General features: G+C 38.4%; 2 protein-coding genes across 3 annotated transcripts; one reads left to right on the top strand and one right to left on the bottom strand.

The window, feature by feature from the left end:
* Positions 1-14,435: 14,435 nt before the first annotated feature.
* Positions 14,436-62,527, bottom strand: TMEM38B (transmembrane protein 38B). Of its 2 annotated transcripts, none has more exons than XM_090275947.1 (6): positions 62,328-62,527; positions 42,806-42,962; positions 37,963-38,147; positions 37,052-37,139; positions 32,897-33,014; positions 14,436-14,988 (listed from the first exon to the last, which is right to left on the bottom strand). In XM_090275947.1, exons 1-6 carry the CDS (start codon positions 62,437-62,439, stop codon positions 14,773-14,775), a joined length of 876 nt encoding a protein of 291 aa, XP_090132073.1. In that variant the 5' UTR covers positions 62,440-62,527; the 3' UTR covers positions 14,436-14,772. The 2 variants fall into 2 exon arrangements, with proteins under 2 accessions (XP_090132073.1, XP_090132074.1); XM_090275948.1 differs by having other exon boundaries at positions 38,039-38,115.
* Positions 62,528-64,212: 1,685 nt separating this feature from the next.
* LOC150013507 (WD repeat-containing protein 55-like) lies at positions 64,213-67,540 on the top strand. The gene is made up of 7 exons (XM_090275945.1): positions 64,213-64,471; positions 66,102-66,202; positions 66,292-66,379; positions 66,476-66,655; positions 66,752-66,851; positions 66,938-67,107; positions 67,186-67,540. The coding sequence occupies exons 1-7, from the start codon at positions 64,281-64,283 to the stop codon at positions 67,487-67,489; spliced, it is 1,134 nt and encodes a 377-aa protein (XP_090132071.1). The 5' UTR covers positions 64,213-64,280; the 3' UTR covers positions 67,490-67,540.
* Positions 67,541-72,089: the final 4,549 nt, after the last annotated feature.

The following is a 72,089-nucleotide window of genomic DNA, read 5'->3' as shown; positions in this document are numbered from 1 at the left end:
CTCCCTTCCTCTCTCTCCCTCCCTTCTTCTCTCTCTAAGAGAAAAAATCAATGACCATGTCCTCAGGTGAAGATAAAAAAAAATTATACACACACACACACCCCCATGTGTATGAGGTCTGTCTGGAAAAAGCCCAACCATAATGAAACGGTTTGTGCAACATCGATGTAACCTGGCAGCAAAGGAGGGTGGGCTGAAATGCACGTGCGTGAACAATGACTTTACAGTACTAGTCAGTGAAGACAGTACATCCCATTGAGTGAGCATGTGTACTGTGTAACCATTGCATTCAAAATGACTGAGCAAGTAGAGCAACAAATACACATGAAATTTTGCATGAAGCTTGAGCATTCCTCCATGGGAACTATTCAGATGATTCAGAAGGCCACAGCTATGGGCAACTGGTGACTGGCAGCTTCATCATGACAACATGGCAGCTCATGTGTCATGTCTCATGCAGAGTTTTTTGGCGAAACATCATATACCCAGGCGACTCAGCCCCCGTACAACCCAGATTTGGCACCATGTGACTTCTGGCATTTTCCAAAACTACAATCAGCTTTGAAAGGGAAGAGATTTGAGACCATTGATGAGATTCAGGAAAATGTGATGGGACAGCTGATGGTGACTGGGAGAAGTGTGTGAGGTTCCAAGGTGCCTACTTGGAAGGGGACTGAGGAGTCATTGTCCTGTATACAATGTTTCTTGCATCTTGTATCTTGTTCAATAATGTCTCTATTTTTCATATTACATGGCTGGATACCTTCTGGAAAGACTATTACACACACACATTTATTGAATGAATGAAATGCCTGGTTCTCAAGTAATTTGATTGTAGTATGGTGTTTCATTCAAGTAAACTAATCCAGCAACCACAAATACTTTAAAACTCCAATTATAACCCAAGCGAAACCTCTTAAAATTTTCCTTTCCACCCTTAATTTTTAGATTCCAGAAGCTGCTTCCTCTAAAACTTTCACTTGCACATCTCTCCCTGAAACTTCCCCAGGTTTCCTGTCCATATAGGTTCTTCCTTTTCCTTCCTCATGGTCCATTCTCCCCACATCCCCATCAGAAGTCAGGATTTCTGGTCCCCCCACTGCTGAACCACACTGGGATGGCTGGGACTCCCTGTCTCTCCCGATGGAGGCAGGTGGGCCAAGTCCTCTAAGAAGCAAGGTTCTCTCCCTCTGAGTGCTTTTCCCAAAGTAATTGTAATAAAGACTTTTTTGGTAATAATTTTGCCTATTGTTACAAATGCAACCTCAGGCTGCAAACAGGCCAGGGGCCCCTATCTTTTCCCAAGGAGTCACCAAATGTGTTTGTTAGTTGAGGCACCTGTGCTGTTCTTACAAACTCACCTATGACCAGTTGGGTGGAGATGAGGGATTTCCCTTCCCTCTAAACTCCAGTGTGAGAACCTTGACCTTCCTGGGGAGATTGTAGGTTGGGGGCTCTGGCATTATGCGTCACTCTAGAAGAGAAACTGAGTCAAACCTTGACAGCCTCGTCCCCATGCTCAGATGCTCAGCTCTCTGACAGGAGGTCTGGCTAGCTAGAGACGCATATCCCAGGGAGCACCAAGCTACAAAGCTTCATCTACCAGGAAACTCATCTCAGCTGGTAGCCAAGACTCTGCAGTTAGGAGAACAGGCATTTACCTGGAGAAAAACCCAAGAGTGACAGGACCTGAACGCTTCTGCCTTTGAATCAGGAGGACTAAAGAGCAGGGACGTGAGCCATCAGCAAAGGGGAGAAGGAAGACATTGGATCAGAGGTGAGCCAAGCACCCAGGTGTTCTCCTGAGAGCGAGTCTCTGCAGCAAAGGGGGCTTGAAGAGTGATAATGGTGTCTGTCAATGGACCATGGCGGGGTCACCGGGTCCCAGTTAGGCCTGAGGCACCTACAGCAAAGCTGCTAATAAAATTTCCCCCCGGGGTCAAAATGGGCACAAGATCTGGAACAAAATGAAGCCTGCAAGTAGGGCCATCAGGAAACAGAGAGCAGCCAGAAAAATTCATTCATTCGTTCAATAAACACTTGAGTGCCTACTATGGTCAGGAATTCTTCCTCTTAGAACTGACAGCTTAGTCAAATGGCAAATCTCTATTTGGTACAAGTTACCACCACAGGATGTCCCAAGCTCCTTCACACACAGTCGATCCACACCTGCACCTAACTCTTAAAAACAAGCTTCAGGGAGTATCGTCAGCTTACAACTAGATTCATATTTTAACCCTAGAAAAAAGTTTAACAACCAAATCAAAATCATAGTGACTTGAAAAATAGAAGAATGTCCATGGCTGATTTTATTATTGTTATTTCCTAGAACTCTTGGCGGCCTGCTCAGGATTCCAGGATTCCACAGAGCATAATTGTCCTCAGTCAGGCTGACCTTCCAGAAAAGAAGTGGGCACACGCTCTGTCCCAAAGCAGCAGTCGTGGAGAGATATATCAAGTCGAGTGAGCCAGACTTCATTACCAGAGAGCTCTGAGGCCCGACTGGGCCTCCCAGAGGGTCCACGTGGACTTGTAAATAGATGCAGTAAAAGAGGAAATAATGAATTTGTGCAATTGGAGGGAAGAGCTCCAAAGCCGTTATGGTGATGCCGAGATAACCACTTAAAGACAGAAAGTCTGTGCATGTATCTCACCCACAAACGTAATGGCTTCATATACATTCATGAGCTTTGGTCCCCCAACTCTTCCCCTTTTTCAATCACAATCATAAAAGACAAAGGCAAAGAGAGAGGAGAGAGAAAGAGAGATAAACTTTAAGGGTCCGGATTGCAAACACAACCCACAGTTTGTAAATTGCTTGGAGACCTTTGGAGGGAGAATCAAGGAAATGAAAAGTAGAACATACAGGAATATTGCTGTTTAGGGGAAAGTCTCTGCTCTGGGCATAAAAATCTTGTCTGGAGAATGGCTGAGAGGCACGATACTGACTAAATGTGAGATTGCTTTGTACAAAGGACGCGCCTCGTTCTTTACTCTGCATTCCTCCGCCTGTCTCCTGCGGCCACCTCCGAGGTCCTTTACTTGTGAAAGTGCCAAGGCTTGATGGTTTTAGTTACATTAAATACCAGGGGCCTAGGAGTCCCAGCTATGCTTGTCAGCCTCTGCTGTCCTCAACCCTCCCAGATAGGTCCTCTGCACAAAGGCAGGAGGTGTCAGAGCTCAGACCCTGGAGACAAACTTCCCGAGTTTAAATAAACCCAGCTGAGCCACCTTCATGTAACCGGCACCTTTTTCCAGAAAAGGTGTAAGATCAGCTGCAAAAAGGCTTTTCGGTTTTGTGCGTTTGTGCATGTGTTGACTGGTAGGGGATCAGGGTTGGGGGATTTACTGTTTTTAGAGATAAACATAAACACATGCATATAGAGTGGCTGCCAGTAACTTGAGGTCTAGTTATTCTTACATGCTAGGGTCTTGTGTCCTCAAAGGCAAAGGCATGTTGCTACCTTCAGCTGGAAGGAACGCAGCAGTGCAGCTGAAGAGAATGAAGGCAAGATCACAGGCCGGCTTCCGTTTCCACACCAGGCTGTGTGTTTAGACCAAAGGCGGCTGAGAGCCAAGCAGCCCACTCAGCTGGGTCAGCGGGCTCTGCTGCCCCATCCCTGGGAGACTGACTCCAGGCCCCCGCAAGCTGTTAGGGAGCTCTGGGCTGCTGGAGGGGCAGCTCTTCAGAAGGGGTGCGAGAGGAAGGTCGTACCCATTTGTGTTTAGCCCTGGCCTCCCTGCCGTGCTGAGAATCCCTGGCCCAGGGCCAGCCTGGATAATTACATTTCACCAGCCCAAACTCTCCCGCGGTTTCCCCTGAGAGACACATTCCTCCTCCATGGCTGCCTTGATCCAGAACATAAATACTCTCTCAAAGGCAGTAGTCTATGCCTGGGCAGCTGAGGTTTTGTTCCTTAAAAGGAAATCCTCCTGTAACAATACACTTACTCCCATTCCTTCATTCCTTCAGCGAACAGTTAGTTATTAAGCAACTATTTAATAAGTGCTACGTACTCTGCTGAGCGCCGGGGGTGCCAAGATGGATAAGGCAATATATTTTTTTTTTGGCCCTTAAGAAGCTCCCAGTCTTGTAGGAAAACCATTAATATAAGTAGTAAATGCATTTAAAAAATGGAGCATGGCTGAAGAACCAACGAGTCTAAATCTCCTTAGAAAAATCAAGGAAAGTACCCAGGGTCGGTGGTGTTGGAGCTGAGCTGTGAAACCCAATAATGAAGAACGTGCACCGATGGGCAGAACTACATATGCAGAGCAAGCGGGGGTGTGAAAGAGTTTAGAAGGAACGGGATCAGAGGGAGACGGCAGGGGTGTCCGGCGTGAGAGAAAGGGGTAGGAGGAAGGGCAGGTTGGAAACACGGTCTCTGGTTGGGCTGTGAACAGCCTGGGGTGTCATGGTAAGGAATTTGCACGTTTGACGTTTAAGCAGAGGAACAATTGATCTCGCCGTGTTTTAGCAAAGTCACTCAGTGGCACTGTGGAGAGGAGAGTAGGGAAACTAAAAAAAACAAGGTCAAAAACAACCAAAATGGGGCACTTACTGTCCTACACCCAATGGGAGGTAGTGGGAGCCTGAAAGAGGGGAGAGGCCGTGGGAGAGAGGAGCAGAGAGAGAGTATTCAGGAAGGGAAATCAGCAGGTTCTTAGTGCTGATGGGATGAAAAGCGAAGGAGTAGAAGAAACTAGACGAGTGAGCACGTGGATAGATGGTGAGACTATTAACCAGGATGCCACAGGAGGAGGTGGAGAAGGGGGCGCTTGTGATTACAGAAGACAGCTGGAAGTGTTAGTCTGGGCTCATCCGCTTCCACTGATTCTCAGCAGTAACAGTGCACTGCATTTCATTAACAAATTTATCTCTGGAGATGCTTCATCAGTGGTCCTCAAACCTGAGCTTGAGAAATCATCCAAAGGGCCTGTTAAAGTACAGATCACTAACCCCACCCCCGGAGTTTCAGAGTTAGTAGGTTGGCGATACCCAGCCCACGATTTTGTCTTTCCAGCCAGTTCCCCGCGATGCTGATGCGACTGGCCCGGAGCCCACACTGGGAGAACCTTGGCTCTAGACTTTTGTCCTATTTCTCCCACTTGATCTCAGATTTTCTCTGGGTGGATTTCAGATTTTATCTGAAAGGGCTGATATAGATGGACATTGTCTAAGGATTCTTTTGCAACCATTAAGAACGAGTGTTTGGATTTGGTGGCCGATTAATCTTATATATTTTTTCTTACTCAAATGAGAGGTGTTTTTTTTTTTTAATCTTAGACCATAATAATAGGTAACATTTTTTGAGGGCCTACTGTATGCCAGGCATCTTTCTACACACCTTTGACACATTTCTCATTTAGTTCTACCAATAACACTATGAAAGAGAATATTATTATAACCCTCAATTCTCAGATGAGGAAACTGAGGCACTGAAAATTACCCCAAGGTCTAGTTGCAATTAAACAGATTTACTACAGACTCTATGTTCAAATGCTATAATATATTGCTTCCTTTCCCATCTCATATTTTGTTCTATCAAATAGGCTTGATTACTTCAAGACCAGAATCTTCCATGTCCTATTTGTCATTAACCTACAGTGGTTTCTTAAATCTGTTTTCAAAAACCTGCCAGCACATAGCTGGCAACCACAATGCAGTGTAATAATCATCTTTCAGCTTCTTAATAACCCTTGTGCATTGAACAATCAAGAGAACAGAAGGGTCAAGTGGAAGGCAACACCCTGTAGTGCTAGGAATGTGCTTGAGGATTTTCAGCGATAACGCCTGGGGGATACATGGGCATGCTCGGTGTATGAGAGTGTAAGAGCCTCTCACAACATCTGTTCCAACAAGGTCTCTAGACAGTACATGCAAGTATCCTTAGAAGACAATTTCCAGAAAGCCCTAAACAATTAAGATTTTTTCGGCCACCTCCAAAGAGGAAAGCAAACAAAACAAGCAATTCATGCTCTGGATCTCTACGTAGAGTCTATTGATCATTAAGAACCTAGTAATTATTTAGCCCCTATGTTACCTACCTAAACCGTAAGATCACAGGGCATCAGAAATTTGTGACCGGTGTGCTAGCCTTATTTTAATGGATGTTCCTGAAAGCTGGGGAAGTGTGGGTGTGGCTGCTTTAGAAAGCCATGGGGACAAGGACACCTCTCTCCTGAGACTAAGCTGTTTGATGGGCACAGGTGAGTACTCTCTGGCAAAGACAGCGCTAAAAAATATTGCAGGAGGAGGAACATCCCCAGAGCCAAGCCTGACCCAAAGAATCCCAGGCCCCCCAACTTTCTGGAACTACAAAAGCTGAGTATGTTCGTACCCCCATGACACAGCACTTTCACTCCTAAAAATGCACAAAATGGAAATACGCGAAATGCGTGTGCACCAAAAGATATGCAAAAGCAAATTTATAGCAGCAATATGTGCAACAGCCCACAATGAAAAACAATCTCAAATTTCTGTCAACACAGTGGATAGGATACACAAATTGAGGTGTAGTCATATAATACAATACTAGAAATAAAAATGAGTGAACTACAGTACAAGCTACACAGATGAATCTCACAAACCTAACACGCACAAAATAAGTCAGACACACCAGGATAAACACACGGGTGCGTTCTCTGTGATCCATCAAGAAGACAGCAAAATGTGTGCACTTTTTGGAATATAATACCTCAGTTAAAACTTTTCAATGTAAATCATAAATGTTCTTTTGAAGAAACATTCCTGTTTCTAATAGAGGTTACCTGCCTGACCAGTTATCTCACATTCTTGCCCGAACTGAACTTACCTGTTTCCTTTAGGTGGTGGGGTGCCTTCTGAGAGAAGTGCCCGGTCCAGAGTTTATATGCGTATTTTAATTTCTCTTCTACAGTGAGTTGTCAGTTGCATTTTGAATAGTCAAGGACTAAATATCACCTTGAAGCGGATCTTTCTTTTTCTGCAAAGAATTTCTAAAGCTCTTGTCCTCGGAGAGAGGCTACTTAGCAAAATTAGTATTGGCCAAACTAACAGTATTTTGAATGGCTTTAAGTGTGGTCCCTTGTGGAGGCTGTCATTGAGGAGGAGGTAGGAATAAGGGTCCCAGGCCTGTGTGCTGGAAGGTAGTGTTAAGTGAAACAAAGAGAGTGGATTGCTGAGAGATCTCTTAGCAATCCAAACATCTCAATGGCATATGACCCAGGATGACTGTCCTTCAAACAGCAGCTGAGAAACTTCACCTTGGCAACCTTGAAGGCAGCTGGGGCAGACTTAGCCTCTGTCACTTTACCTCAGACCTAATATTTGGCGGTAACTGTGCCACAGAAAGCACAGAGAGCACTTGTCCCCCCTGGAGCCTTTCTTAGGGATCGCATCTCTTCCTGGGAAATTCTCAGCCTTGTTCCTGGTGCCCACACCTTCTGCTCCAACATTTCCCAACTGCTTCACCCCACCTCTAAGGGGTGACCATCAGCTCAATTTGTGTCATTTCCACTTTCCTAGGGTGGCCTAGCATCCATGGATTTGGTTCAAAGAGGGAGTGAAAATTAAAATTCTGGACAATTTGGCTTAAAGTTCTCCTTTACTAAGAGTACAATAGCAACCAACACTGCTCAAGGTGAGGAGACAGGACCATACCTGAAGCCCCTTGAACACACAACTACATTGGAGGGAAAGAGAAAGGTCTTTTTAAAAATATTGTCTTCAAATGGATTTAGTTACCACAAAAGTTGTCATAACACACAACCTGCAATCGCAGGGAAGACTATTGGGAGCTCCTGAGGACCCGTAGCCAACTGAGAGCCTGAAAGAGCAGAGAGGTGGCGAACGGACACTGGCACAGCAGTGCAGTGACAGAAATGATAGAATTATTTCAACGCATGAGTCGCAATGCCATCCGCAGGGACCCAGCTCCTCCACAGTAACACTGTCACATCATCACACCATCATAACAATAATAATAAAACACAGTAACGTGTAATGAGAACGGACTTCTGAAGTTCCTGTCTTACCAGCTTGGGGGATTCAAGTTTTATACATGACTGGTGCACATTATTTGTAGTCCAAACTGTGTAGAACTCTGGTCTCACCCATAAACTAACTAGACTCTTCTCTGTGAAATAATGTTTCAAAAACATTTTAACAGACATCATTTTCAAAACAAGCCCTTTAAAATCAGCAGTCATGGCAAAGACTACTATTTGTCCTCTGACAGGAATTACTCAGTCTTCCTCAATCACTTAACCCCCCAAATCTCAGGCTGCTCAAAATAAAAACTACAACATGTTAATGTTTCATTAATTTCTGTTATCCAAAGTTTATTACAAAATGCATGTAAGGTTTGAGCCTTATATAATTCTTCCCAGATGTATACTTACATTTTTTTAAGCTGAATCATTTTCCCAAGCATATTAATCCTTTAAATTGTTCCTGTCATCACAGGCTTTCATAACACCTAACATCCTTTGAAAATTTAATCAAGATGCTCTGTACTTCCCCTCACAGCTCATTAAGATGTCAGCATAACAATGCTGCTCATCAGCCACTGTAGCAGATTCCTTTTATTTCATACTATTCTCAAGGAAGGTTTCGGTGTACAGTTTATTTTCATTGAGGTTCAGTTGAATTTTTAAGTCAAGCTGTATGATTACATAAACATTTATAAAATACATATATTCATTATCAACTTTATTCTCTTTAAAAATACTATAACTCTAAAGAGGCAAAAATAATTTTGTCATAAATACCTTTCTGTCTTCTCCACTAAGCCACTGTTTGCTGATAATACCAACATGTAAATTGCTTAATTTTTCTTGATCCCAATTAAATCTTCTCTTTTAAAATGTGTAAAAGAAAGTAATAGTTCTCATCTTCCATTTTGTGTGCCACGTAACTTTGTATTGTCATGAATCACCATAGTCTGCCATGTAAATTAATCTAAGGCCTACTGATTTTCCTATCAGATCATTGGTCCACACTCTGTCACCACAAATATGCACTAATGGATTATATATTTCAATATGGACCACTACCTTCCCAACCAGTCCCATACCTACACGGAGCTTAGAGAACTTATTTCATTTTAAAAATAATTTCTGTTACCACGTTCTTATTCACCACCTCTTAAAAATCAAAGAGGACCACACCAAGACACATCATAATTAAAATGTCAAAGGTTAAAGATAAAGAGAGGACCTTAAAAGCAGCAAGAGAAAAGAAGAGAGATACCTACAAAGAATCAGCTGACTTTTCACAAGAAACTTTGCAGGCAAGAAGGGACTAACTAGCAGGAAGTATTCAAAGTGACGAAATCAAGGACATACAGCCTAGGTTACTCTATTCAGCAAAGCTATCGTTTAGAATGGAAGGGCAGATGAAGTGCTCCCCAGACAAGGTATAGCTAAAGGAGTTCATCACCAAGACCTTATTACATGAAACGTTAAAGGGACTTTTTCAGAAAAAGAAGATCAAAACTATGAATAGTATAATGACAACAAACTCACAACTATCAACAACTGGATGTAAAAAATCAAAAACAAACTAAGAAACAACCAAAACAAGAACAGAATCATAGATGTGGAGACCATATGGAGGGTTATCAATGGGAAGGGGGAAGGAGGAGAATGGAGGAAATGGTACAGGGACTAAGAAACATAATTGGTAGGTCAAAATAGACAGGGAGATGTTAAGAATAGTAAAGTAAATGGAGAAGCCAAAGAACTTACATGGATAACCCATGAACATGAACTAAGGGGGAGGATTGCTAGAGGGAAGGGTGGTACCGAGCAGAGGGGGTCAAAGGGAAAAATATTAGGACAACTGTAATAGCATAATCAATAAAATATACTTAAAATACATAAATAAAAAATAAATATCAGAGTTGTGGTAAACCAAAGTTAAGCCTGACTAGAAGTCCTGAAATAGACACATCCTAAATTTCTTTAATAGATAACATGTAGCACAAGCTCAGAAAAAGTTATCAATATAAAAGGTATATAATGATTTTCAAAAAGTGGGATCAAAAATTAGATCTAAGTGACTTGTTGGGCAACAGAATTACTAATTTACATAACAGTATAGTGTTTCTCTTTTAAGTGTTTCTCAGAAGAAAAGCTAAAAACTAAGTGCTCCTTTATTTCATTCCTCAAATAGGCAAATGTTGTCATGACTTGGAGGTAAGCAAAAGTTTCTTAAGACAGAGAAAACAATAACTATAAATAAAATACTGGGAAATTAATTTCTTCAAAATTAAAAACCTATGCTCATTTAAAAGACATCATTATAAAAATGAATAGGTAAGCTGCACACCAGAACAAAAATAAGTGCAAAATACCTGTTTGACACAAGCAAAAGAGATAGATTCATAGATAAGAGAGCAGCCCTACAGCTCTGGGGGTCGGAAGAGGTGTTGGGGGTAGAAGGATTGAGCAAAAAAGACAAAGGACTCAAGGACACGGACAGCAGTGTGGTGACTGTTCAGGTGGGGAGAGGAGCAGGTCAAGGTGAAAGAGGGTATAAGTGGGATAAACGGTAATGAAAACTACAACAGAAATAAACTATAAATTAAAAATATAATAAAAATAATAATCATTAAAAAAACCTGTTTGACAAAGGATTGATATAAGAGATCTATAAAGAATTTCTACAACTTAATTATAAAAAGACAAATCCAATAAAATATAAGCAAAAGATCTGAAGAGACGCTTTACAGCGGAAGCTAAACAAAGGGCCAATAAGCACACACAAAAAAGTGCTCTACATCGTTAATCAGGAGGAAGATGCAAATTAAAACCAAAAACATCACAACCAGCCATTGAAAATGGGCAAAATTAAAATGTTTGACAGCAGTAACCTTTTGTTAGGATGTAGAGCTACTGAAATTGGAGTATAAAATAGCACAACAATTTGGGGAAAAAAGCATAGTAGTTTTTTTTGTTTTTATAAAACTAAACATAATTCTTCATCTAGGTATTTGTCCAAAAGAAAAAGAAACATATCTTCACCTAAAGATCTGTACAAAAATGTTCATAGTAGCTTATTCTGAAGATTCCAAACGTAGAAAGAGCCCTGATGTGCATCAATAGGATAAACAAACTGGCATATTCACACAGTAGAATGCTACCAAGCCATGAAAAAGGAACAAACTACAGATAAATGCAACAAGTTAAATGAATTTCAAAAACATTATGCCGAGTTGGAAAAAACTCATGAAAAAGAGATATATTGCATGATTCTATTTACATTTAACCCCCTGGCTGGTTTGGCTCAGTGGATTGAGCGTCGGCCTGCGAGCTAAGTGTCGCTGGTTCGATCTTCCAGTCAGGGTACATCAGAGAAGGAAAACTCTGACTCCAAAAAAACCTCCGCTGCCTTGCGGCATACCTCTTCTGGGGAAAGGCTAAGGGAGTAAACCCCGACAGAAAATCCGGAACCGGAGTCCCTAAGGCGGTTTGACATTGTAGTCAACACCGGCAACTCCTGCGGCGCACCTGAAGCCAAGCTGTATTGACTCCGTCTTTCCCTTGGACCCTTCAGCTGCGAAGAGAGGGGGGGTCTGCTGCATGGGCAACAGCAGACCCTCCATATCACCCTGCCCAGGCTCTGCAGCTTCAGCTTCACTGGAGAGGACACTCCAGCGTCATCGCAAGATGTCGATTCAACACGGGAGGAGACAGATACCGTGTCACTCCCGAGTCGACTGCACAGCCATTCTCGGCGGTGCAGATAGACTCTTAAGAAGCTACACCATCGTCTCTCGAGATGGATGGCTGCCGACGACGACGACGATTTACATTTAGTTGGGGGGAGGGATTAACTGGAAAGGAACTTCCTGAGCTGCTGATAATGCTCTATAACCATAGCTGTATGCATGTGTCGAAACTCTTTAAATGTACACTTACAATTTAAGGATTTCGCTGTATGCAAATTTTACCTGAAGAGAAAAAAACTGGAAAAACAAAAATAAATTACATCAAAGAAATGTCTGTTATCAAGAGTGAGTGGCCTAAAAATATTAAAAACTGTAAGAGTGAAATTGTACTTAACAAGAAAAATAAATTCAGTAGTTTTTGGGAAAAAAAAAAAAAAAACCTAACTCAACTTTATGAAGAAACAGAATGACCCTTGCACTGACCCACAAGTCTGCCTGGCTTGCTCCCTTCCAGTTTCATAAAATGCATTTTTAACAGAAAGGCCTTCTTTAGCAATCCTATTTTAACACCCCCACTCCCTTACTTTCTCTCCTTGTATCCTGCTTAATATTTATTCACAACCTTTGGTATCACCATATGAACACATTTATTAAATGTCTCCACCAGTGAAATATAAACTCCAAGAGAGCAGTGCAGGAAGAGGGCATTCTTGAACATATTATTCCATTTCCAATATATCACTCAGTTGTAATCAATTTGTGATTTGAAGTAGATTTTAATGAAATGGTGTTCGGCCTTAAAGAAATGAACAAAAAATACACTAAAGAGAAAATGTCTCCCCTCTTCTCTCATTCTCCACTTTTTGGTCTCTGCCCCTAAGGAAGCTGGAAGTTCCACTGAAATACACCTAATACCACATACTTGGCTCCTCTCCAGTCTTCACCCTCAGCAAGAAAGAGTGACTAATCTAATAAGTAAGAATTTGATATTAATTTGACCACATTTTATTAGAGTGTGAGATCACCGAGTTAAGCCAGCCCATGTTCTTGTCAGCTTCTTGTCTCCTTTTGTGCAAGGAGATCTACTAGGTCTTGACTTTCTCAGGGCTACCAATAATGGGCTGTGTTAGCTAGTCAACAGGCCCTATCCGAGCTGCCTGTTGGGTAGGGAGTCCAACAACTTGCTTTGCAAATCTAGTCAGGTCTCTAGGCAGCATGGGTAGATTCAGGGTGGGAGGTTTCAGACCTAAGCCATGTTCTCCATTATAACTTTCTCCTAAGAACTTTGAATTAAAGGTTTTAGGAAGCTTGCACAGATTTTAAGTTTGTACTGATGTCCCATTTGGGCAGTAATCATTTAGTATATATTCTATCAATCAAAATACCAGATGAGTTCTGAATGCCTACCTCAAAAAATATTTTTTTAAAAGTCACAAAAATAATGTAATACTCCATTGGTGCTAAAAATCTTATTTTAATAAATTTATCTTTAATACAAGATTCCTGCCATTTCAACTATAGTCACACCCAAATATCAAAACTAAGTCAACAATTAGTAACATGTTAATTCTGAAAAGTTGTTAACTATGAGAATATCAAATATAATAAAGAACTTTTAAATATTTGATGTCTTCTGTTACAGTATTAAAAATAAACTTCTTAGCATCCAAAAAAGCTATCAAAAGTCCTACCCACCACACACAAAAAAAAACTTTTTAGCAAGTAAAAGTATAGTCCCTGTTGGTGTTTGTATCTGTTAAAAGGTGTTTTTAAACAAACAAAAAAACACCTACTAATTTTAATGTGATTGAGTACTTCTTAGCCATCCAAAAATGTTGGATACATACTAACTCCTTGAAGGTAGGCAGGTTCATAGTCTGGACAAAAGAAATGTCAGTCACAGAGTTTAAAGTTATAACTGAACTTTTAAACTGTAAAATAACAAGAAATCTAAAAGGAACCTGATTTAATGTCATCATTCTTCACTCAAAAGAACTACTACCATATGAGATTTTAGCTGGTTACTGCCAAAGGCCCAAGAACAACTCTCATTAGAGCTGAGCATTTTCACATAAAGTATTATTTTTAATTTAAAATAAAATAATATATACATGTACATATAGATTAAAATATAACATAAACATATGCAAACTAGCCAGAGACATTTCAACTACAACGCTGAAAAGTTCAAATTAGAAAAGAGACATACAGGGAAAATTCTTTAATTAATACTTTTTGTTAAATCATTAAGATGATACTGCCACCAATGTATTCAAACCAACAAAGATCAGAAAGAAGAGTGTGTAAATTATTGAGGAGAATAATTTCTCCTACTGTTAAAAATAAATGTGTTTTAAGGAGAGAGAAACATAAGCTCCTCAAATAAAGCTTACAAAACAAAACAGGATTAGTAATTTATTAAAAATTACAACCCTGATTTTCTTTAGAGGAAAAAGAAACAGTATAAACAAGGGCATGAAATGGACTTCAAGACTCAGACTAATACTCTGTCCTCACTGAAAAAAACTACTAGAAAAAAATTAATAAAATTTCAGATATTTCCATTTAATGTGAACAAAATATACAATTGTTTTGTATCTGAAATACAAACTAGTAAGGTATTTTAATTTGTAATATAAAGTGATCTCGGTAAAGTTTACTCTTCCCAGTGTTCAAAATTAAACAGAAATTGTGTTACCCGTCTAGAAATTATATGGTAATGTGAAATAAGTTTAACTTTGCTGACCTAAAGCTCAAATAGATTTTAAAATATCTAAACAAAAGGGCTTTAATTTTTGTAATTTTACAATGATAGTAGGTTTACTTTCTCTAATATTAAAAAATATAGCCTGCTCTTATCAATATAAAACTGTAAAATAACCACAATAGAATATTTTTATATAAGTTAGAAAAACAATTTCACATGATATGCTCATAACACTCAAGAATTACAATCTGGAAAGGGAGAGTCTCCCTGAAATAGAAAAAAGTTCTTTCTTTTTGTCACCTCCATTCCTTATATATAATCTTTATTTCACATCATTTACAATAGAAATATTTATCACAATCTGACAGGTAGATAAGAAATATTTGGCCTTCTAAAAGTCATCAAGTAAATTTACTCAGTCTTCTTAGTATGTTTCTTTTTAACTTCATCTGAAGTACCAGCTATAGATTTTGAAGTCGATGAACTACTGCCTCTGGAAGATGATTTTATTTCACTTTTCTTTTCATGTGGTGAGAATTCTTGCTGCCAGCCAAATAATATCCATCTCAATGTGTCCTCCAAAGGAGCAAAAGACACAGTAGCAGTCTCTGTAATCATCATGATTATCTGTAAAAAAAAAAATTTGATTTTGAATTTAATACAAATATTTGCTTTCTCAAAACTGAGAGGGAAAAGCAACAAAAAATGGAGAAAAAAATCAAAATGTGTTTTTTTAGTGAAGTATACTTGACATATAACATGATAGTTTCAGGTGAACAACATATAATTCCATATATGTATATACTGGGAAATGATAATTAGCCTAGTTAATAACATCCACAGTTAAAAAATTTTTTTCTTATGATGAGAACTTTTAAGACCTACTCTCTTAGCAACTTTCAAGTATGCAAGATAGTATTATTAACTATAGTCATCATGTTGTACATGACAGCCCAATGACTTAATTTATAACTGGAAATTTGTACCTTTTGACCCCCTTCACCCATTTGCCCCACCACCACACTGTGCCTCTGGAAACCACCAATCTCTCTCCTCTGTATCTATGCACTTGGGTTGTTTTTTTTCAATTTTAATTAACCTTTATTGTATTTTTTTCCATTACCCTTTAGTCCCCTTATACCCCCTCCCCCAGCAATTATCACATCGTTGTCCATGTCCATAAGTACTTTTTCCTTTTTGCTGAATCCCTCCACCCCTACCTTCCCCCGCAACTAGCTGTCATCTGCTCTCCGTCTATGAGTCTGTCCCAGTTTTCCTTGTTAGTTCAGATTGTTCATTAGATTCCACATATGAGTGAAATCATAAGGTATCTGTCTTTCTCTGACTGACTTATTTCACTTAGCATAATGTTCTCCAGGTCCATACATACTGTCGCAAAGGGTAGGATTTTCTTTTTTAGAGCTGAGTAGTATTCCATTTTAGCCCTGGCTGGTTTGGCTCAGTGGATTGAGCGTCGGCCTGCGAGCTAAGTGTCGCTGGTTCGATCTTCCAGTCAGGGCACATCAGAGAAGGAAAACTCTGACTCCAAAAAAACCTCCGCTGCCTTGCGGCATACCTCTTCAGGGGAAAGGCTAGGGGAGTAAACCCCGACAGAAAATCCGGAGCCGGAGTACCTAAGGCGGTTTGACGTTGTAGTCAACACCGGCAACTCCTGCGGCGCACCTGAAGCCAAGCTGTATTGACTCCGTCTTTCCCTTGGACCCTTCAGCTGCGAAGAGAGGGGGGGTCTGCTGCATGGGCAACAGCAGATCCTCCATATCACCCTGCCCAGGCTCTGTAGCTTCAGTTTCACTGGAGAGGACACTCCAGCGTCATCGCAAGATGTCGATTCAACACGGGAGGAGACAGATACCGTGTCACTCCCGAGTCGGACTGCACAGCCATTCTCGGCGGTGCAGATGGACTCTTAAGAAGCTACACCATCGTCTCTCGAGACGGACGGCTGCCGACGACGACGATGAGTATTCCATTTTATAAATGTTCCATAGCTGTTTTATCCACTCATCTACTGATAGACACTTGGGCTGCTTCCACATCTTGGGTATTGTAAATAATGCTGCAGTGAACATAGAGGTGCTTATGTTCTTTCAAATTTGTGTTTTGGGTTCCTTCAGATATATTCCCAGAAGTGGGATCAGTGGGTCAAAGGCAGATCCATTTTTAAGTTTTTGAGGTATCTCCATACTGCTTTCCACAGTGGCTGCACCAGCCTGCATTCCCATCAACAGTCCAAAAGGGCCCCTTTTCTCCACATCCTCGCCAGCACTTGTTTGTTGATTTACTGATGATAACCATTCTGACTGGTGTGAGCTGGTATCTCATTGTGGTTTTAATTTGCATTTCTCTGATGATTTGTGACGTTGAGCATCTTTTCATATGTCTATTGGCCATCTGTATGTCCTCCTTGAAGAAATGTCTGTTTAGGCCCTTTGCCCATTTTTTAATTGGGTCATTTGTTTTTTGATGTTGAGTTTTTTAAGTACTTTATAAATTTTGGATACTAATCCCTTATCAGATGTATCAGCGAATATGCTCTCCCACTCTGTGTGTTGTCTTTTTATTTTGTTGATGGCTTCCCTGTTGTGCAAAAACTTTTTAGTTTTATGTAGTTCCATTTGTTTTTTTTTTTTTTCATTTGTTTCCCTTGCCTGAGGAGATATATCCAAGAAAAAATTGCTATGAGTAATGTCTGAGATTTTTGCTGCATATGTTTTCTTCTAGGATTTTTATGGTTTCAGGTCTAACACTTAAGTCTTTGATCCATTTGAATTTATTCTCGTGTGGTGGTGTAAGAAGATGGTCTAGTTTCATTTTTCTGCATATATTTGTCCAATTTTCCCAACACCATATACTGAATAAACTATCTTTAGCTCATTGTATATGCTTGCTTCCTCTATCAAATATTAATTGACTATGAAGGTGTGGGTTTATTTCTAGGCTCTCTATTCTATTCCACTGATCTATGTGTCTGTTTTTATGCCAGGATCTGTGGGACACTGGGAAAGCAATCCTAGGAGGGAACTTCACAGCATTACAGGCTTATCTCAAAAAAAAAAAAAAGAAAGAAAGAAAGAAAGAAAAAAGAAAAAGAAAAAGCTCAAATAAACAATCCAACTTCACATTTATAGGAACTTGAAACAGAACAACAAACAAGGCCCAAAGTGAGTAGAAGGAAGGAAATAATAAAAATCATAGCAAAAGTAAACAAAAGAGTCTAAAAAATGATACAAAAGATCAATGAATCCAAGAGCTGGTTCTTTCAAAAGATAAACAAGATTGACAAACCTTTAACTGGACTCATCAAGAAAAAAAGAGAAAGGACCCAAATAAATAAGATCAGAAATAAAAGAGGAGAAATAACAACTGACACCAAAGAAACACAAAGGACTATGAGAAAATATTATGAACAACTATATGCCAACAAACTGGACAACCTGGACGAAATGGGTAAATTCCTAGAAACATACAATCTTCCAAGACTAAACCAAGAAGAATGAGAGAATATGCATAGACAGATCACATACAGTGAAACTGAAGCAGTAATCAAAAGACTCCCAACAAAGGAAAGCACTGGACCAGGTGGCTTCACAGGGGAATTTCACCAAACATTCCAAGAAAAATCAACACCGCTCCTTCTCAAACTATTTCATAAAATTCAAGAGGAGGAAAGACTCATTGCATAAACAAAATGAAGGATAAAATTCACATGATCATATCAATAGATGCAGAAAAAGCTTTTGATAAAATCCAGCCCCCATTTATGATCAAAAACTGTCAGCAAAGTGGGAATAAAGGGAACATAACTAAACAAATAAAGTCCACATATGACAAACCCACTTCCAGCATCATATTCAACAGGCAAAAACTACAAGCATTCCCCTTCAGATCAGGGAAAGACAGGGATGTCCTCTTTCACCTCTCTTATTCAACATAGTACTGGAAGTCCTAGCCACAGCAATCAGACAAGAAAAAGAAATTAAAGGCATCCAAATTGGAAAGGAAGTATTAAAACTGTCTTTATTCACAGATAACATGATTCTGTATATAGAGAACCCCAAAGATTTCACCAAGAAACTACTAGAACTGACAAATGAATTCAGCAAAGCAGCAGGATACAAAATTAATATCTAGAAATTGATTGCATTTTTATATGCCAATTATGAGCTAACAGAAGGGGAATTAAGAAAACAATACCATTCACAATTGCTTCAAAAAGAATAAAATACCTAGGAATAAACTTAACCAAAGATGTAAAAGATCTGTATTTAGAAAATTATAAGACACTGAAGAAATTGAAGAAGATACAAATATGTGAAAGCACACACTGTCTTCATGGATAGGAAGAATTAATATCATTAAAAAGCCCATACTACCCAAAGCAATCTACAGATTCAATGTAATTCCTATCAAGATTCCAATGATGTATTTCTTAGAATTAGATAGAACAAATTTATTTTTTAAAAAACACAAAAGGCCCTGCAAAGCAACAGCAATCCTGAGAAAGAAGAACAAAGTTGGAGGAATCACGCTACCTAATATCAAACTACACCCTAAGGCCACAGTCATCAAAGCAACATTTAAAAAAATTTTGAGATTCTCTACATAAGTGAAATCATACTGTATCTATCTTTTTCTGTCTGATTTATTTCACTTAGCATAATGTCCTCAAGGTAAAATGGATGTTGTCACAAATGGCAGGATTTCATTTCTTTTTATGGCTAATAATATTTTGTATCCATATGCTCCACATATTCTTTACTTGTATATCCATTGATGGACACTTAGGTTGTTTCCATATCTTATCTATTGTAAGTAATGTTGCAAGGAACACGGGGGTGGTATACATCTTTTTGACTTAGCACTTCTGATTTCTTCAGATACGTACTCAGAATTAGAATGTTAAGTCATATGTTAGTTCTATTTTTAATTTTCTGAAGAACTTCCACACTTTTCCATAGTAGCTATATCAATTTACATTCCCACCAACAGTGAAGGGTTCTCCTTTCTCCATATCCTCACCAAGACTTGTTATTTTTTTTTTTTATAATAGCCATCCTAACAAGTATGAAGTGATACCTCATTATGATTTTGATTTGCATTTTCCTGATAACTAGTGATGTTGAGCATCTTTTCGTGTACCTATTGGACATACGTGTGTGTGTGTGTGTGTGTGTGTGTGTGTGTATTCAGGTGTTTTGCCCATTTTTTAATTGGGTTATTTGGTTTTCTTTCTTACACTGGTATCTTGATATTCATCATTAATTCATTCTGGACCTTGTGACAAGTGCCAAAACCAACAAGTCTCAAGCTAAGTGACATGTGATGAAGTGTTTTCTCTTGCAGGGCAGTGTCATGACTCATACAAGTTCTAGCAAGTATGACAAGTCCCAAGCAAGCGCTGAGCGCTGAAACATTTTTTTTCCTTGTCAAAATGCGACAAGTGCAGGGTTTGATGAGTTCTGAAGTTAATGAGTACCGAGGTATGACCATATTTTTTTAGATACTCGTCGGCAGCCGTCCGTCTCGAGAGACGATGGTGAAGCTTCTTAAGTGTCTATCTGCACCGCCGAGAATGGCTGTGCAGTCCGACTCGGGAGTGACACGGCATCTGTCTCCTCCCGTGTTGAATCGACATCTTGCGATGACGCTGGAGTGTCCTCTCCAGTGGAGCTGAAGCTACAGAGCCTGGGCAGGGTGATATGGAGGGTCTGCTGTTGCCCATGCAGCAGACCCCCCCTCTCTTCGCAGCTGAAGGGTCCAAGGGAAAGACGGAGTCGATACAGCTTGGGTTCAGGTGCGCCGCAGGAGTTGCCGGTGTTGACTACAATGTCAAACCGCCTTAGGGACTCCGGTTCCGGATTTTCTGTCGGGGTTTACTCCCTTAGCCTTTCCCCAGAAGAGGTATGCCGCAAGGCAGCGGAGGTTTTTTTGGAGTCAGAGTTTTCCTTCTCTGATGTACCCTGACTGGAAGATCGAACCAGCGACACTTAGCTCGCAGGCCGACGCTCAATCCACTGAGCTAAACCAGCCAGGGCTGTTTTTAGATACTAACTCCTTATTAAATATAAGTTATGCAAATATTTTCTCCCATTAAGTGGGTTATCTTTTTGTTTTGTTTATGGGTCCCTCTGCTGTACAGAAGCTTTTCAGTTTATGTAGTCCCACTTGTTTATTTTTGTTTTTGCTGCCTTTGCTTTTGGTGTCACATTCAAAAGATCATTGCCAAAACCAATGTCAAGAAGCTTACTATGTTTTCTTATAGAATTTTTATGGTTTCTGGTCTTCAAGTTTTAGCTCCATTTTTAGTTGATTTTTGTGATGGTGTGAGACAGGGATCCAGTTTCATTTTTTAGTATGTGACTATCCAGTTCTCCCAATACCATTTATAAAAGAGTCTATCCTTTTCTTGGTTCCTTTGGCATAAATTAATAAACCACATGTGTGGGTTTATTAATAAACCACATGTGTGGGTTTATTTCTGGGTTCTCAATTCTGTTCAATTGTTCTATGTGTCTGTTTTTATGCAGATACCATGCAATCTTGATTACTATTGCTTTATATAGTTTGAAGTCAGGGAGTCAGGCCTCCAGCTATGGTTTTTCTTTCTCAAGGTTGCTTTGGTTATTCGAGATCTTTTGTAGTTCCATACAAATTTCAGGACTGTTTGCTCTAGTTCTGTGAAAATGTCACTGGAATTTTGTTAGGGATTGCATTAAATCTGTAGATTGATTTCAGTAGTATGCGCATTCTACCAATATTACTTCTTCTAATCCATGAAAATGAAATACCTTTCCACTTATTTGTGTCTTTTTCAATTTTAACCTTTAATCTTTTCAGTATACAGGTCCTTTGCCTCCTTGGTTAAATTTATTCCTAGGTATTTTACTCTTTTTTATTAAAATGGCATCATTTTCTTAATTTCTCTTTCCAATAGCTTTTCATGTATAGAAATGCATCAGATTTTGTACATTGATTTTGTATCCTGCAACTTTACTGAATTTGTTTTAGTTCTAAGAGTTTTTGGTGAAGTCTTTAGGGGTTTTTGTATGTAATATCATCTCATCTGCAAATAGAGACAGTTTTAATTCTTCCTTTCCAATATGAATGTCTTTTATTCCTTTTTCTTGCCTAATTGCTCTTGCTAGGATTTCTAATACTATGTTAAATAGAAGATCTTACTGTTTTCAGCTTTTCACTTCCGATTATGATATTAGCTATGAACTTGTCATATATAGCCTTTATTAGGTTGAAGTACACTTCCCTACACCAACTTTGTTGAGAGTTTTTATCATAAATGGATATTGAATTTTGTCAAATGCTTTTTCTCCATCTATTGAGATAACCATGATTTTTATCTTTTATTTTGTTAATGTGTTGTATCACAGTGATTGATTTGCTGATGTTGAACCATCCTTATATCCTTTGCCATGAATCCCATTTTATTATGTTCTATAATCCTTTTAATGTATTATTGAATTCAGTTTGCTAATATTTTATTAAGGATATCTGCATTTATGTTCATCAGGAATACTGGTCCTTAATTATTTTCTTGAGGACACCTCATCTGGTTTGGTATCAGGGTAATGCTGAATTTGTAAAATGAGTTTGGAAGCATTCCCACCTCATATCTTTTGGAAGAGTTCCAGAAGAATTGGTATTAATTCTCCTTTGAATATCTGATAGAATTCACCAATGAAGCAACCTGGTCTTCTTAAACTTTTGTTTGTTGGGAGCCTTTTGATTACTGATTCAAAAATCTTACTAGTAATTGGTCTGTTCAGATTTTGTATTTCTTCATGATTCAGTCTTGCTAAGTTATATGTTTCTAGAAATTTACCAGTTTCTTCTGGGTTCTGAAAATTGTTCATGTATAAATATTCATAGTAGACTTTTATGATCCTTTGTGTTTCTGTGGTATCAGTTGTAATGTCTTCTCTTTCATTTCTGATTTTATTTATTTGAATCCTCTCTTTTTTCTTAGTAAGTCTATTAAAGGTTTATTAATTTTGTTTATATTTTCAAAGAAATCAACTCTTAATTTTATTTATCTTTTCTACTGTCTTTTATTCAGTTTCAGTGATTTTTCAACCAGTGTGCTGCAAAAATTTTTTCAATGTGCAATACCTTACTATTTAGTCAGAGGCACTGACAACCTCTTTTTCCTTAGATTGTCAAATTTAAAAAATGACAACAACCAACCCAATAGCCATTTGGTGTGAATGAATAAAATTTATACCTATTTTTGTCAGATCAGCAAAATAAATTATTTTGGGGGATGCTACAGAATTTTAGTAATTAGTTTACATGTGTCATGAGATGAAAAATGTTGAAAAGCACTGGTCTATTTCATTTATTTCTACTCTGACATTTGTTGTTTCCTTCCTTCTACTAATTCTGAGCTTCATTTGGTCTTCTTTTTCTAACTCCTTGAGTTGTAAAGTTAAGTTGTTAGAGATTTTTTTTTTTTTTTGCTCCTTAAAGTATGTATTTATCACTATGAACTTTACTCTCAGAACTGCTTTTGCTGTACCCCATATGTTTTGTAATGTTTTATTTTCATGTTCATTTGTATCAAAATAGTTTCTGATTTATCTTTTGATTTCTTCTTTGACCCATTGCTTGTTCAGTAGCATGTTGCTTAATCTCCACATATTTACAAATTTTCCAGTTTTCTTCTTGCAACTGATTTCTAGTTTCATACTAGTGGGGTCAGAAAAGAAGCTTGATATGATTTCAGTCTTTTTAAATTTACTAAGACTTGTTTTGTAACCTAACATATGATCTACTCTGGAGAAGGTTATATGTATGCTTGAGAAGACTCTGTATGCTATTGCTTTTAAATGGGATGTTCTAAATATTCTGTTAAGGTCATATAGGCTAATGTGTCGTTTGAGGACTACGTTTCCTTTTGATTTTCTATTTGGATGATCTATCCACTGATATAAGTGAGGCATTGAAGTTCCCTACTATTACTGTATTGCTGTATATATCTCCCTTTAGGTCTGTTAATATATGCTTAATAGGTGCTCCATTTTGTTGCATAAATATTTGCAAATGTTATATCCTCTTGTTGACTGACCCCTTTATCATTATGTAATGCCCTTCTCTTTGTCTCTCAATTAAACTTTGTTTAATTGAGAGACAAAGAGAAGAGAGAGATAAAGGGCCAGAAAACTTAACTGAAAGAATAATGGCTGAAAACTTCCCTAATATTGGGGAAGGAAAGAGACAAACAGATACAGGAAGCCCAGAGACTTCCAAATAAGAGGAACCCAAAGAAACCTAAACCAAGACAGGTCGTAATTAAAATGTCAAAAAGTTAAAGACAAGGAGAGCATCTTAAAAGGAGCAAGAGAGAAACAACTTGTTATATGTTAGGGAACCCTCATGTGACTCATAGATTTATCAACAAAAACCTTGCGGGCCAGACGTAATGGCACAATATGTTCAAAGTGCTGGAAGAACAAAACAAATAAACAAAAAAATGTTTAACCAAGAATACTCTACTTGGCAAACTTCTCATTCAGAACTGAAGGAGAGATAAAAGAGTTTTCCAGACAAGCAAAAGCTAAAGAAGTTCATCTTACTAGGTGAGCCTTACAAGAAATGTTAAAAGGGCTTTTTTTAAGCAGAAAAGAAGGATGTTATTAGGAACAAGAAAACATGGATGTTTGTATCTCACTGATAAAGGTGAATATATTGTAAAGGTAGTTGATTAATTATTTATGAAGCTAGCATGGTTAAAAGACAAAAGAAAAATAACTAATGATTAAGGGATACACAAGATAAAAAATGTAAAATGTGACATCAAAAACATAAAAAGTATGGTGGGGCAGAGTAATAATGTAGAGCTTTAGAATGTGGTCAAACTGAAGTTGTTTTCAATTTAAAATAGACTGTTATAAATATTAGTTGTTAGATGCAAGCTTCATGGCAACCACAAAGCAAAACCCAATAATAGATATACAAAAGATAATGTGAAAGGAATATTAGCATACCATTAAAGAAAGTCACCAAATGAGAAAGGAAGAGAGCAAAAGATGAAGAAAGGAACAGAAAGGAATTACAGAACAGCCAGAAAACAATTAACTAAGTGACAATAAGTACATGCCTGTCATTATTTACTTTAAACGTAAATGGACTAAACTCTCTAATCAAAATACACAGAGAGGCTGAATTGATTAAAAAATGAAACCCACCTATATACTACCTACAAAATTCTGTGACAGGCTTTTGGTCAAGTGGTTTCCATTAAAAAGTACTGATTTTAAAAACTACTAACTTAAAAAATGCCACACACAAAAACGGACACCTATATTGAGAATGTGAGTCTGCTTGGTGTTGTCTCGTAAGTCCCATAAGCTATCCTTACTTTTAAAAAATTCTATTTACTTTTATGATTGGATGAGTTCCACTGCCCTCTCTATGAGCTCACTGATCCTTTCTTCTGCTTCATCTAGTCTGCTGCTGAAACTATAGTGCATTTTTCAGTTCAGTTATTGTATTCTTCAGCTCTGTGACTTCTTTGATTCTTTCTTATATTTCCTATTTCCTTTGTTGAAGTTCTCACTGTATTCAAAATGTGTTCTTAATTTAATCTTTAGCAGAAGCAAACTAAGCTAGGTTCTAGGAAATCTTCATTTTCTATACATTTATACTTAATGCATAGAAAGAAAGTAACTCATTAACATAATATCAGTCATATCTTTGGAATTCCAAATAAGCAGTATAACCACAAAAATGCATTTAGTATTCAAAAGAAATAAGAAAATAAAATATAATCCACAGTCTACCTATCATTATTGTGCACTTAACATGTGCCAGATCTGTGAAAAGTATCTTACATTACCTTATGCGCGTTACATTTAATCCAACAACTACTCTATTATTGCTCTCATTATACAGATGTGAGACTGAGGCCCTGATAGGTTAAACAAATTGCTCAAAGTCACAGAGCTAAATATTTAAGTGGTAAAGCAGTTTGGAACACCCAGATTTTGAGTTTAACCACTAAATATACTGCTGCATTCTATCATAATCTAAATTCACAGACTTTCAGTGAATTGCAGAATACTGCCACTAGGAGGTACTGTAGAAAGTTTCTAATCATCCAATTTTTCCATATATATTTATTTATGTAAGCAATCAAGACACTGAGAGATGCAATAGGGAGTGCTCTACCAATCCTTTATCTGGCAAAATATACTGTGTTCAAAGATGTACAGATTTTCTAAAGAAATCAGATTGGTGCCAAAATGGATTTGAGGGGAGAACTTTAAGGACTATAATGGTTCCAAAAAGCCCATGAATTTCCAAGGATCAATTCCTCCACCATATCTCAGATAATGAATCAAACTAGAAAATTTTTAATCAAATTTCAACAAGAGGCTCCACATAATCTACTTGCCTGAGGACAATAGAATCAAGAATAAATTCTTATTAACTGCAATACAGTGTAAGCAATGCAGAATTGGGGACAAAAACAGGTGTCCATCATAAAGGGGAATGAATAAATGAAAATGCACACTGTGTAATTATTAAAAGTAATTAATAAAAAATATGGAAAAATTCTTAAAGCATACTGTTAAGTAAAAATCAGACAAACAAGAGCTATAATGTACTACTATCATACATAAATTTAAAATGCATGTACACGCAACACCTGAATGTACTAAATAACACTGAAGTGTATACTCTGAAACAGTTGATTTTGTTATATGAATTTGACCTCAATAAAAATAAAGACAACAGCATTTTTTATTGCATGCACATGGACATCAGGCCAGCTTATGTCAGACGTTAGACTCAGTTTTTCACTAAAATCAATACAAAAGACAGAAATATAAAACTGTTAAAAGGCACTGGAGAACCACCAATACTGAAAGATCCTGATGAGGTATGATCCCTGACAGAAAGGATGTTAAACAGGTGAACTCCACATTCACCCTTGGCTTTTTCTTTAAGGATATGTGTCCATTCACAGCATAGGGGAATAAAAAGTGGGAGTCCCAAACGAGCTAAAGAGACTGAGGCTGGAGCCTGAGAAGGGCAAAGCATCTAGGATTTGAGGGCGATACAGCTCAAAGAGGAAGAAATCACGTAAGTGAACCTAAAAATCCATGCATAATTTGTCCTAGAGAAATTCACCAATCCTAAACTGTGTAAGCATATAGGGTGATTTCAAAACCTAGCAGACAGCAATAGCCGGGATGCCAAAGAGCTGAGCAGCCACTTAAGCATCCAGCTGCTTGGTCTGGGAAGCCAGGTTGAAGTTCAAGGCTAGGCTAGGTGGAACTGCTCAGAAATACACCTCGGGCTTAAACTGACACCCCAAAAGGGTCACATTCTAGAAGACAAGTATAAAATATGGACTAGAACAGCATTAACGAAGTCTAAAACCAACTATCAACAGGATTTAAATAACCTGCTTCTGCATTATACCTGGCTGCCAGAAGAATACTCAGTGTAGTCCCTGCCCTCAAGGACCCTATAAACTAGTCAGAGACAAGCAAGTAAATCAGTAATTACAGAACTAGTACAAGGAAAGTGCAGTAATGGAGGTTTTCCAGAAACATTTAAGTACAGGATATAGATTTGGAAGTCATTATCATAAAAGTATAAGGGAAAGCATGAATATGAATGTGGTCACCTGGGGGAGAATATAGAATGAGAAGAAATCTAAATATAATGTTAATCTCCATGCTTTTGCTATTATTGGGTAAGATCTAAGAAGAACTTCCTTATATATGGAATACGTATATAGTTTCGGTAACATGTACTAGCAAAATTATCCTCACTTCATGGACTGCCAATAAAATTAAAAGAATTCAGATAAAAACAATGGCCCACTGTCAGGAAAACAGCATTTTTTAAAACAAAATCCAACAGAAAAGAGTGTCAGGATCTAAAGTATTTCCTGAGAACATGAGCTATAGTAAGTATTTTTCAATTCGAGTGTTTTAATAGAAGCTCTACTCCCAGGAGAGTCATCACTCAGCTGAGAAGTATTGCCAACATGAGGAGTTATTGCTGAAATAGACTTAGGAAGTTCAAGGACGGACTTCTGTGAATTCAGCCTCTTATCAGGCCTTGATTCAACAAGGTGATACAAATATAATGGTAATGAATGGAATAAACCCTTATTCTTTTACAAATAAAATATAAAATTGTCTCCTTTTTTAGCAAACTATTAAAAGAAAAAGCATACTACCTAAATTAAATAGCATTTGATTTCATGGTCTCTTGCTTAAAAGGAGAAGAAAACAAAAGCTGAAGTCCTAAAAATAATCTGACATTTATAACATATCCTAAAATATAAATTAACTCAAGTAAAGAAACTGTTTAAAGCTCTGTCACATTCTTTATATAATATCTTATACTATATCACTTCAAAAATTCCCAGAAACATGTGACATGTATGTAAGTTAACTTAAAAGACACAAATAGTACTTAGGTACTTTTATATCCTCTATAGTGCCCAGCACTGAAGGTACAATAAATAAACACAACTTCTACCTCACAAAAATAATTCAGATTATTAAAATATACTTGTATATCTATACAAGCAAAACTTATGTAATTAATCTCAATCCACTCAAAACATACTTCTGTCTCCAACTGCCCAAATCCAAACAATTCTTTGCAGTACAACTCAAGTGTCTAAGCCTTCTTCAGTGCCCTCCAATAAAGTCATCTTGCTCTACAATAAATTCCCAACCACACATGGCATTACCAACCACATTTTCTGGTCACTTTTTGCTTTCGTCATTGGTGATGTCATTCATTCAGACATCAATAATTATTAGCCTAAATCACTGTCAAATAAATTAAAATCTTAAGATTTCCATTTTTATAAATGTTCTTTTCAATAAGCCAGGTGAAAATTGTTCACCTTGGTAGTACAGTCTTAGATAAGTAACTATGGGAAAATCAAATACAGAAAGACCTATGAAAAAGCATTTTGGTCATTTATCAGTCGATTAACAAATATTTATTAAAAATCTACTATATATAAAAAAATGTGCACTGGATACAATGCTAGGGATGCAATGATGAATAAAACAAAACTATTCCCTATCTTCACAAAGTTTAAAAGTATAGTATACATGTATCATATGTCTTTTCAGTCAGTAAATCTTGAGGACAGAGTTTGGATCTAGTCAAAGATCCCACACCCATCTGTATCCTGCAAAAGGCTGAATATCATTGTCCTTATCAATAGAAACAGAAAAAGGATTCAATAAAATCCAGCTCCCATTTATGACAAAAACTTTCAGCAAAGTGGGAATAGAGGGATTATACCTCAATGCAATAAAGGTTATATGTGACAAATCTACAGCCAGCATCATCCTCAATGGGCAAAAACTACAAGCATTCTCCTTAAGATCAGCAACAAGACAGGGATGTCTACTCTCACCACTTTTATTCACCATAGTTCTAAATGTCCTGGCCAGCCCTAGCTGGTGTGGTCCAGTGCATTGAGCGCCAGCCTGTGAACCAAAGGGTCACCGGTTTGAGTCCCAGTCAGGGCACATGCCTGGGTTGCTGGCTAGGTCCCTAATTGGGGGTGCGCGAGAGGCAACCCCACAGTGATGTTTCCCTCCCTCTCTCCCTCCCTCCTTTCTCCTCTCTCTAAAAATAAACAAATAAAAATTTTTTTTAATGTCCTAGCCTGAACAATCAGGCAAAATAAAAAAATAAAAGGCATCTACACTGGGAAGACAGAAGTAAAAGTGTCGCTGTTCTCAGATGACATGATTCCTTCTATATAAAACTCTGAAGACTCCACCAAAAAACTCTTAGAGACAATAAACAAATAACAATAAAGTTGCAGGATACAAAATCAATATATAAAAATCCACTGCTTTCCTAATACCAACAATGAAACTTCAGAAATAGAAATGATAAAAACAATTCCTTTTGCAATTTCAACAAAAATAATAAAATACCTAGAAATAAACTTAACAAAGGATGTGAAAGACCTATTTACTAAAACTACAAAATATTATTAAAAGAGATTGAGAAAGACAATAAAATGGAAAGATATTCTCTGTTCATGGATTGGAAAGATCAACATAGTTAAAATGTCCATATTATCCAAAGCAATATACAGATTTAACGCAATCCCCATCAAATCCCAATATCACTTTTTAAAGAAACAGAACCAAAAAATCATCAGATTTGTATGGAAGCACAAATAGCCAAAGCACTCCTGAGAGAACAAAGCTGGAGGTATCACCATACCTGACTTTAAATCGTATTACAGAAGCTATGATAATCAAAACAGCATGCTTCTGGCAGAAAAACAGACACACAGATCAAGGGAAGAGAACTGACAGCCCAGAAATAAAACCACATGTATTGCATATGGGCAAATAATTTTTGACAAACGAGCCAAAAAAACAGAATGAAGGAAAGAAAGCCTCTTCAATAAATGGTGCTGGGAAAATTGGAAAGCCACATGCAAAACAATGAAAGTAGATTACAGTTTGCCCCTATGTACAAAAATCAACTCAAAATGGATCAAAGACCTAAATATAAGATCTGAAACAATAGATTACATAGAAGAAAACATAGGTACTAAATTTAGGGACTTGGTCTTAGAGAACATTTTATGAATTTGACCTCAAAGGCAAGGGAAGCAAAGGCAAAAAGAAATGAATGGGACTGTATCAAATTAAAAAGCTCTGCACAGGAAAAAAACTGCCAACAAAACAAATGGGAGACGATATTTGCAAACAACATCTCTACAAAGGGGTTAATATCCAAAATATACAAAGAACTCACACAACACCAAACAAACAAATAATTCAGTTAAAAAATGGGCAGAGAACTTAAACAGACACCTTTCCCAAGAAGACATACAAATGGCCAACAGATATATGAAAAGATGTTCAACTTCACCAGCTATTATGGACGTGCAAATTAAAACTACAATGAGATATCACCTCACATCTGTTAGAATGGCTATTATCAACAAGACAGGTAATAGCAAGCATTGGAGAGGTTGGAGAGAAAAAGGAACCTTTATTCACTGCTGGTGGGAATGTAAACTTGTACAGCCACTATAGAAAACAGTATGGAGGTTTCTCAAAAAATTAAGAATAGAGTTACCATATGACCCAGCAGTCCCTCTTCTGGGTATCTACATGAAAAGATGAAAAACATTTGTTCATTAAAGTATTATTAACAGTGGCCAAGACACAGAGATAAGCAAAGTGTCCTTCGATGGAGGATTGGATAATGAAGATGTGGTACATATTCACTACAGAATACTACCCAGCCATAAGAAAGGATGAAATAATGCCATTTACAACAACATGGATGGACCTTGAGAATATTATGCTAAGCAAAATAGGTCAGAGAGAGCTAAGAACCATATGATTTCACTCATATGTGGAATATAAAACTGAAACTCAAGAGACACAGGCAACTGTATGATGGTTACCAGAAAAAGGGATACGAGGACATTACGGGGAAAAGGGGGCCAAATATATGGTAATGGAAGATGATCTGACTTTGGGTAGTAGGCACACAATGCAATATACAGATCATGTATCACAGAAATGTACACCTGAAACCTATATGATCGTATTAGCCAATGTCACCCCAGCCATATACAAAAAGGATACATCATGACTGTGGATTTTATCACAAAAATAAAAGGTTGATATAACCATTTTTTAAATCAATCAATATAACCCACTATATCAATAGACTATAGGAGAAAAATCATATAATCATCTTAACCAATGCAGAGAAAAGCATTTAATGAAATTTCCCTCCTAATCATGATAAAAATGCTTAGCACACTAAAAACAGAAGAAAATTTCCTCAACTTGATAAAGGGCATTTCCATATTAGCCAAAAGTAGGAGAATCCAAATATCTATCCAATTATGGATACATAAAACATAGCATATCCATGCAATGGAATACCATTTGGCAATAAAAAGAAATAACATACTGATACATACCACAACATAGATGAACCTCAAAAACATTATGCTAAGTGAAAGAAATCAGTCACAGGACCCCATATTGAATGATTCCATTTACATAAAATGTAAGAATAGGCAAATTTATAAACAAAGTAGGTTAATGGTTGCCTACAGCTGGGGCATTAAGGGAAAATGTGAAGTAACTGCTAATGAGTGTGAGGTTTCTTTTGGGGGTGATAAAAATGTTTCAATATTGATTGGAGTGATAGTTGTACAACTCTGACTATACTAAAACCCATTGAATTGTACACTTTAAATAGATGAATTGGATGGAATTTAAAACATATTTTACTAGAGCTGTTACAAAGAAATACATACGACCTAAAATTTGAGGACTGGAAAAGGAAGGTACATGTGAAAAGATATTTGTATTAACATGAATTAGCATCACAGGTCACCTCCACAGCAGAGACTATTGTCACAGAAACAAAGTGACTTAGCTTTAAGACATAAATTTATAAAATATATACTGTTTCCTTTTTTTAAGATTTTATTTATTTTTAGGAGGGGGGGAGAAAAAGAGGGGGAGAAATATCCATGTGTGGTTGCCTCTTGCACGTCCCCAACTGGGGACCTGACCAGCAACCCAGGCATGTGCCCTTGGAATAGAACCAGTGGCCCTTTGGTTCACAGGCCGGCACTCAATCCACTAAGCCATACCAGCCAGGGTTATACTGTTTCCCTTCAAGAATCCTTTTAAGAAGCCAAAAATATCTAGGCTGAGATAGAATTAGCTATAAAATTTCTCTAGGCCTAAATCATAATCTTATTTTAAAAGTAATTGTCTAGCTGTGAATAGGGAACAATATTTAATAATGGTAAGAATAACAACAATCAGAATTAGCCTCATGATACAGCTGCAAATAGAATTCATAGGATGTGTCAGACACTGTAATAGAATGACATACATCATCTCCCATCCTCTCAACAATCATATAACAAAGATGAGAAAGTCGGGCTTCAGAGACATTAAGTGACTTGCCTATTCAGGGATTAGAGAGCAAAGTTAGGTGTGAACATAAGACAACCTGTCTCTAAAACCTGTGATCTTGTATCATACTACCTCCTATCTTCAAGAAGGAATAAAGTTTCAAACCAACAAAATTAACAGACGAGATTGGCCACAAATGTCCTAATATGAAATTTCAAAATTTTAAAGCCTAAAGGAACCTCAGAGAACATCTACACAAGTACCTCATTCCACCAATGAGACAACATTGTCTTTGCAGTCTCTGATCAGCCTTGGCTATTTTCTTTCCACTACTCTCTGGCCTCCAATATACTTCTAGGCTACGTGCAAGTCTTTCCTGGTATAATTGCATAAATCAAATGAGGAATCATAAGAGAGCTAAGTTTCAGAAAGTCATGGATTTCCTAAATAAAGTCCCTAGAATTAATCTTTTTAGACTGTAATAAAAATAGAAAATAATAAATGTTTCTGTTGCTTGCCTCATATGCAGAATTCTGGTTATACAGAATTTGTAATACTGATTTATTGCTACTTTGAATTCTTACCTTTGTGACCACAAGAAAGAGGGTATAGAGGAACACAAGATTATGCCTTGATATTGCCAGATGTTCGGTGTGCTGAAATGTGAAGATAATTGACCCCAGCAGGGTCACCTTGGCAGGGCTGAAAATAAAACACACTTGAAGTCAGTAAGTATTAAACATGATCTATGCCTATATTTCTCAGAGCACCCTACAAAATACTAATTTAATGAGTTATTAATAGATGTAACACAAAAATGAATTCTGTGAATATACTTATAAAGTTTTGGAAATGCTAAGTTATATAATATTAAATACCTTTTTTGATAGCATAAAATATCAGAGATTTTAGAATGTCCATACATATGACTCTCTTGTTATAGCACATTTCTATATGCAATATTTCTGAAACATATCTGATCATATAACACTTGCTCACAAAGGATCTGAAAGTCTCATGTTCCACAGCATAATTTGGGAAAAGTAGATTAATCCTGAAAAACCTTACAATGCTGAGCAGGCTCCTTGAGTGAGATGGGGGAAGGAGAAGAAAACCCTGATTATTTTCTCATTTCCATTGTGTAAATATTCCCATCACAACCAATTTCAGGCTGCTATGTAAAACAGGGGGAAGTTATACACAATTGGATCACATGAAGCAGTACGAGCTAACTCTGGCACAGGATAAGTGCGTTAGGTCACATCCTAATAAATTAACGCTGAATGTTTAGAGTCTATAAGATGTTAATCTACAAATAAGAAGCACTACTTTCATGTCATATATTTGCCATATATTTAAAGCATATCTCAGTAACATCAATATCTATCTCTTTATGATTACATCTAGAAAAAGATAAAATAAACTCTTACTCTTAGAACGCCACATTGCAAAATATGACAGATTTAAAAGCCCCTATACGCATTTCATGGAAAATAAGTTATTAATTTAATTATTACAAGCTAAGGATTGAATTCAAAACAGGGTTAGGTTTGGGCAACAAGAGTTTGGACTTTGCTTAACAATGATCAGGCAGCATTCCTGTTTTGGAAAAGTGGTCTCTAAACTTTTGACTATTTATCTCTATTGGTAAAAAGTATTTAAGACTCTGCCTAAAATATGTTCATCAATTAATTTGTAAATTATATGCATGTACAGCTGTATTAGAAAATGTACAGCAAACTGATATTTTAACAGGATGAGATAAAAAATCAAATGAAATTAGATTTGCCTTAATGTTATTTTGCTACTCTTTGTTTCTAAGAGTTTGGTTTCTGTGACACAGTGCCTCATCACGGAATCATCTTAGCATTCTGGATTGTGTTCTCTTAGAGCATAAATCCAGAAGCAAGGAGTATGATAACAAGGACTGGAGACAATAAATTGGGGCAGGGAATTGGAAAAGGGCTGGGATTTAGGAATAAGTCGGTGAAATTGGTTAGGAAGATCAGGAAGCATTTAGAAAATTCTAATAGTAGTTTCCAGAAAAACTAGTAAATAAACTATCTGCTTCCAAAATACACTGGTGGAATAGGCACAGGATAACAGTCATAGGCATTCCCATTCCAAAAGGGAAAAAACAGAAGGACAAAGTGGCCACTGGTCCTACACAATTTCAAAATCCAGCAGGGCAAATTCCATGAGGTTTTGAGGCCTGGGAATAATCCTCTATGGCTTGTGGCTGTGTCCTCTGAGTCTGCTGTTCCAACCTCTGCACTCAGGCTCTGGCCTTTGCACATGTGACTCCAGCCTGAGTGCCTGGCCTCAGACCTCTAGGCCCATAACTCTCACCTTAAAGTCATTCCTCCTTTCCTTAAAGAGTAGCTCATGTTTGCAGCTGAGAGATTTTCTCAGCCTGTGTGCTGCCCGTAGAATTTTGGGAATCTGACAGCATTCTCTTATTTCATCTTATCTCTGCCCCTTTCAGTCCAAGCTGGCCGTGTTTCCAGTGATATAACATTTTCAAAGATCTTGTGGGTCTCTGGTGTGTGACACAGGGATCTATACTGTTAGTCAAGAAGGTTCTTCACAGATCTTTCCTGAGAAACCCCATCTCTAGCCGAGGTTTCTGCTGAATGGATCCATGTGTCACATGCCTAATCTCTTTTCCTAACTTTAGTGACAACTGTCCAGCAACACCCCGACTTCCTGTCCACAGCAGGCTTTCCTAAGAACGAGTCTCCTCATGTTATCATCTTTGGCAGTCAAGATTGGCTGAGAACTTCCTAAATCATCGAGTCTTGGTTTCTTTACTTTGCAGTTATTCTCTCAATTCAAATCTTTCCTCTCACACTTTATTATAAGCAGCAAGGAGAAACCAGTCCAGGCCTTCAACACTATGCTCTAAATCTTATCTAAATATCCAAGTTTGCTGCATACAAGTTATGCTTTCCACAATTCAGCTAATTTTTCTGCAACTATATAACTATAATCTCTCCAGGTTCTAATATTATGTTCCTCATGTCCTTCTGAGCCCTCACCAGACCTCTAACATTCTCATCTCTACCAATATTCTGTTTATGAAAATATATGTATCCTCTAAAACCACAGGCTTTCTCTGCTATGAAAAACTATTTGGTAATAGATATGAAAACTTAAACATATACACACATACACAAAATATCATAATGGACAAAAATCATAATTGCCTGACAACTTGTGAATCATTCATTCATCTAATATTTACTGTGTCTACTATGCTTGGGATACAAAAGCAATAAAAAAAGACAAAAATTCCTGTCCTTGGTGTCTTGTACTCTTTGAAGTGTGTGAAAAGCCTAAGGGACAGGAAAATAAACACAATGAATAAGTAAATTATGGAATATGATAAATACTATACAAGAGAAAAGAATAACAGAAGGAAGTGTTCCAATTTTAAGCAGGATAGTCCTCATGGAGAAGGTGAGCTTTGAGAAAACACTTTGAGCAAAGCAGATAGAGAGGTAGCCACCTGAGAAAAAAGATTCTAGGCAAAGAGAAAAGCTAGTGTTAAACCAAACCACATCCAGCTTTTTTAAGAACAGAGTATAGTAAACAAGGTAGTAAGAGATGAAGTCAAAGCAAATGGAGTGTAGGGGAGAGGCAGATCATGGAGGGCCATTTGGGGGAGTCACTGCAAGGTTTTAAACGGAGGAGAAATGTAATTTGACTTCGGTTTTAAAGTCCCAAGAAATGGCTTATAAAAGATGTTTCAAGGCATGTACTCAAAATGAGAAAAATTTTCCCTTAATTACACTAATGTCTTATTTATAACTTATTATCAACCAAAGTCTTCTTTGTTCTATTTCTAAATTAACAAATTCAAGCTTTAAGAAGTATTTTCCAAGTAAAATATCCTGGAATTTGTTGGTTCTCAATCATATACTTCACCATCCATCCTGCTTCTCAACCTTTCTTTTTAATCCATTCTAATGAGCTTCTTTTCACACGAAGTCTTTAATTGCCTTGCTTATTATGGCCACTACTCCCTAAGTCTTTTCTTTCTTGAATTGTGGAAACAGTAACTATTCTTCTCTGTTTCATTTTCAGGTAGAGCAGGGAGACATTTGTGACTTATTTAATATTGCGTCAATGTCTTCATAGACCATCTAACAATTAGATTTCCTTAAGTGGACACAAAAGGTAGTTTGCATTGAACAAGTACAGAATGGGTATTTCCTCTAATCTTTTTCATATTGTTACATACAATTAAGCTTAACTTTCATTTCTAAAGCAACTAACAGGGCTTTATGACAATGTATTGATTTGTTCTCATAAGCTTGACATTTTACCAACAGAATTATGTAAATTTGAAATCTGGATGGTTTCATTAATGAAAATGCCAAGAGACTACAAATGAGATTCATTTCCATCCACAGAAGTCTGTGCCTATATAATTCTGTCTCTATAAATTCATACCCTTCCCACAATTCTATAACAATCTACAAGTTTTTGTTTGATTTCATTTCCTAAGGGAAGGAACCCAAAGATAAATAAATCAATATATATTTTAAAAGCTACATCTGAGCGAGCAGACTTTTTGAATGAATAGTTTCCTGGGTTTTTTTTTTTTTTTTTACACATTATTGTTACTTATTTTTTTCACCTATCCACACTTAGAATCCACGAAATGTTTTTAGAAAGAAATGTGGTGAAATCTAAGGATAAAAAGCCAGGTCTTAGTATAGTTTATACCAACTCACTAGGACATCTTCAGCCATTCATCAGCTTGTGGTCTCCAACTTCCTTTTACCAACTGCTCAAAATTCGTGATTATGCTACCACCTGCACCTAAAAATAAGAAAATAAAACAAGAACATTTAGCCAAATTTTCTAGAGAAAATAAGTGAAACAAAGCCATAATTTTATCTCTTGAGTTACAATCCCGAGAGGATCCCCAAAATATAATTTGGGGGAAGAAGAAAAAAAGTTTCCTTGTACATTTACAGTACTGACAATATTGTAATTCTTCCCTTTCACTAGCATAGCAACTGTCTATTATACCATAATTAAGGTTAGAATTGGGTGCTCAGGCACAGAGATGTGGCTAGAGGTTTGTTTCAAAATTGACAAATAAAATTCTCTGCTTTATCATTTCCTTCCCTGATATTAGTTTTGATTAAATACCCTATAACTAGAGAGTGGAGAGATTTGTTCAATTCCTACATACAAAAGAACTCAACAATAAAGTTAAGTAATGCAAAGTAAACATGAACCTATATCCAATCATATTTACCATTTTCAGTTATTCATAATTAAAAAACAAAAAACAGCAATTTTTTACATGCACCATATAATTTATGTAAACTTGTTTTATTTATGATGGCACCACACCTTTATTATGAATTCCTCTGGTTCTGGGGCTGCTAATAAAACCAATCATAAAAATTTTATATTGTAAAACAGTTAGGCTCAAAATAATGGCTAATGGCTAGTACTAGTGAAAAGTGCTTGTTCTGAATTAACGTTACTAGCTAACAGAAACAAGGCTTCCATCCTCCAGAAAGACTTTATTATTAAAGTATGTGGTCCCTGTTAATGTAACTAGAGAATTGTTCAGCAGTCACAGCACACCAATAATAGAGTATTTATGAACACATACTGTTAATATTACCTCGGGCCCATCCAATAGCTATCATGACTATCCAGCCATTTTTGTAATGGCTATTAGCATGTGTGACTCCACCTACTATTTTCCAAGTTCTGGTCACTTCCTTCATTCCTGCAGCCAAGAGTTGAACAGGTAGGAGAGAATAGCCCTGGGAAACTAGGTCATGTGGGCAAAAAAAAATAATATACCTGAAATTAAAATTTAAATATTTTAATACATAAATAGAACAGAAATAAAAATACAGCATATCAGCAATAACAATTAGGCAAAATTATAACAAAACTATAAACATAAACTTCATATAAACATGGAATTTGACTTCAAGAACACCACAGATCAGATAGAGTCAATTTTTAAAAAATAACATGAAACATAAAATAATCTGCCAAAAAGTCGTGACCAGAGGGAATTTCATCTTGTTTGGACTACTGAATACTCTATATATAAAAAGATTATCTACTGAGTTCCTAATTTGTGCCTACAGTCTTCTAGAAGCTAAATGCTGAATCCACTAAAAAAATAAAGCAAATGTACAATCACTTCTCTAGCTACAGTGCCTTCTTTTTCCTCTGGAAAAAGGAATTAGAAAAGGGCCCTGGGTACCTGAGCAAGGGCTGCGTTTCAACCCCACTAACATCTTTATCTGTGTTCCTTTGTGTGTGGTACATAAACTGCAACCTATACATTAAAAGGTCATAGCTCTCAAGGAGACAGATTCACAGCTGAAAGAATATGAAGCTTGTTCTTCAATTCAGTTGAGTAAGATTAAGTTTTAACCAATTAAAGCATGATACTAGTTTAAGAATAATTCATTCCTCCTTGGGTGAATTAGTTTTTGAAGCTTCATTTGTTTTAAGCATCTGTTCAAACAGTTTAGCAGTAGTGTTAAATTGGAAAACACTCTGCTTCCCCACTGCCCCGTTCCTAAAAATACTCTCTAGCTGACAATTTTGTGCTTAAAGAAGAACATATCTTCTTTCTAATGGAGTGATACGGAATACACTGTATGAAAGAAGTATTATATTTCTTCTAAAAGAAGTTGTTAATCTTACTGCAATTCACGATTCATAAAGTAGGAATTCCCAAAAGTGTTCATGTAATATGAAATCTACTTTCCAAAATACTGCTTCCGTGACCCAGTACAAGATGCAATGGTTTGTTCAGCCTAAGGCATCTTTCCTCTTTATCTCCACCTACCAAATTCCTTTTTATTCTTCAACGTCCAACTCAAATAGTACCATATACACTGACTCTGGGAGTTTTGTTTTATTTAATATTCTCCATTCAGACTAAATAAATTCTAATGGCTCTGTACAACTAAAACAAATGGTTCCTATGCCTAAACACAGATTGCTATTAATACATTTTTCTTTATAATGTACAGGCTGGGGCAAAAGTAGGTTTACAGTTGTTCATATGGGAAATACAATAGTTAATAAATATTAAGACTAAGCTGTTTTGTGTACTCACAACTGTAACCTACTTCTGCCACACCCTGTATAAAGGCTGTAATGCTCATAATAAATTATAATACACTTTAGAAAGCAGGAATAATTCACCATGTTTTCCCCTCACCTAAACTCAGCATGATAAAAAGTAGTCCTGAATAAATTATTTATTAACAGTTAATCTTGAGGCAAAATACAAAATATGTTAAATCAAAGAATCAGCTGGTAATTTAAGTTTGAGAGAAGGAAATAAATTACCTGAGAGTAGTAAAAAAGATTTTTGAAAATGACTGGCATGATTTAAAAATTTTACATGTTCATATAATATTTTGAAAGCCTCTATAAACTTCTCTCTCTAAATATAGAACAAATTTCCAGAAATTCAGAGATTGGGGGGAAAATGAGTTACACTTAAATAAGCAATTTAAAAATGTATTTTAAAATAAAATTAAAATATTTTTGGTATCCCCTGTAGATCAGATTAAGAAAGGGGGTGGTTTCAAAACTAAAACACTCAAATAAACAACAAAAACAAAAATACAAATGACCCCATTTCCATTCTCTACATTGAATCTATCTTCAATGAGTTAAAACCTATACTATTACAAGGGCAATCTTGGACTTTTTATACTCAACCATGTAACATTATGCCATACAACCTAAAATTTCTGATTATTGCTATCTTTAATGAAAAAGTCTTTATTCCATTTAATCTGATATCTCTAAAGTACACCTATAAGCTAACATTTTAAACAGGAAACAGTTCTCGTTTCAAGTGTTAAACATAGTGCAAAAGAAAAATTGTTTATTGTGCTCAGTAGACTTACAAGTTAATCATATCAGACCAATGGCTCCTTAAATAACCACTCCTATTCTATAACACAAGTTCGCTTTTTAAAATTTCTTTAATGAACCACTCAACCAATACTCATTAAGCAATCATTATGTCCCTCTTCCTGTAAAAAGTATCATTTCACCTTTAACTAAAATTGTCACATCTAAGGAACTTTTAACTTGTACAGTGCCTTTAGAAAACATCCAAAAAGAAGAAATGGAACATATTAAAACAAGAAATGGAACGAGAAGGCAACTGACTCTCATCCATTTGTTTTCTCATCCATTTTTAAGTCAATTAGGTTAATAAAGAGGAAGTGTCAAAGAATAGTGCTAAATAATAAAGGTTAGTCTAAAACAGAATATAAACAGGACGCTAAGTCACTGACAAATGAAAGCTAAACCAGTTTAGGTAGGAAAGATGAAAGTAAAACTTAGGTTAATACCAGAAGTTGAACAGAAACTTCCCATGGTTAGTCACTGAGAACTCTGTTTCACTCCATTAATTCCACTCCTCTGTCAAACACAGTATTACTCAACTAAGCCAAAACTAAACTATAAACTAAGGACAGTTCACATTAGCCCAATATGACTTCTCTGTTCTATTATTACTCTAACAAATTAATCACTTCATATAATTGGAAAAAGACTACCGCAGCATGACAGACCTACAAAATTATACCTTTTCTTATATTTATCCTCACAAAAATCCAGTATCAGTTATGCAAGTGTGCAATATATAATAGATGCTTGAAGTTTAAGAAAAACAAACAAGGATACAAAAATCAATACAGAGAAAAATTATAACATATTTATTTCCCCCAGAAACAGTTTCAAAAAGAAAAATCCTATGGCAGCGTACACTGTCTTCCAAACAGTTATTTCCCTTTGCCAGTAGATGGTGCTAATCTCCAGATGTGAGCACTATGAGCTATTACACTAAATAAAGATGACCTTTCCAGTAAGTGCATTCACAGAATCCCCTAGTTTAGCTTGTCAGATTTTAAAGTAAATTCCAAATATCATTTTATCTCTCAAATTAAAATCAAATGAAACAAAGATTATAAATATGTTCTCAACATTAAAACCTTAAAAAAAGAGTAAAAATATATATGTCTTTAAGCAAGTATCATTTTTTTAATATTTAAGGGTCTGGGAGATTAGGGACAACATTTGTTGTTTCCACAATCCAAAACATAGACTAAAGGACCAGATACCCTAGGTTTGAATCCTGGCTCCAACTGCTAGGTATCTGAGATACCTTGGGCAAGTTATTTAACCCTTCTTACCTCAGCTGCCTCAACTGTTAAATGAGAATAAAACAGTACCTACTTTACAGGGTTCTTGTGAGGTTTAAGAAAGATAATACATGTAAAGCACTTAGAAAACTGAGACATACTAAATACTACATCAGTGGTTGCTACTGTTGTTATTTTGGAATGACCAATGAAACTAGAATCATTAAAAATGCTCATCAGCAGAAGAATAAAATGTAGACAGAAATATAACGAATTATATAGCAGTGAGAGGGAATGTACTATAGCTACATGTAAGAGCACAGATGAATCTTAGTAACATAATGTTCAGTAAAGAAAACAAATCCTCATAGGATTCATGATTATAAAAAATGAATATAAAGAATTTAGCTGACATATGGTAACAACTCAAAAAATATTAGTTATCAGATTTATTATTCTACTCCTAACAGTTTCCATTGCCATGGCTGCCTACTATTAATTTTTCCCATTGCTACTATTTATAACATTTCCTTTTAAGATTTCATTTTAAAATTATCAAGGTAAAAATAAACTTTAAGTGTTCCTAACATGCTGTATATTTCATTGATATGGTTTTTAAATCAAAAATTTGTTAGATATAACAAAGCACTCTCATTGGAATTATACCATTTTTTAAAATTTGATGAGTCAATCCTCTGAATGCTAACTGAATTTGATTTGCAAGCATCCAAAGCAATTTCTACTAACAGTTTTCTTCACTTCAAAACTAAAGTCAAAACAAATTAATGCTAAATCTCATAAGACTCTGAAAAATCCAACAGAATATGAAAAGACCAATTATATATGAATCACAATCACTTGGACTTTGGTGTACTTGGTCGCATTCTTGATTTTTATCCTGTTGTGCATCTGTGTGCGTAGGTTAGGTTCACAAGATAAACTGCTTGGGGCCAAATATCTGATGCTCTTTGACATTTGAAATGCTTTCACTAAAGATACATTAAGACAAGAGTTAACAATAACTGCCTCCGGGAGAGGATAATGGAGGAGAGGGTAAGAAATGGACGGGGACAACAGGATGGGAGATTGAGTTGGGAGGGAGTGGAGAGCAACAGAGGAAAAAATTGGGACAACTGTAACAGAACAACAATTTTTTTAAAAAAAGAAAGAAAGAGATGTATTTTGCACTTAAAACCTTTGTGATTGAGTTCCTTCCACTGCACATGCATTAACTTTTAACAACATAAAATATTTTTTTAATTTCATTCACTAATAATGTACAAATATTTTTTAAATGTCTAATAGTTCACCATAATGGCAGCTTACCAGATTGAAGATGCCAGTAATATATTAGTGTTGTTTGCAAGGAACCTCAATGGAGGCTCTGCAAGCAGTACACAAGATAAAATTCCTCCACCAAAACAGTGGAGCATAGCAGTAAACCAACTCGAAACAGGATTCTTCCATGCCACCGCCACGGCTCCTGAAAAGGTAAAGCAAAAATGTGATCTGAGATAGCTGTATATTAAACAAGTCCCAAGATATCAGTGGCACGAAAGAAATAGCAACTTCTTAATTTCATAACTTTTAAGAATTTATCATTATTCAGATGCAATAATCACAATCATAAAACATATATTTTGTTCTTTAAATTAAGACTAAAAACATTTTGTTAAGCCCTGGCCAGTGTGGCTCATTTGCTTGAAGAGCAATCTCACTGACACAAAGTTCTCAGGTTCAATTCCCGGTCAAACTTGCCTGGGTTGCGGGTTTGGTACTGGGTTGCGGGTACGGCCCCCAGTTGGGGAATGCAGGAAAAGCAACCAATCGATGTTTCTCTCTCACCTCGATGTTTCACTCCCTCTGTTTCCCTTCCCCCTCTCTAAAATCAATAAGCATGTCCTCAGGTGAGGATTAAAAAAAGAAAAACATTCTGTTAAGACATGGATGATTTGGAGCAACTTTAAAAAACTCTGTTCAAGCTCTTCTTGCCAGTTTCCTAGTAGCAGATCATTATAAACCATCTTCCCGCCTACTGTTTCCTTTCATTTCTAACCCTACTGTAAGTGCTCCCAGTTGGTATGTTAAAAGGATATATTAATAAAAATGTATAATCTTAAGGTAGTTTAAAAAATGAAAGCTGAAATAAACTAAGCTTTCAACACGACAGGCTAAGAAACAAAGTAAAATAAACCCAAAAGTGAGAAGTTGATAAGAAACAGATATTTACATCATCATAAAATGTCTCAAGGATTACTTATTAATTATAGGAAAATAATAACTTTAGAATGAAGAATTCTTGCAGACGTCAGTGTAAACAAACAACATCAAGTAACTCCTGATATAATGTACTAAGAACCCACCATTACTTCTGTGGTATTTCTACCAAAAATGTGTAACTTCAACTAATCTAATCAGATACACCTAAACTGAGAGCTATTTGGAAAAAGAAGAAAGAAAAAAAAAGTTGGCCTATACTTTCATGACGTCAAAGTCAAGAAACACAACAGGCTGATGAAATGTTCCAGATTAAATGCCATTAAAGGGACAACAACTAAATGCAATGCATGTCGGCAGCCGTCAGTCTCGAGAGATGATGGTGTAGCTTCTTAAGAGTCTATCTGCACCGCCGAGAATGGCTGTGCAGTCCAACTCGGGAGTGACACGGTATCTGTCTCCTCCCGTGTTGAATCAACATCTTGCGATGACGCTGGAGTGTCCTCTCCAGTGAAGCTGAAGCTACAGAGCCTGGGCAGGGTGATATGGAGGGTCTGCTGTTGCCCATGCAGCAGACCCCCCCTCTCTTCGCAGCTGAAGGGTCCAAGGGAAAGACGGAGTCAATACAGCTTGGCTTCAGGTGCGCCGCAGGAGTTGCCGGTGTTGACTACAACGTCAAACCGCCTTAGGGACTCCGGCTCCGGATTTTCTGTCGGGGTTTACTCCCTTAGCCTTTCCCCTGAAGAGGTATGCCGCAAGGCAGCGGAGGTTTTTTGGAGTCAGAGTTTTCCTTCTCTGATGTGCCCTGACTGGAAGATCGAACCAGCGACACTTAGCTCGCAGGCCGACGCTCAATCCACTGAGCCAAACCAGCAATGCATGTACTGTGGTTCTAAAATTAACATACTTAAGTAACTAGAAGTAACTGAGCAAAAGACCTCCAATTTACTCAAGTGGTTCTGAAAAATCAATATGCAAACATAAAAACAACCAGAGAGAGAATGCTAAAAGTACAAACTTCCACTTATAAGGTGAATAAGTTCTGAGGATCTAATGTACAGCATAGCAACTGGATAATAACACTGTATTGTATACTTGAAACTTTTTAAGAGAGTAGAAATTGTTTTGTGTTGTCAACAAACTCACACAAAAAAGGTAACTATGGGAGGTGGGGGATGTGCTAAATAAATTGATTGTGGCAATCACTTCACAATGTATATGCTATTAAATCATCACATTGTACATACACATTTTTCAATTATACCTCAGCAGAGCTGGAAAAAAGTAAATAAATGGGGCTAAATGTAAGTATGCTGACCCTTGAACAACATGAGTTTAAACTGCTTGGGTCCACTTACATGTGGATTTTCTTCAATAAATATATTGGAATTTTTTAAATGTTTGCAACAATTTGAAAAAATTTGCAAACCACATAGCCTAGAAATATCAAAAAATTAAGAAAAAGATATGTCATGAATGCATATAATACATATAATATACAAAATATGTGTTAATCCATTGTTTCTGTTATCATCAAGAGTAGGCTATTAGTAGTTAATTTGGGGGGAAGAGTTAAAAGACACACAGATTTTTGACTGGGAGGGATGTCAACATATCATACTTTACAAAGTGTTCTCCCCAATTATCCAATACCCATCTGGCACCAGACAGTTATTGCAATATTACTGACTATATTCTCTATGCTGTATTTTACATCCCCATGACTATTTTTTAACTGTCAATTTTTACTTCTTAACCCCTTCACTTTTTTCACCCAGTTCCTTATCACTCCTGTCCTCTGGCAACCACCAATCTGTTCTCTGTGTCTATGAGTCTGTTTTAATTTTGTTTGTTCATTTATTTTGTTCTTTGGATTTCACATGTAAGAGAAATCATGTTGTATTTGTCTTTCTCAGACTGGCTTATTTCACTTAGCATAATACACTGTATGTCTACCAATGTTGTCACAAATAGTAAGATTCATTCTGCTTTCTGGCCAAGTAATAATACTCAATTTTATATATGTCCCACCACTTTTTTATATACTCATCTATTGAGGGGAATTGGGTTGCCTCCACATCATGGCTTTTGTAAATAATGCTGCAATGAACATAGGGGTACATATATTCTTTCAAATTAGTGTTTTGTGTTTCTTCATATAGATATCCAGAAGTGGAATCACTAAGTAAAAGGCAGTTCAATTTTTAATCCTTTAGTGAAACTACATACTGTTTTCCAAGTGGTTGCAACATCTGCTTTCCCACCAACAGTGCACAAGAAGTCCCTTTTCTCTACATGCTCACCAACACTTGCCATTTGTGGATTTATTGATGACAGCAATTCTGACACGTGTGAGGTGACGTGGCTTTAATTTGCATTTTTGATGATTAGTGATGTTGAGCATCTTTTCATATGTCTATTGTTCATCTGCATATCCTCTATATGTTCTATTCATAACCTTCGCCCAATTTTAATTGGATTATATTTTGGTGTTGAGTAGTATGAGTTTTTTATAAATTTTGGATAGTAAGCCCTTTTCAGATGTATCATTGGCAAATATCTTCTCTCGTTTAATGAGTTGTCTTTTTTTTTTTAACTTTATTTATTTGTTTATTTATTTATTTATTAGAGAGAAAAGGGAGGGACAAAGAGAAGGAGAGAAAGAAACATTGATCGGTTGCCTCTCATACACACCCCAACCAAGGACTGAACCTACAACCTAGGTATGTACCCTGACTGGGAATCAAACCTGCAACCTTTTGCTTTGCAGGATGATGCCCAACAAACTGAGCCACACTGGTCAGTGCTTCGTCTTTCCATTTTCTTAATGGTTTCCTTTGAGGTGCAAATCTTTTAGTTTGATGAAGTTCTGTTTGTTTATTTTTTCTTTGGTATCCCTTGCCTAAAGAGATATATCAGAAAAATATTGCTAACAAAAATGTGAGGAGGTTTTATACCTATGTTTTCTGCTGAGTTTTATGGTTTTTGTCTTACATTTACATCTTTAATCCATTTTGAGTTTATTCTTGCATATAGTGTAAGAAAATGATCTAGTTTCATTTTTGTTGAATGTATCTGTACAGTTTTTGAGCAACATTTACTGAACAGACTGTCTTTAACCCATTGTATGCTCTTGACTCTTTTGTCAAATATTAATTGATGGAATAGGCATGGGTTTATTGCTGGGCTCTACTTTGTGCTACTGATCTTTGTCTGTTTTTAAGCCATTACCATGCTATTTTGGTTACTATGGTACTGTAGTATAGTTTGTTATCAGGCAGCGTAATAACTCCAAACCTGTTCCTTTTCAAGGTTGCTGAGGCTATTCAGGGTCTTTTGTGATGCATATAAATTTTTTATTATTTGTTCTAGTTCTGTGAAATACACCATTGGTATTTTGATATGAATTGTGTTGATTCTATAGATTGCTTTGGGTAGTATGGATATTTTAATGTTATTCTTTCTATCCATGTGCACAACATATGCTTCCATTTGTTTGTACCTTCTTCAATTTCTTCCTTCAGTACCTTACAATTTTCTGAGTACATGTATTTTACATTCTTGGTTAAATTTATTACTAGGTTTTTTAAAATGTAATTGTAAATGGGATTATTTTCTTAGTTTCCATTTATGATAGTTCAGCATTGGTGTATAAAATGGAAAATGATATCTGAATATAAATTCTATATATCGCTACTTTACTGAATTCACTTATCAGTTCCAGTAGGTTTTTTTGGTGGAATCTTTAGGGTACTCTATATATAGTATCATGTCATCTGCAAATATTGACAATTTTACTTCTTCCTTTCTGATTTGGATTCCTTTTATTTCTTCTTGGTTGTATGACTGCTGTGGCTAGGACTTCCAGTACTATGTAGGATAAGAGTAGTGAAAGCAACAATCCTGTCTTGATACTGATCTTAAGGGAAACACTTTTAGTTTTCCCCCACAGAGTATGATGTTGGCTGTAGGTCTGTCACATATGGGCTTTACTATGTTAAGGTATGTTCCTTCTACTTCCACTTTGCTGAGAGTTTTTATCATAACTGGTGGTTAGTATTGCTAAATGATTTTCTCCATATATTGATATCATATTATTTTATCCTTAATTTTATGTGATATTATCACATTAATTGACTTGCAGGTATAATACAAACCTTGCATCCCAGAATAAATCTCACTTGGTTATGGTGTATGATTTCTTTAATGTATTGCTGGATTCAGATTGCTAATATTTTGTTGAAGATTTTTGCACAGGAATATTGGCCTATATTTTCTTTCTTTGTAGTGACTTTATCTAGTTTTGGAAATAGAACAACACTGGCCTTATAAAATGAACTTGAAGTCTTCCCTCCTCTTGAATTTTCTGGAATAGTTAAAGAAGGATAGGTGTTAGTTATTCTTTGAATGTTTGATAAAATTCATCTGTAAAGCCATCAGGTCCAGGACTTCCGTTTGCTGGAAGTTTTTTGATCACTGCTTCGATTTCATTAGTTGTAATCTGTTCAGATATTTTTTCTTGATTCAGTTTTGGAAGATTATATGTAACTAGGAATTTGTCCATTTCTTTCAGATTGTCGAATCTGTTGACATATAGTTGTTCATAATATTTTCTTATAACCCTTTGTATTTCTCTGGTGTCAGTTGTTACTTCTCTTCTTTAATTTCTAACTTTATTTGTGTGCTCTCTCTTTTTTCCTTGAGTTTGGTTAAAGGTTTATCAATCTTGTTTACCTTTTCAAAGAACCAGCTCTTGGTTTCATTGATCTTTTGCATTGTTTTGTTTTTGTTTTTGTTTCTTTACTCTATTTGTTTATTTGCACTCCGATCTTTACTATTTCCTTCTACTCACTATGGACTTTTTCTAGTTCCTTTAGGTGCAAGGTTAGTTTATTTGACATTTTTCCTATTTTTTTTTTTTGAGGTAGGCCAGTACAGTAGTCCCTCGCTATATCACGATTCACTTACCGCGGCCTCACTGTATCACAGGATTTTTTTTAATATTATATTTATTTCTCGCGGATTTTTCGCTATATCGCGGGATTTTGCAGTACCGTATATGTATGTTGTTAAAGTTACGTAGGTTTAAAAGTGTAGAATAAATGTAAGGTTCCTACATCGCGGGAGGGTCTGGAACGTAATACCCGCGATAAGTGAGGGAATACTGTACTGCTATGAATTTCCGTCTTAGGACTGCTTTCACTGTGTCCATAGATTTTGGGTTGTTTTCATTTTCATTCGTCTCAAGGTATCTTTTGATGTCTTCCTTGATTTCATTGTTAATCCATTCATTGTTTAGTCACATGTTATTTAGCCTCCATGTGTTTGTGTTTTTCAGTTTTTTTTTCTTGTAATTGATTTCTAGTTTTATACTATTGTCAAGGATGGAGAAGATATCTGATATAATTTCAATCTTCTTGAATTTATTGAGACTTGTTTTGTGGCCCGACACGTGGTCTATCCTGGAAAATGTTCCATGTGCACTTGAAAAGAATGTATATTCTGCTGCTTTGGGATGAAATGCTCTGAAATTATCAATTAAAATAATCTGGTCTAGTGTGTCATTTCCAGCCTGTTTCCTTATTGATACTCTGTCTGGAAGATGTATCCATTGATGTCAATGAGGTGTTAAAATCCCCTACTTTGACTGTATTACTGTCAATCTCTAACTTTATGCCCATCAAGATTTGCTTTATATACTTAGGTTCCTATGTTGGGTGCATAAATATTTACATGGGTTATAGCCTTTTGTTGGATTGATCTCTTTACCATTACGTAATGTCCATCTTTTCTTTTTGTTACAGCCTTTGTTTTAAAGTCTATTTTGTTTGATATAAGCATTGCTACTCCAGTTTTTTTGTTTCCATTTGCAAGAAACAGTTTTCCACCCCTTTGCAGACTGTGTATGTATTTCATTCTGAGATGTGTCTCTTGTAGACAGGTTATACGTACAGTATTCCCTCACTTATCGTGGGTATTACGTTCTAGACTCCCCCCGCCCCCGCAATAGGTGAAAATCCACGAAGTAGGAACCTTACATTTATTGTAGTATTTATATATATTTTAAAGCTTTATAAACCCTTTCCACACACTTATAAACCATTCCCCGTCCCTTATTAACCTTTCCCACTCCCTTATTAACCTTTTCCACACTTTTATAAACACTACTTATGTTCTTAAACATATTCTGCACTCTTAAACCTATGTAACTTTAACAACATATGTATACAGTACCGTAAAATCCCGTGATATAGCAAAAACTCTGCGATAAATAATTAAATATAATATTTTTAAAAATCCCGCGATACAGTGAGGCCACGATAAGTGAACCGTGATATAGAGAGGGACTACTGTATATGGGTCTTGTTTTTCATTTTTTTAAAATGTTTTTTATCCTTACCCAAGGATATGCTTATTGATTTTAGAAAGAGAGAGAGAGAGAGAGAGAGAGAGAGAGAGAGAGAGAGAGAAAGAGAGAGAGAAACATCAATATCTCCCAGACATGCCCTGACTGGGGATCAAACCTGCCACCTAGGTATGTGTTCTGAAGGGGAATCAAACCCGCAACCTTTTGACGTACAGGACAACACTCTACCCAACTGAGCTACCCAGCCAGGGCGGGTCTTGTTCTCATCCATTCAGCTACCCTACGTCTTTGAATTGTATCATTGAATACATTTTTTCATTTAAAGTGATTACTGATAGGTATATAGTTATCGCCATTTTATTCTTTACAATTAGTTTCCCTTTATTTTCTTTTCTGCTTAAGTTCCTTTTAACTTTTCTTGTAAACTGGTTTAGTGATAATGAACGACTTGAGCTTTTTCTTGTCTGGGAAGCTCTTTATTTCTTCTTACATTTAAAATGATATCTTTGCTGGATAGTTGGGCCTTGCTTTTCATCACTTTAAATATTTTGTGCCAATACTTTCTGGCCTGAAATGTTTCTGTGGAGAAGTCAGCTGACAAACTTATGGGAGCTCCCTTGTAGATAACTTATCTTTCTCTTGCTGCTTTTAAATTCATATCTTTGTCGTAACACTTGCCATTTTAATTATGATATGTCTTGGTGTGGGCCTCTTTGGTTTCACCTTGTTTGGGACTCTGTGCTTTTTGGAATTGTATGTCTATATTCTTTCCACTTTAGGGAAGTTTTCAGTCATTATTTCTTCAAATAAGTTCTCAGTCCCTTGCTGTTTTCCTTCTGGTCACCACTCATATGATGCAGATGTTGTTACCCCTCATATCATACCAGGTCTCTTAATCTGTCCTTATCTTTTAAAATTCTCTTTTGTTTCTGCTGTTCTGATTGGGTATTTCTGCTACCTTGTCTTCCAAATTACTGGTTTTGATTCCTTCTAGTGCATTCTTCATTTCATATATTGTATTCTTCATATCTGACTGGTTCTTTTTGATAGTTTCTATGTCCTTTGTTATGCTTACTATCTCTTTAAACTGTGTTCATCTATTCTTCCCCTATGTTCCTTAAGCATTCTTATAATCATTGTTTTGCACTCTATCTGGTAGACTGCTTGCCTCCATTTTATTTAGCTATTTTTCTGGGGAATTCTCCTGCTCTTTCATTTGGGGCCTATTTGTCTCCCATTTTGGCTGCTTCTCTTTTTTTGTTTTTGTATATTAGGTAGATCTGCTATGCCCCCCAGTCTTGGTATGATGGTCATAGGTAGTGTCTTGTGGGCTCAGTGGTGCAATCTCCCTGATCACCTGATGTAGGTGATCCAGGAATGTCTCTCATGTGGGTTATGTGAGCCCTCATGTTGTAGTTTAGTCTGGACTGCTGTTGACCCTCATGTTGGCTGACTATAAGCATCAGCCCTGACAACAGTGTATGAGCTACTGTATGGGGACTAACTTTACAAAGCAGAATTCACCCCAGCAGGATCGGGTGCCTGATAAGATATCCCTTTGGGAGTGCCACTTGTGGATCTAATTGGATCATATTCTGATGTGGTCTCAAACCTGCCACTGGGTTTTTGTTCCTGGGTGCCTCAGGATGGATTCTGGTGCAGATCACTGTCAGAAGCTACCTACAACTGGCCCTGGGTACCTCTTTGTAGCTACAAAGCGATCCATATTTCATGGCTATGTCTATTAAGCCTGGGTGCACATGGAGGGTCCAGGCCAAGAGAGGCTTCCACTGGTACCAAACCCAGGAGCAGGTCAGCATAAGGCTCAAGACACCCTGAGATTTGCCTCTGCTTTCTGGCTGCCTGTTAGGCTCAGTCACTGAAAGAACCTCTGCCAGCATGCAAGTTGCATGAGTAGATTCTCAGTCACAAGGTAGGAACAAGTGGTATTCAAAAGGGGTGTTCATATTAAAACTCAGCACCAGAGCTGAACCTGAGGCCACCCAGTAGAAGTCTAAGGGTGCACCAAGGGCCCCTGCACATGTGTGGGGCCTGCAAACCTTTGTGGTGGAACTCAAGGAGTAGTCAGGGTGAGGCCGGCAGACTTCATCAGACTCGTCATCGGCAGCCGTCCGTCTCGAGAGACGATGGTGTAGCTTCTTAAGAGTCTATCTGCACCGCCGAGAATGGTTGTGCAGTCCGACTCGGGAGTGACACGGTATCTGTCTCCTCCCGTGTTGAATCGACATCTTGCGATGACGCTGGAGTGTCCTCTCCAGTGAAGCTGAAGCTACAGAGCCTGGGCAGGGTGATATGGAGGGTCTGCTGTTGCCCATGCAGCAGACCCCCCCTCTCTTCGCAGCTGAAGGGTCCAAGGGAAAGACGGAGTCAATACAGCTTGGGTTCAGGTGCGCCGCAGGAGTTGCCGGTGTTGACTACAACGTCAAACCGCCTTAGGGACTTCATCAGACTAAAAGATTAAGATTTGGCCATGTGGAGGGAGGGCACAGTGGTGGCAGTCAGCATGTGAGGGGAAAATGACCCTAATGCCACAGCCACGAAATTCAGTCTCTCTCTGTCCATCTCTGCCATCCCAAGTCCACTCAGACCTCCTTGTAAGCCTTTAAGAATGTCTAGACTGTGGGCCCAGGCTGCCTGCAGTCAGCGACTCCTCTGGGGGGAGTGAGCTTGGTAGGATGAGGCCACGGGGAGACTTAGAAGGGTGGGGCTAGTGCATTCCTCCAGGCGGATGAGATATGGAAGGGAGTGCTCAAACCTTTGCAGGCAGTGTGGGAGGTGGACTCAGCATAGGGACCTTGTCAGCTGTCCCTTCAGTCATCTCCTTGTATAACTCCAGTCTGCTCTGAGCTACTGTCTCTCTGCTGGAACCAAAGATGTGTGCCCACAAACAAGATTTTGTGGACTAGCCCTTTAAGAGGGCACCTGGTTTTTTACCAGACCCTAATTTCTCACTGGCAGACAGAATTCCCACTGATTTTCATAATCAAATGTTATGTAGCCTCATGTTCCTAGCTCAGGTGCTCCTGGGTGGGGAGCCCAGCATAGGTTTGAGACCCCTCACTCCTCAGGGAGGGAACCTTTGCAGCTGAGATATCCCTGTGGAGTCTTTACCACTGTAGATGGGTGTTGGGCCAGGCCTTTACATGCCTCTCTCCTTCCTATCAGTCTGGATGTGGCTTCATCTGCAATCCTTGGTTATAAAATTTCTGTGCAGCTAGTCTTCAGTTGGCTATTCAGGTTGACTATTCTATAATTTAGTTGTAATTCCACTTGGGGCCCGGGGACTGATAAATATAATTCCCACCTAGTCCACTGCCATCTTGGATCCCCCATCATCTGTGTATCTTCTGTGGTGAGGTGTCTGTCCAGAGCTTATGCCCATTTTTAAATTGGGTCTTTGTTTTCTTATTATTGAGAATTAAGAGATTATATATAGATATAGATATAGATATAGGTATATTTGGATACTATTCTTTATGGAATATGTGTTTTGAAAACACTTTCTCCAAGTGTGTAGCTTATCTTAAAATCAATTAGAAGACTAACATCCACCAAAATGTCCTCCTCTCCCCCTCTCCTGCCATATGTGTATAGTCACTATTCAGTATTACCCCATACAGTGATGACTGATTATAACATTGATCAGTCAGCACAGCAAATAAGTATGATCTTTTCTTCTGGTAAATGGACACTAGCTGCTGTATTGAACAATCTTCATGTTGAAAGGCAATACAGAGTGCTTAAGAGTATGGTCTCCAGAGCTTAATGCCCAGGTATAAATCCTGGCTCCAGCACTTCCTCTTTGCAGTGAACTCAACAACTTCATTGTTTGCTTTCTCACAGCTCTACATAGTTTTATATGCACTAATGTATACATATATATTGTACTACAATTAATTTCCCTTAATATTATCACAAGTGAGAGAGGCTGCTATGATCGCATACCAGTTTTATAACCTTTTTATAAGACTCTAACCTTTCTTGGCTTAAATTTCAACTTGCATAAAACAGGAATAATGCATAACTTATAAGAATTTAAGCTGTGAGAATATACATAAAAACATATATTTACTATCTAGTACAAAGCAAACACTCTGTTGATCTATCAGTTGAATGGACTGACACTACAGCAGAAAAAATAAGTCGGCAAAATTCAACCCTTGGGCTGCTTCTGACACAGTTCTCTGAGCCCAAGCTATAGTTATTTTGAGTTCTTGTTGCAAGGCTGGCATGAGAAAGGCAAATCATGGCACTAAAAATGTATTCATAACACCAAGAGTTTTAAATCATTGAAACTAAGATTTTTATTAGGAAAAAAGAAAAAGGACCAAGTTGAAGGGAGGATCTCCCTCACATCAGCCCTAATTTTCAAAATTATGTCACCCAGAATAATTTCTCTAACTCAGATAGGCTTTCTATAACACCTTTTTTAGTACACACACTATAGCAACACATTCTACAGTATGAGAAAATCTTATGACAAAGTTCTTTGGGTGCCATATTCCTCTGTATATATCATACTGGTACCAGAATTAGCTCAATGTTAAGTTAAACTATGAAAATAGAAAAAGTTAAATAAAAACAATTTGCATATTTTAGAGCATACAATAATATTTGGTAAGAAAAATAGTTTATATTTTTAATTTCTTCTTATTTGCAGCCAATTGAGGGGTAAGTGCCCAGCTTTAAATAAAAAGAAAATGATGACAAGCAGTCTACTAGATGCAGAGTTCAAAACACTGGTTATAAGGATCCTCAATGAACTTAAGGGAAGAGTAGATGAACTTAGGGAAAACTTCAACATTATACAAAAAAGACATGGGAAAAAAAAAAAACGGTCAGAAATGAAGGATCCACTAACTGAAATGAAGAATAATGTATAGGGAATCAATAGTAGAGCAACTGAAGCTGAGAATCAAATAAGCAATTTGGAATACAAGGAAGCAGAAAACACCCAGTCAGAACAGCAAAAGAAAAAAAGGGTTCAAAAAACTGAGGATAGTGAAAGGAGCCTCTGGGACAACTTCAAGTGTACCAACATTTGCATCATGGGGGGGTCCCAACATTTTCATCATGGGGGTCCCAGAAGGGAAAAGAGCAAGAAACTGAAAACCTATGTAAAAAAAAAAAAAAAAAAAAAAAAAACCAGAAAATTTCCATAACCTTTAAGGAAGCAGACATGCAAGTCCAGGAATCACAGAGCTACAAACAAGATAAAAGCAAAGAGGCCAACACCAAGACATATCATAATTAAAATTACAAAAGGTCAAAGAAAAGAGAGAATCTTAAAAGCAGCAAAGAAAAGCAGATAGTTACCTACATGGAAGCTCCCACAAGACTGTCAGCTGATTTCTCAATAGAAACTCTGCAGGCCAGAAGAGACTGGCAAGAAATATTCAAAGTGATGAAAATTGAGGACCTATTACCAAGATTCTATGCAGCAAAGCTATCATTTAAAATCTAAGGACATATAAAGAATTTTCCAGACAAGAAAAAGCTAAAGGAGTTCATCACCACCACAACAGTATTACATGATATGTTAAAGGGTCTTTTTTTAAGAAGGCAAAAACAATCAAAAATATGAATAATAAAATAGCAATAAATACATATCTATCAACAACTGAATCTAAAAAACAAAATAAATGAATAATAAGAACAGAAATAGACTCATAGATACAGAGAAGATTTTGATGGCTGCCACACAGGAGAGGGTTTGGGGGGTTGGGTGGAAAAAGTGAAGGGATTAAGAAGTACAAACTGGTTGTTACAGAACAGTCATGGGGGTTTAAAGCACAGCATAGGGAATATAGTCCATAGTATTCTAATAATTATGTATGATGTCAGATGGGTACAAGATTTATCAGGATGATCATTTAGAAAGTTACATAATGTCTAATCAATGGGGTAGACATCTGAAACTAAAATATTGTATATCAATAATATATAATTGAAATATAAAAAAATAAGTTTTAAAAAATAGTCATATTCTACTCCGATAAATTCACTTAAAATCACATCTACAAAATAATCCCACACTCTGCCCAAAATGTACCATTAGATTATGTGTGAAACTTTCATTGACTTAGTTATAACAAATCTTGGAAAGATATGTTTTAATATACTGCATACATGACTTCTTTACTTTATGTACTCAGTCTATTTTAGTTCTATAGTGTGTACATATTTTTAAGAATTAGTTGCACTACAGCTATTTTCAAAACAGTTAACTTTCAGCTTGCTGGTGCCTGATGACTTCCAGAAAGAAGTGGTTCTAGCCTTTTTAAAGTTTCAACTCCAGATGCTGAGTATTTTTAAATTGCATTTTAGTGAACTTTTGCCCTAGTATTTCCCCCTTATAGATTTATCCCCTTAAAAAAAAAAAAAAAGAAAGAAAGAAAGAACAACATAAGCTATCTCATGTCTCAAGTATGCTTTCCAACAAAACTATTTAAAAAAATAATCATGCACACTACAGAGGCTTGGAGATTATCTATGACACAATAAATTCCACGAGTTTTGGATCACGTCTGAATCACAGCGGGCCAAGTAACCACAACCTACCTGTCGTTATTTCCCCAGTTCCTTAATGTATAACTAGAGTAGATATATTTGACAACTGGCACAATCCCCAAATTGATCCTCAGATCCAAGGGTCATTATGGTAGGAATGGTCAAGTAGAACCCCCTAAAGATATTTTTTTTAAAGCAAAACTACAGAAATGGGGGCCATAACCAAAAACATGAAAAACGAAATGGTGGTAACAGCCATCATGTGCCACTTAACTTATTTGTTCTATATATAAGGTGGATAAATTTGGAGAATAACTGTAATTATCTTAAGTTTAGACAGGCAGTGACTCCAATTGCAGCTAGTATTCTAGAGGCAGTATTTTTACTGCAACAAACATTACCCCTGTAACCTAGTGAGCAAATGCTTTTTTTTTTCCATATTAATTTGCAAATTCCAGAAACACTTTGTTTTCACCTAGCAAGATTAAGAGTACACTATCACAGTCTTGCCTCAGTACTATGTCAACTCTCCTGCTCTCCAACAAAGTCCTCAGAGATTTTGATCATATTGAGACTCCACACACCACACTGGCTCACTACACTGAAGTCATTATACTGACAGGATCCACGGGCATGAAGTAGCCAGTACTTTAGATGTCTTTACATGACATACAGGGATGAGCAAAAAGGTTTACAGTTTTAAGTACCCAAAACAGTTTATTCTTGTATTACTATTTATTATTGTATTATTTTCCCTACGAACAAATGTAAACCTAGTTTTGTCCACCCCTGTATGCAAACCACAAAGTAGAAAGTTAAACTCTACTGCTAGGTTTCTGTAGCAGAGTCCAGTCAAAAAGAGAAAATACAGTTATTTTAACAGAGAGAATTTAATATACAGTAGGTTAAGTATACATATATATATATATGTATGTATATATATATATATATATTAAGTGGTAGCCCTGGCCAGTGTGGCTCCATTGGTTGGAGCCTTGTCCCACAGACTAGCTGTAGGTTCAGCTCCCAGCTGGGGCACTTGCCTGGGTTGTGGGTTTGGTCTTTGGTCAGGGTGAGTGCAAGAGGCAATCAATTGATGTTTCTTTCTCACATTGATGTTTCTTTCCCTCTCTCTCTCTCCCTCCTATTCCTTCTCTCTAAAATCAATAAGCATGTGCTCAGGTGAGGATTAAAAATAAATAAATAAATATTTTTAAAAAGAAGTGGGTATAAAATTGTTAACTAGGTTTTTGGAAAGGTAAATAGTAAATATTACAGTATCGCACAGGTATCAACTGAAGAAAGCAGTTACCCGCTGGGGGAACAAGGAATAAATTGAAATTATTAAAAATTAGAAGCTTACAGGAAGAGCCAGAGAAGGAAAACTCTGACTCCAAAAAACCTCCGCTGCCTTGCGGCATACCTCTTCAGGGGAAAGGCTAAGGGAGTAAACCCCGACAGAAAATCCGGAGCCGGAGTCCCTAAGGCGGTTTGACGTTGTAGTCAACACCGGCAACTCCTGCGGCGCACCTGAACCCAAGCTGTATTGACTCCGTCTTTCCCTTGGACCCTTCAGCTGCGAAGAGAGGGGGGTCTGCTGCATGGGCAACAGCAGACCCTCCATATCACCCTGCCCAGGCTCTGTAGCTTCAGCTTCGCTGGAGAGGACACTCCAGCGTCATCGCAAGATGTCGATTCAACACGGGAGGAGACAGATACCGTGTCACTCCCGAGTCGGACTGCACAACCATTCTCGGCGGTGCAGATAGACTCTTAAGAAGCTACACCATCGTCTCTCGAGACGGACGGCTGCCGACGACGACGACAGGAAGAGCACTTTAGAGCTAAAACTGAGGCTCCTGAGAAGGGAATACTGCTCAGCTGGTGTTCTAGCTCAGTTCACTCACAAATAAATATCCCAAGCTACCCAGTCAGCAGCAGAGTTTGAACCTAATGAGCTATTTCTACTATACTACACTCGCTGACCAATATTTGTCAGGTCACTCAAATTTTCTAACTTTCCTTTCAATTAAAACATGGAAAGGCAATTTAAGAAAGGTTCTCTAAACACAAAGAGGTAAATTATAGATTGTCATTTCTGAGACATCCTTTTTCATCTGACACTCAGCAGAATATTTTTTAAGCATCATACAACTAAAGGGGATTTGGGGGCATCATGAATGTTCTCTTTTAATCTGGATGTTGATTACACAGATGTTCACTGTAAAAATTCATTTAGCTGTACATTTACAATTTTTGCACTTTTCTGTGTGTTTTTATATGGGGATTCATAAAAATAGCAAAACTATACTGCCACCTTCCAGAATCTCAGAACTGATAAATTAGAGGAGGGAATAATACCAAACTTTATTCCTAGATTTAATTCCTGAAAGCAAAGTAGAAACTGACTGGTGACAATGGAAATGACAGAAATCATGGAAGAAAACAACCATGTCAAATGACAACTTATTGAGAAATTGCTAAATACTGTAAAACCCAAGAACACTAACAGAACCTGCAAAGAGAGAGCACAGCATAATTGAAAACTTTGGAGTTAGCCCAATAGCTAGCCCCACAATTTACTGAACTATGTGTCTTAAGGAAGGTTATTTTATTCTTTACTCTAAGACGATTTCTCATCTGTAAAATGAGTTCAATAATACTTCCCTCAACGGGAATATGTGAGGGTTAAATTAATAGAGTGAAATGTTTTGCATGTATCTGAAATGAATGAATATTATTGTGTAGGAAAGGAAGTGCAACCTTATGTGGCCCTATAAAAAACTAAAGAGATGACAACATCAGCCTGGTTGAGTTTCTTTAGGGCCAGAATAGTATCTTTCATCTTGGTATACTCAACAGCTAATGTAGTGCCTGGTATGCAATCGTTTCAACGAATATTTGAGAGAAGTTAGCAAAACAGTGATGGGAGAATTAAAACAACAGATTTTGCATGTAAAAAATCAAGTAGAAATAACTGTAGATTAAATCTGCAGAAAGTCTCACAGAAAATAGAATGGAGGATTGAAAAAATGTTTATTTTATTGAAGATTTAAGTAAGAGACAGAGAAGACATGAAAAATGTAAGATATGAGATTAAAATTGATGATGTTAACTTTCTGTTAAAATGGTTTCTAACAGCTCCCAAAGCAGTGTTTCGCAACTTCCTAATAAAATACCTAGGAAAATAGAAACAAAACAAAACAAAACTCTATACTAGTAGCCAAAGCTGAAAACCATAGGCAAGGAGATGCTAGGAACCAAAGTTAAATATGCGGTAAATGGAGATACGCCAAGAAAAAAAGGAATTATTAAATACCTTGGTATCTTTGCGTAAGAAGTACAAGCCACATAGATAAAGGGGGAAAGCATCATCTGTCTTGGGTGTGAAGGCCCAAAACCCAAAGCAAATAAAAAAGGGAAGCTATCCTCATCTACACTACAGATGGAAATAGTCAATCCCCCTTTATTCTGTTGCCTCCCCTAGCATTTTTACAGATCTAGGTAAAGACTACAAATCATAAGATGTAAATGGAAGGAGAGTGGAAAGTGAGGTATTAGCAGTGGTAAAGTACATTCCAAAAATCAGAGTCTCAAGGAGTAATGTGCTTGAGAAGATAAAGATAAGAAGAACCCTGGTAAGCAGAATATAAATTGAAGTTTTATTTTACCGTAGGTCTGAGTTCTAGAGAATCAGTCACAGGAGATAGGAAGAAGTTCCCAATTTTAACTAAAAATTTACATAAAGTTTTGGCAAATCAGAATTCCTAAATAATTAAAATAATACACCAAATACATAGAGTTTAGCCCAGGAATGTAAGAACGGGTCATTTTTTAAAAATGTATTACGTTAGTTTTTAAATAGGAAAAACAATATCATCAACAGATTTACGGAAGTGGGAATACAAATGACCAATTAACTTAAGAAGCACAAATGTATTAACAACTATAACAGATGCAAATAAAAACTATGTTCTCTGATGATTAGAATGACAAGATATTCAAGACTGATTAAAAAAGCCAATACTGTGGAAGGCAATCTAACACACTCCTGGTAAAAGCTTAAATAGGTTTAGTATACTTTTTTGTGTGAATTCTATCATTTTTACCTGTTTACAAGTACTAGTACTGGAATATTATGCAATTATGGGACAGCATTCAATGAGACCAGTGGTTCTCAAACTTTCTGGTTTCAGGACTCCTCTGTACCCCTAAAAATTAGCGAGCAGATGAACGGTCGCCTGAGGCTGGGAGAGGGTGACAACAAAAGGGCAGGAAGGAATCTCCGCTGGGTGATGAAACTGTTTGTGGTGGGGGTTAGATGACTGCCTATGTGTTCATCCAAAATCAAAAGGCCTTTACATTTAAAAAGGTGGCTATAATGCATGTAAATTAAACCTTTAAAAGTCCTGACATAAAAAAACTCTCCAAGACCTCAAAGACCTTTGGCTTATTTGAGTTTCATGTATCAACATTTGGAATATTAGAAATTATAACAAAAAATTTTTAAGTAGTTCTTTAGGTATTCATGTTAATAATAAACGCACTACATGTTAACATAAATAATGTATTCTTTAGGAAAATAGCTATTTTTTAAATCAAAAACCATTCAGAGAGAAAAGCCGCACTGTTTTACATTTTAGCAGATCTCTTTAAGGTCTGGCTTCAAATAGAAAAATGCTGGATTCTCACCGGTTATGTAGCCTCTGGAAAACGCCACTGTACACTTGTGAGAAAATAAATGTGAAAAAGACAAATAACAGCTGTGTGTTATGATGAAAATAAATTTGACCTGCAAGTTGTCAGGAACCCTAGGGGGCCCTGGACCACACTTTGAGAACCTCTGATTTAGCCTACACAAGAAAATAACAACTACTGAATGTGGCAAAAGAAAATGAACGTCTTTTCAAATGGAGGAAGCAATCAATCATCTTACGCAGACTATGTGTCTTTGTATAATGCAGTAATATTCCCCTGCATCAGGTCAAAACTTCCACCAAACGACGGCTTAGACTAGGCTACAAACGTCAGTGTAAAGGGAAAATGTTTCTGAGGTACCAGGGTCTGAAAAGCCGGCAGCACCCCCGCCCCGAACGCTGGCCCCAGACCACCATCGTAACAAAGCGCAGCAGCGCGGCTGGCGGCACTCCTGGTGGGGCGCGGGGGTTGGAGCGGCTGCCTTCAATCTGTAAAGAAGACGCGCCCAGGCAAGCAAAGCGCAATAAAAGGAAGTATGCCTGACTGGTGTGCTACCTGAGGCTTTTGGTTTAAGTGTTTATACAACTTTCAAAACTGGAGAGCGGTGCATAACTACCCATTACTCCAAGCAACTAAGACTCGCTGCCTGCGAGCTTTGTTCCCAGGTGACTTTTAAATACTTCCCAAGGAAGTGCTGGCACCCCCAGGAGACCGCGCGAGCCCTGGGCGGGCACGCGCACTAACGGGGCTCCGCCGGCGGCAGCGCCTCCCAGCCACCTGTCCGGGGAGTCCTTCCCGCGTTGTAAGGTCAGCCCCAGACGTCGCGGAACCCACGTCGCGCCTCCTTGGACGGGTACTGGGACCACCTCCCTTCCCGGCCTCAGTTGCCCCATCTGCACTGGAGGGGTCGATGGAGCCGACCCTTGGCGCCCCTCCAGCTCGACTAGAGGGCTCTCTAGGGTAGAGGCAGCTTCCGCTCACCCGGCTTAGGCCGTCCTCACCTGAGGGGTCCGCTCCCCGGCGCCCAGCACTCACCCGGCTGACGCTTCAGCGCCATCACGGATACCAGGTAGTGGGCGATGTCAAAAAAGGGGAACATAGACATGCGAGAAAAGGCAAGGGTCAGCTCTTCCCACGAAGAGGCCATGACGACGCCCTGCCGCGGCGACCAAAGCAGCCGGGGCAACGGATTCCCAGTTCACGCGGGGAAGGTTGGGGGAGGGGCAGCCGCAGGCGCGCTTCGGCGCGGCCTCCAGGGGGCTGCGCGTGCGCGCTGGCACCCACGCCGGCGCGCGGAGGGGCGGGGCCGCGAGTCCGGGGAGTCTCGGGGGCAAGTGCGGGCGGGCGGCGGGCGGCGTGAGAGAGTTCGCGCTGTTTCCCCCGGGTTTGACTTCGTTCTCCTAATAAGGCCCAGCATCTTCTACGTGCTGGGAGCTGTGCCAGACCGGGAAGAGTGAGCATAGGAATAAGACATAGATGGTGAATAAGAATACCATTGTTAATGCTAACATTTAGTGCATTTATTATTTTTAAAATGAATACGAAACGATTTTAAAATTTTGTTATAATTTTTAATATGCTAAGTATCAATACATGTCACCCACATAAACAAAAGCTTTGTGGGGTCCTCAAGAAACACTTCTGTCAGCTTTCTTAAATATTTAATTTGCATACATTATATTCACCCATTTTCATATCTAATTTTATGATTTGGACAAACACATGCAGTCTAAAGGGAAGACCCTCAGTCGGATTTATTTCTGTAAATTAATGTCATTCGCCGATATTTCTTGGGCAGCTATAATGTTCAAATCACACTGTGACTTACTGGAAATATTTAAAAAGAATACAATTAATATCCTTCCCTCAAGGAACCTGTGTGCTCCCAAGAGAAATTTTTTTAAAAATTTAAGGGATGCGTGTCATTTGTACAAAGCAGGTAGTGAGACATATAGGAGCCGTGGTAGGGCACTTCCGAGGAGAGGAAGATTATTTCAGGGAAGTGGTAAGGTGAACTGGCCTTTAAAAGCTAGGTTAGAGATGGAGGGAGGTATTTTCGCTAGACTACAAGGTTGGAAAAGAAGTCCTTGAAAGGCAGACCAGAAATCAGGAGGTTAGGCTCAGGGTCTTAAGTTCTTGATCACAACAGTACAAATCAGAGCCAGAATCCAGACCCTTAACCATTATGCTAAACTCGGTTTTGTTTTGTTTTTTAGAGGGGTTGTGATCAAGCAACAAAATTAGGAATAGATTGGTAAGAAGAGACAGGGAAGAGAGAGGGTTTTCCCTTGCCCAAGCAAAAGGCAGTGGAGGCTGAGGACAACGGGAGCAGAGACCGGTACGAGGAAGAATCAGTCGAAACAGAACAGGCTGAGTGTTAACTTGTCAAAGAAGGATATGGGCAATGGGTGAGTAGGAGGATTATGGTTGAATTCAGAGAACTGGAAACAAGAAGGAGGAGCAGGTTTGAGTAGGAAAAACAAATTTAGTTTGGTATTTTTTATTTGATATGTCAACAAATCGTGCTGGCACCAGGAAACTGGAAATGCATAATGAGCTACTAGATAAGTAAGAGCTGCTTGGAAGTATGCACTGCAAGGGAGACTTACATTGATTTTTTTTAATCTGCTTATTTATATGTTCATTTTAATTCATTTATCAAATGTTTTTGTGCATGCATGCTAGGTACCAGGCAATTTGCTGGATGTCAGAGGCCCTGCCCTAAACTCTAGGTGTTCAAAAGGTAGGAAAATTTTAGTAAACCTCCATATGTCATTACTTATCAAGAAAGAATAGAATTGGTAAAATACTTTTCATGTATGGTTTTCCAAGCAAAAACTTCCTATAGAGAAAGGTTTATAGATCTCTAGCAAAACTAAATAAAATAAATTTTTTTAAAAAACTGTGATTATAGGCCGCTGACTCCTGCAGAGCGGCTGGTTTGGGGGCTCTTTGCACCGCTCCTGCGCAGTTCGAGTCCTCTGGTGCATGGATCACACGTGTGAGGAGAGGTCCGTGGAGGATAGGAGCGACGAGGAAGACTCCGACTCCCCGGAAGTGCCGGCCCGTATCCGGGACACCCCTGAAGACATCGTTTTAGAAGCGCCAGCCAGTGGGCTGGCTTTTCACCCGTCCCGCGACCTCCTGGCGGCGGGGGACGTGGACGGGGACGTGTTTGTGTAGGTGCACGGCAGGACTGGGGACGTGGTGAGCGTGGTGGGCGCGGGGGCTGCCGGGTCTGGAAGCTATCCAGGGATGGAGCAGGGAGGCGAGAGGAGGGTGCAGAGAAACAAATTTTGCAAGACTCGTATGGTCTGATTCGTTCATTAACATTGGGCTTTAAACAAGTTACCACACAAATCTCTTGAAAGAACAGAAGAAATGTGAGGGAGCATAGTGACAGTAAGCACCAGGACAAGCCCAGCAGGGCCCCTGCTTTTGTTTCTTGCTTACCTAACTGATCTTTTGAAAACACAAATCCGACCACCTACCTCACTTCCTTGATTAAAACCCTTGAATGGTTTACCTTTGCTTTTAGGATTAAGTCTAAACTCCTTGACCCACTGGCCCTTGCTTGCTTTCTCCTTTATTCTGTGCTCATTCATCTTTACCTTTGTAATTATCTTGAAGCCTCAGCTCCTTTGCACGTTCTTTCTGCCTGGAAAACTCCTTTCCCCTCACTTGTATCTCCTCTCCTCGAGTTCTCAGCATATCTTCACTCGTCTGCTGTGCCCCAGACTAAATTAGATTACCTATTAGATGCCGCCTTGGCACCAGATGTTTTCCCCTCATAAACTTCATAATGGTTTGTAATCATACATCGGTTTGTGTAATTAATTATTTGAATGCTTGTCTCATCCATTAAAAAATGTGAATGTTGATTAAGTGGCCTTTTCATGCTAGGCACTGGGATAGAGCAAACAGTAAGTAGGTACAGTTCTGCCCACCTGAAAATCACTGGCAATTAAGCACTCATTCATTCGGCCCATTTGAGGATCAGCTCTGAGCCAGGCACTTGGGGATACTCTCTGGACAGGTGTTTTGGCTTGCTGAGTTTACAGGCTGGTGCCTCTCTGTTCTACCTCCGTTTTGATCCTGGCTCTTTTTCAGTATTTGGTCACAATGTGCCGTAATTAATTGTGGCTTTCTCTAGCTCCTGCAGACCTGGAGTGCAAGAGCTCTGTCTTACTAATCTTTACATTTCCAACTTCTGGGGCTGTTCTTCTCTCTTACTGTTCTTTACATTTCCAGCTGCTAGGGCTGTCCTTCTGTCATTAATTTTTTTAAATCCTTACCTAAGGATGTTTTTGATTTATCAGAGAGGGGGGAAGAGAGAGAGAGAAAGAGAGGGAGAGAGGCATTGATGCTAGAGAGAAACATTGATTGATTGATTGCCTTCTGCACCTGCTCTGACCGGGGATTGAAACTGCTCCCTTTTATTGTTTGGGATGACGCTCCAACCAACTGAGCCACTGGCCAGGGCCTGTCATTAACATTTCTGGGCCTTCACAGTGATCTAGATCTAATATTCCTTTAGGATGGGGCTTATAGGGGTGATGAAGAGGGGTGGGGTGACATCACAAAGAAGTCTCAAGCAAAAGCAAACGTACTTTGAATTACTGTGTGTCAAATGAGAAAAAGACCTAATACTTGAAGCTCACTGAAAATGGAAAAATGGGATGGTAAGCTCCTTATGCTTAGAGGTGTACTAGCAGGAACTCCTCGGTAGGTGGAAAATTGGCTAGTTTCTACACTCCATGCATCCCAGGCAGGCGCTGGGGTCATTCACTCTCCTCCACCTCTCCCCAGCTTTTCCTACTCCTGCCAAGAGGGAGAGACCAAGGAGCTCTGGTCCTCAGGTCACCACCTCAAGTCTTGCCGTGCTGTGGTCTTTTCTGAAGATGGGCAGAGTGAGTATTAGGATCCTAAGGCAGCCAGCAGTGTGCTGGTGGGAAGGGAGCAGTGAGCAGCACCATGACCTGGGCACCTTTTCCCCCAGAACTTGTTACTGTCTCCAAGGACAAAGCCATCCATGTTCTAGATGTGGAGCAGGGTCGACTGGAAAGACGCATTTCCAAAGCTCATGGGTAAGGGGAGCCAGTTGTGCACTGAGGTGAGGGGTAAGGACTTGTAGCTTCCTACTGGGACAAAGATGCTCCAAGAACTTCTGCATCTGTCTCTAGTGCCCCTATCAACAGCCTGCTGCTGGTGGATAACAACGTTCTGGCCACTGGGGATGACACAGGTGGCATCTGGCTCTGGGACCAGCGGAAGGAGGGCCCCATAATGGATATGCGGCAGCATGAGGAGTACATTGCTGACATGGCTCTGGACCCAGCCAAGAAGCTGTTGCTGACAGCGAGGTACAACCTCAGAGCTGCCTCCCTCCCCTTCCCTGTGTGAAACGCCTCCCTCAATAGGAGCCTCTGGCCAAGCCTGCTGCTCTGCTTTCTCTACAGTGGGGATGGCTGCCTGGGGGTCTTCAATATTAAGCGGCGCCGGTTTGAGCTGCTTTCAGAACCTCAGTCTGGAGACCTGACCTCTGTCACAATCATGAAAGTACAGCTGGGTATGGAGGCATGGGTGTGTGCGAGGGACTCGGTCTGACATGGTCCACAAACATGGTTTGTCATATTTCCCTGTAGTGTGGGAGGAAGGTGGCTTGTGGCTCCAGTGAAGGTACCATCTACCTCTTCAACTGGAATGGCTTTGGGGCCACAAGTGACCGCTTTGCCCTGAGAGCCGAGTCCATTGACTGCATGGTTCCAGTCACCGACAGCCTGCTGTGCACTGGGTCCACTGATGGAGTCATCAGGTGAGAGAAGCCGGGCCCTCAGGCCAGGAAGGGTAGGCCCAACCGGCCAATACCCAACGCTCTTTTCTCTCTGCCCAGGGCTGTGAACATCCTGCCTAACCGAGTGGTAGGCAGTGTGGGCCAGCACGCCGGGGAGCCTGTGGAGGAGCTGGCCCTCTCCCACTGTGGCCGCTTCCTGGCCAGCAGTGGCCATGACCAGTGCCTCAAGTTTTGGGACATGGCCCAGTTGCGGGCTGTGGTGGTGGATGACTACCGGCGGCGCAAAAAGAAGGGAGGAACGCTTCGGGCGCTGAGCAGCAAGGCTTGGAGCACCGATGACTTCTTTGCAGGACTGAGGGAAGAGGAGAAGGAGGAAGAGGAAAGTGAGGACGACAGTGACTGAGAGTGACTGAGGGGATGAGCTGAATCTCAATGACAGGTCCTCACTGGGCAAGTCTTGCTTCCTGGGCTGAATCTCTAGGGGCTATGAATTTATCATACCTTCTTGTGCAGCATAAGGAGATGGGGAGACAGAGGCTCAGGACTGTGGGGAGTAGAGCTGCTCACTTAACCAGTGTAAGACAAATCCACAGCCTAAGCAAGACGGCACAGACATAGGTGTACACCAACCAGAGGTTTAATATAAATACAAGCAGCATAGAAAAACAAGCCAACAATACACATATACCAAAACCAAAAGCCAAGTGGTGGGGACAAAGGGCAGATTTCTGACCCTTTGGCTCAGCCATCCCCCAAATAAAAACCAACAAAGACAAAAAAAACAAAAAAAAAAAAACTGTGATTATACTTTCATGCCTTACTTGGTTCTTTCTATACTTTGTATACATTCCTTTGTCTTTGTTATAAATAAATAAATAAATTATTTTGGGGTTAGTACATGCCTCTTATTTGTGCAAACAAACATGGTCATACCACTAATATTAATCAAGTTAATTCTAGGCCAACTCACATAGCTCTTAGTTTCTGCTTGCTTATCATCCCTTCAAGTTGGCAACATTCCAAAACCCAGTATCAGACATGGTAATCCTATTTCTTCTCTGCAAGACTGCTTTCTATCGGTCAAGTGGCATGCCTTGCACTTTGGGAAACCAATAACAATAATTTTTTAAAGAACTAGAGTCCATGATTAGGAAGTTTCATAGTAAAGGGGCTAGTTACACTTCTAAACTTTAGTATTCTGGTTAAGCATTTTCATTTTAGTTATTTTGATAGGTATTTGATAACTACAGCACATCAGATTATAGTGTAATAATATATGGCATTTAAGACAAAATATGTTTAATTTGCATTAACCCTTTTTAATGTTCAGCATCATCAAGGAGAATTGACCTCAAAATACCCACTGAATTCTATACAGTGAGATGATAGTGCATGAGATTTAAGTGATAAACCAATTTAAGTATACACTCAACTCTTTAGATTCAATCTGTACCTTTAATATGGTGACTTGGAAAATCTGACTTGACTCACTTATCTCTTGCACTAGAAACTAAAACCCTTTTCTATAAACATCACGTATACCTCTAATGTTCACTACTAAACTAAAAATGTTCTCCATGTGTAACAAGTGCAAATTTACCTAATTAAAAAATCTGGTGTTATTAAAAGGACTATTGCTAGTATTCATTAGCGTAAAGACTGCCCAAAACTGCAGTCACTTACCAGTGCCAAAGCTGCTGGTTCTCTGTGGTTATCAGCATGCAAGGTTTTAATCCATCTATGTTCAAGAGTCGTCGTCGTCGGCAGCCGTCCGTCTCGAGAGATGATGGTGTAGCTTCTTAAGAGTCTATCTGCACTGCCGAGAATGGCTGTGCAGTCCGACTCGGGAGTGACACGGTATCTGTCTCCTCCCGTGTTGAATTGACATCTTGTGATGACGCTGGAGTGTCCTCTCCAGTGAAGATGAAGCTACAGAGCCTGGGCAGGGTGATATGGAGGGTCTGCTGTTGCCCATGCAGCAGACCCCCCCTCTCTTCGCAGCTGAAGGATCCAAGGGAAAGACGGAGTCAATACAGCTTGGTTTCAGGTGCGCCGCAGGAGTTGCCGGTGTTGACTACAACGTCGAACCGCCTTAGGGACTCCAGCTCCGGATTTTCTGTCGGGGTTTACTCCCTTAGCCTTTCCCCTGAAGAGGTATGCCGCAAGGCAGCGGAGGTTTTTTGGAGTCAGAGTTTTCCTTCTCTGATGTGCCCTGACTGGAAGATTGAACCAGCGACACTTAGCTCGCAGGCCGACGCTCAATCCACTGAGCCAAACCAGCCAGGGGCTGGTTTCAAGAGTCACAGGTACCATTAAAGCAGAGAATGATAGAATTGTGGAAGTCGAATGAACCTTTTTTAAAAAAGTACTTTGGATTGCAAGTCGTAGAAAAGAGTTCTGAGCAACTTAAGCAAAATGAGGGATTTCCTGAAAAACTACCAGGGAACCTCATGAAAACCAAGGAAGATTTGAGCCATCAAGCCCCAAGAAGAGCAAGAGGCTGGGCATTTCTGGGAGCAGCAGCAGCAGGTAGGTGTGGGCTGCTCTCAGTTACCAATGATAGTCAGTGTTAACATTGTTCAGTCTCTGTGTCCCCCCGTTCAAGAATGCTCTGGCCTGGGACGGATCTCTTCCCCTGCTTCACTAGCTCTGGAGTGAGGCTGCATCACATGAACCCACAGAATCCCTAGGTATCATAGGCAATATCCTGGGAATGGAGGGAGCCAGGCAGCCATCGCAGGAGGTATCTATTACAATCACTTTCTTTAGCCCAATCATTTCAGAGTAGGAAACTCAATGCTAGAGACAGATCACAAAGGCAGTTAGTGATAGACCAGGATTTGCTGTTATCCTGTTACAATCAGTCTCCCCTAAATACTCCTACTGGGCTTTCTTCTGTCCCACAGACCCCAGATACTCTCCCAAATTGTCTTGTACTGACAGAACCAGTATCCCTACAGCAATGAAAAGGCCATCAGAAGAGAGCCAGGAAGACCTATTAGGAGTCAGGGCTTTGGGCGAACAGCCAGGATTAAAGGAGTTTATAGTTTCCGGCATAACCAGTTTGTTGAAGGGGCTGAATTCAGTGGAGGCACAATCAGAAAGTAGATTTATCTTCCTCCAGACAAAGCCCCCAGCTAAGATCCTGTGTCAGATCTCTTCCCATCTTTTAAAATTTTCTCAGCATCTCCTATGGCTTCCTGGTCATTTAAGATACTAAAAGGTTAAATTAAATAAAAAATTAGAAGTACAGTTCAGCTAAAATATCAATCTTACATCCAATTCAGAGCTTCTCCCATTCCATCAGCTCAAGTCTGCCTGGCTTAGAGACTTGCAGTGAGGGAAAGGGGGATGGTGTGGTCGTTCAACCTTTCCTCATCTTCTGGCCCTTCCATCTACTGTCTTTTCCAAGGCCAAGGTAGTGGTTAGGGAAATTATAGAAAAGGAACAAAGGACCTTCTAGTTAGCAAGTGTTGGTTATAGTTCTTGTTTTTGTCTTTGTTTTTGCTATTGATATTCTGCTTTATGGCAGGCTCCCAGTGCTGACTCATTCATGGGGTATATTTGTGGTTTCCAAGGACTCCCGACATCTACACTAATAGTAGACACCAACAGATGGCAAACCCAACAGGCATATCCAACTCTGCATGTTGAGTTAAAACATTAAATAGGGCTTTTCCAGCCTCTCAGCAAGGGGTGGCCAAGTGTTAGAATATTGGCAATTGAAACTGGATAGAAAGTCTGTTACATGCTTCCAAAAAAGTGAAGAAGAACAAAGCTGGAAGATCGACACTACTCAACCTCAAGACTTACTGTACAACTACAGTAACCAAGACAATGTGGTGCTTGTAAAATAACAAACAAATAAGTAAATGAAAACCACATGGATTTTTAAAAAATGATCTGTGTCCTTGAGATGGACTCTATCCTTTTTATTTCCATCCCTGGCGTTGAGCTGGGGCAGCCATGTTGTGACCATGGGAGAAAAGAGTCAAGAAAATAGCAGATAACTGAAGGTACCAGCTACCTCTCTCAGACTTAACTGTTATATGAGAAAAAGAATCCTTTTTCTGTTTAAACAGAGTCTGAATTGGCTTGAAGGAGGGAAGCACCTCTTTCCTCATAGAGACAGGGGTAAAAAAGCAAAAATACTTTAACTCTTTGAGTTCTCTTCTATGAATTTCCTTTCAAATTTTTGACCTCTTTGGCTGTTGGGAGTGACGGTCTCTAGATCAATTATCTCTAATTAAGTCCTGCTTATGGTCTACTGCCTCTTCAGAATGTGGAGGTAACATCTATCTTAGGAACCCTAGCTGGATTTTTTTTTTACATCATTATTATTTTTTAATATGTTTTATTGATTATACTGTTACAGCGGTCCCAATTTCTTTTCCCTCTGCTCCCCTCCACCTAGTGACCCCCCCTCCCTCAAGTTGTCCCCCCCATTTTAGTCCATGTCCATTAGTTGTGCATATAGTTCTTCTCAACCTCTTCCTGTCTACTCCACTCCCTCCTACCATGCTCCTTAATTCCTGCACCATCTCCCTCCCTCTCCCCCTTCCCCTTCCCTGCTGACGTCCCCCCAATATGTTCCCCATACCTATAATTCTTTTCCCACTCTGGTTGCCTACTTAGTTTGCCTTTGTTTCGATTCCCTAGCTTCTGTTGTTGGTTGTTGTGATACAGTTTTCTTTTTAATGTTCATAGTTTTGATCCTCCTTCTTCTAACCAGTCCCTTTAACATCTCATATCACAGTGGTTTGGATCTGATGAACTCCTTCAGTTTTACTTTGTCCTGGAAGCACTTTCTCTACCCTTCCATTCTGAATGACAATTTTGCTGGATAGAGTATTTGTGGCTGTAGGTTTTTGATTTTCATTACTTTGAATATTTCTTGCCAGTCCCTTCTTGCCTGTAGGATCTCCTTTGAGAAATCAGCTGATAGTCTAATTGGGACCTCTTTGTACATAATTCTTTTCTTCTCTCTTGGTGCTTTTAAGATT

This window comes from Furipterus horrens, unplaced genomic scaffold (genome assembly GCF_987537825.1).
Source record: "Furipterus horrens unplaced genomic scaffold, mFurHor1.1.pri manual_scaffold_4, whole genome shotgun sequence".
In the NCBI taxonomy this organism is placed as follows: domain Eukaryota; kingdom Metazoa; phylum Chordata; class Mammalia; order Chiroptera; family Furipteridae; genus Furipterus; species Furipterus horrens.
This window is presented reverse-complemented; position numbering and strand designations above follow the sequence as displayed.

Excerpts from the sequence above, each read along its gene's own strand:
- TMEM38B (XM_090275947.1), bottom strand. The coding sequence starts at position 62,439 with ATGGCCTCTTCGTGGGAAGAGCTGACCCTTGCCTTTTCTCGCATGTCT. Across the intron at positions 33,015-37,051 it reads GAATGGCTGAAGATGTCCTA|CCCTGCCAAGGTGACCCTGC; the intron begins GTGAGTTGGTAT and ends TTTTATTTTCAG. Across the intron at positions 14,989-32,896 it reads TCTTTCTTGTGGTCACAAAG|ATAATCATGATGATTACAGA; the intron begins GTAAGAATTCAA and ends TTTTTTTTACAG.
- LOC150013507 (XM_090275945.1), top strand. The coding sequence starts at position 64,281 with ATGGATCACACGTGTGAGGAGAGGTCCGTGGAGGATAGGAGCGACGAG. Across the intron at positions 66,203-66,291 it reads CTTTTCTGAAGATGGGCAGA|AACTTGTTACTGTCTCCAAG; the intron begins GTGAGTATTAGG and ends CTTTTCCCCCAG. Across the intron at positions 66,380-66,475 it reads CGCATTTCCAAAGCTCATGG|TGCCCCTATCAACAGCCTGC; the intron begins GTAAGGGGAGCC and ends ATCTGTCTCTAG.